The following is a 68040-nucleotide window of genomic DNA, read 5'->3' on the forward strand; positions in this document are numbered from 1 at the left end:
GGTGGTGAGAGTTTAGCACGACTGTCTCCGTGGCGCAATTGGCTAGCGCGATCGGCTGTTAACCGAAAAGTTGGAGGTTCGATCCCTCCCGGGAGTGGTGTGTTGCTTATTTCTTTGCGCTGATAGCTTTGAAGATATGTTCTGATGGTGGGGAGATTGGAGCACGACTGTCTCCGTGGCGCTATTGGCTAGCGCAATCGGCTGTTAACCGAAAGGTTAGAATTTCGAGCCCTCCCGGGAGTGGTGTGTTGCTTTTTTCTTTGTGCTGATAGCTTTGAAGATATGTTCTGATGGTGGTGAGAGTGGAGCACGACTGTCTCCGTGGCACAATTGGCTAGCGCGTTCGGCCGTTAACCGAAAGGCTGGAAGTTCGAGCCCACCCGGTGGTGGTGTGGCGCTTTTTTTCTTTGGGCTGATAGCTCTGAAGAAATGTACTGACGGTGGTGAGAGCGGAGCACGACTGTCTCCGTGGCGCAATTGGCTAGCGCAACGGGCCCTTAACCGAAAGGTTGGAGGTTCGAGACCACTCGGTGGAGGTGCGGCGCTTTTTTTCCTTTGGGCTTATAGCTCTGAGGAAATGTTCTGACGGTGGTGAGAGTGGAGCACGACTGTCTCCGTGGCGCAATTGGCTAGCGCGTTCGGCTGTTGACCGAAAGGTTGGAGGTTCGAGCCCACCCGGTGGTGGTGCGGCGCTTTTTTTCTTTGGGCTGATAGTCTGAAGAAATGTTCTGCGGTGGTGAGAGTGGTGCACGACTGTCTCCGTTGCGCAATTGGCTAGCGCGTTCGGCCGTTAACCGAAAGGCTGGAGGTTCGAGCCCACCCGGTGGTGGTGTGGCGCTTTTTTTTCTTTGGGCTGATAGCTCTGAATAAATGTTCTGACAGTGTGGTGAGAGTGGAGCACGACTGCCTCCGTAGCCCAATTGGCTAGCGCGTTCGGCCGTTAACCGAAAGGCTGGAGGTTCGAGCCCACCCGGTGGTGGTGTGGCGCTTTTTTTTCTTTGGGCTGATAGCTCTGAAGAAATGTTCTGACGGTGGCGAGAGCGGAGCACGACTGTCTCCGTGGCGCCATTGGCTAGCGCGACCGGCTGTTAACCGAGAGTTTTCAGGTTCGAGCCCACCCGATGGTGGTGCGGCGTTTCTTTTTCTTTGGGCTGATAGCTCTGAAGAAATGTTCTGACAGTGTGGTGAGAGTGGAGCACGACTGCCTCCGTGGCCCAATTGGCTAGCGCGATCGGCTGTTAACCGAAAGGTTCGAGGTTCAAGCGCTCCCGGGAGTGGTGTGTTGCTCTTTTCTTTTCGCTGATAGCTTTGGAGATATGTTCTGATGGTGGTGAGAGTGGAGCACGACTGTCTCCGTGGCGCAATTGGCTAGCGCGATCGGCTGTTAACCGAAAGGCTGGAGGTTCGAGCCCACCCGGTGGAGGTGCGGCGCTTTTTTTTTGTTTCGGCTGATAGCTCTGAAGAAATGTTCTGACGGTGGTGAGAGCGGAGCACGACTGTCTCCGTGGCGCCATTGGCTAGCGCGACCAGCTGTTAACCGAGAGGTTTGAGGTTCGAGCCCACCCGGTGGTGGTGCGGCGTTTCTTTTTCTTTGGGCTGATAGCTCTGAATAAATGTTCTGACAGTGTGGTGAGAGTGGAGCACGACTGCCTCCGTGGCCCAATTGGCTAGCGCGATCGGCTGTTAACCGAATGGTTGGAGGTTCGAGCCCACCCGGTGGTGGTGCGGCGCTTTTTCTTCTTTGAGCTGATAGCTCTGAAGAAATGTTCTGACGGTGGTGAGAGTGGAGCACGATTGTCTCCGTGGCGCGATTGGCTAGCGCGTTCGGCTGTTAACCGAAAGGTTGGAGGTTCGAGCCCACCCGGTGGTGGTGCGGCGCTTTATTTTCTTTGGGCTGATAGTCTGAAGAAATGTTCTGTGGTGGTTAGAGTGGTGCACGACTGTCTCCGTGGCGCAAATGGCTAGCTCAATGGGCCCTTAACCGAAAGGTTGGAGGATCGAGCCCACTCGGTGGGGGCGCGGCGCTTTTTTTCCTTTGGGCTGATAGCTCTGAGGAAATGTTCTGACGGTGGTGAGAGTGGAGCACGACTGTCTCCGTGGCGCAATTGGCTAGCGCGATCGGCTGTTAACCGAAATGTTGGAGGTTCGATCCCTCCCGGGAGTGATGTGTTGCTTTTTTCTTTGCGCTGATAGCTTGGAAGATATGTTCTGATGGTGGTGAGAGTGGAGCACGACTGTCTCCGTGGCACAAATGGCTAGCGCGTTCGGCCGTTAACCGAAAGGCTGGAAGTTCGAGCCCACCCGGTGCTGGTGTGGCGCTTTTTTTTCTTTGGGCTTATAGCTCTGAAGAAATGTACTGACGGTGGTGAGAGTGGTTCACGACTGTCCCCGTGGCGCAATTGGCTAGCGCAATGGGCCCTTAACCGAAAGGTTGGAGGTTCGAGACCACTCGGTGGAGGTGCGGCGCTTTTTTTCCTTTGGGCTGATAGCTCTAAGGAAATGTTCTGACGGTGGTGAGAGTGGAGCACGACTGTCTCCGTGGCGCAATTGGCTAGCGCGATCGGCTGTTAACCGAAAAGTTGGAGGTTCAATCCCTCCCTGAAGTGGTGTGTTGCTTTTTTCTTTGCGCTGATAGCTTTGAAGATATGTTCTGATGGTGGGGAGATTGGAGCACGACTGTCTCCGTGGCGCAATTGGCTAGCGCGATCGGCTGTTAACCGAAAGGTTGGAATTTCGAGCCCTCCCGTGAGTGGTGTGTTGCTTTTTTCTTTGCGCTGATTGCTTTTAAGATATGTTCTGATGGTGGTGAGAGTGGAGCACGACTGTCTCCGTGGCGCAATTGGCTAGCGCGTTCGGCCGTTAACCGAAAGGCTGGAGGTTCGAGCCCACCCGGTGGTGGTGTGGCGCTTTATTTTCTTTGGGCTGATAGCTCTGAAGAAATGTTCTGACGGTGGTGAGAGCGGAGCTCGACTGTCTCCGTGGCGCCATTGGCTAGCGCGATCGGCTGTTAACCGAAAGGTTGGAGGTTCGAGCCCACCCGGTGGAGGTGCGGCGCTTTTTATTCTTTGAGCTGATAGCTCTGAAGAAATGTTCTGACGGTGGTGAGAGTGGAGCACGACTGTCTCCGTGGCGCAATTGGCTAGCGCGATCGGCTGTTAACCGAAAGGTTGTAGTTTCGAGCCTTCCCGGGAGTGGTGTGTTGCTCTTTTCTTTTCGCTGATAGCTTTGGAGATATGTTCTGATGGTGGTGAGAGTGGAGTACGATTGTCTCCGTGGCGCGATTGGCTAGCGCGTTCGGCTGTTAACCGAAAGGTTGGAGGTTCGAGCCCACCCGGTGGTGGTGCGGCGCTTTTTTTTCTTTGGGCTGATAGTCTGAAGAAATGTTCTGTGGTGGTGAGAGTGGTGCACGACTGTCTCCGTGGCGCAAATGGCTAGCACAATGGGCCCTTAACCGAAAGGTTGGAGGATCGAGCCCACTCGGTGGAGGCGTGGCGCTTTTTTTCCTTTGGGCTGATAGCTCTGAGGAAATGTTCTGACGGTGGTGAGAGTGGAGCACGACTGTCTCCGTGGCGCAATTGGCTAGCGCGATCGGCTGTTAACCGAAATGTTGGAGGTTCGATCCCTCCCGGAAGTGGTATGTTGCTTTTTTCTTTGCGCTGATAGCTTTGAAAATATGTTCTGATGGTGGGGAGATTGGAGAACGACTGTCTCCGTGGCGCAATGGGCTAGCGCGATCGGCTGTTAACCGAAAGGTTGGAATTTCGAGCCCTCCCGTGAGTGGTGTGTTGCTTTTTTTCTTAGCGCTGATTGCTTTGAAGATATGTTCTGATGGTGGTGAGAGTGGAGCACGACTGTCTCCGTGGCGCAATTGGCTAGCGCGTTCGGCCGTTAACCGAAAGGCTGGAGGTTCGAGCCCACCCGGTGGTGGTGTGGCACTTTATTTTCTTTGGGCTGATAGCTCTGAAGAAATGTTCTGACGGTGGTGAGAGTGGAGCACGACTGTCTCCGTGGCGCCATTGGCTAGCGCGATCAGCTGTTAACCGAAAGGTTGGAGGTTCGAGCCCACCCGGTGGTGGTGCGGCGCTTTTTATTCTTTGAGCTGATAGCTCTGAAGAAATGTTCTGACGGTAGTGAGAGTGGAGCACGACTGTCTCCATGGCGCAATTGGCTAGCGCGATCGGCTGTTAACCGAAAGGTTGTAGTTTCGAGCCTTCCCGGGAGTGGTGTGTTGCTCTTTTCTTTTCGCTGATAGCTTTGGAGATATGTTCTGATGGTGGTGAGAGTGGAGCACGATTGTCTCCGTGGCGCAATTGGCTTGCGCGATCGGCTGTTAACCGAAAGGCTGGAGGTTCAAGCCCACCCGGTGGAGGTGCGACGCTTTTATTTTCTTTGGGCTGATAGCTCTGAAGAAATGTTCTGACGGTGGTGAGAGCGGAGCACGACTGTCTCCGTGGCGCCATTGGCTAGCGCGACCGGCTGTTAACCGAAAGGTTTGAGGTTCGAGCCCACCCGGTGGTGGTGCAGCGTTTCTTTTTCATTGGGCTGATAGCTCTGAAGAAATGTTCTGACAGTGTGGTGAGAGTGGAGCACGACTGCCTCCGTGGCCCAATTGGCTAGCGCGATCGGCTGTTAACCGAAAGGTTGGAGGTTCGAGCCCACCCCGTGGTGGTGCGGCGCTTTTTCTTACTTGAGCTGATAGCTCTGAAGAAACGTTCTGACGGTGGTGAGAGTGGAGCACGACTGTCTCCGTGGCACAATTGGCTAGCGCGTTCGGCCGTTAACCGAAAGGCTGGAAGTTCGAGCCCACCCGGTGGTGGTGTGGCGCTTTTTTTTCTTTGGGCTGATAGCTCTGAAGAAATGTACTGACGGTGGTGAGAGCGGAGCACGTCTGTCTCCGTGGCGCCATTGGCTAGCGCGATCGGCTGTTAACCGAGAGGTTGGAGGTTCGAGCCCACCCGGTGGTGGTGCGGCGTTTCTTTTTCTTCGGGCTGATAGCTCTGAAGAAATGTTCTGACAGTGGTCAGAGTGGAGCACGACTGTCTCCGTGGCGCAATTGGCTAGCGCAACGGGCCCTTAACCGAAAGGTTGGTGGTTCGAGACCACTCGGTGGAGGTGCGGCGCTTTTTTTCCTTTGGGCTTATAGCTCTGAGGAAATGTTCTGACGGTGGTGAGAGTGGAGCACGACTGTCTCCGTGGCGCAATTGGCTAGCGCGATCGGCTGTTAACCGAAAAGTTGGAGGTTCGATCCCTCCCGGGAGTGGTGTGTTGCTTTTTTCTTTGCGCTGATAGCTTTGAAGATACGTTCTGATGGTGGTGAGAGTGGAGCACGACTGTCTCCGTGGCGCAATTGGCTAGCGCGTTCGGCCGTTAACCGAAAGGCTGGTGGTTCGAGACCACTCGGTGGAGGTGCGGCGCTTTTTTTCCTTTGGGCTTATAGCTCTGAGGAAATGTTCTGAAGGTGGGGAGATTGGAGCACGACTGTCTCCGTGGCGCAATTGGCTAGCGCTATCGGCTGTTAACCAAAAGGTTGGAATTTCGAGCCCTCCCGTGAGTAGTGTGTTGCTTTTTTCTTTGCGCTGATAGCTTTGAAGATACGTTCTGATGGTGGTGAGAGTGGAGCACGACTGTCTCCGTGGCGCAATTGGCTAGCGCGTTCGGCCGTTAACCGAAAGGCTGGAGGTTCGAGCCCACCCGGTGGTGGTGTGGCGCTTTTTTTTCTTTGGGCTGATAGCTCTGAAGAAATGTTCTGACGGTGGTGAGAGCGGAGCACGACTGTCACCGTGGCGCCACTGGCTAGCGCGACCGGCTGTTAGCCGAGAGTTTTCAGGTTCGAACCCACCCGGTGGTGGTGCGCCGTTTCTTTTTCTTTGGGCTGATAGCTCTGAAGAAATGTTCTGACAGTGTGGTGAGAGTGGAGCACGACTGCCTCCGTGGCCCAATTGGCTAGCGCGATCGGCTGTTAACCGAAAGGTTCGAGGTTCAAGCGCTCCCGGGAGTGGTGTGTTGCTCTTTTCTTTTCGCTGATAGCTTTGGAGATATGTTCTGATGGTGGTGAGAGTGGAGCACGACTGTCTCCGTGGCGCAATTGGCTAGCGCGATCGGCTGTTAACCGAAAGGCTGGAGGTTCGAGCCCACCCGGTGGAGGTGCGGCGCTTCTTTTTTCTTTCGGCTGGTAGCTCTGAAGAAATGTTCTGACGGTGGTGAGAGCGGAGCACGACTGTCTCCGTGGCGCCATTGGCTAGCGCGACCAGCTGTTAACCGAGAGGTTTGAGGTTCGAGCCCACCCGGTGGTGGTGCGGCGTTTCTTTTTCTTTGGGCTGATAGCTCTGAATAAATGTTCTGACAGTGTGGTGAGAGTGGAGCACGACTGCCTCCGTGGCCCAATTGGCTAGCGCGATCGGCTGTTAACCGAATGGTTGGAGGTTCGAGCCCACCCGGTGGTGGTGCGGCGCTTTTTCTTCTTTGAGCTGATAGCTCTGAAGAAATGTTCTGACGGTGGTGAGAGTGGAGCACGATTGTCTCCGTGGCGCGATTGGCTAGCGCGTTCGGCTGTTAACCGAAAGGTTGGAGGTTCGAGCCCACTCGGTGGTGGTGCGGCGCTTTTTTTTCTTTGGGCTGATAGTCTGAAGAAATGTTCTGTGGTGGTGAGAGTGGTGCACGACTGTCTCCGTGGCGCAAATGGCTTGCACAATGGGCCCTTAACCGAAAGGTTGGAGGATCGAGCCCACTCGGTGGAGGCGCGGCGCTTTTTTTCCTTTGGGCTGATAGCTCTGAGGAAATGTTCTGACGGTGGTGAGAGTGGAGCACGACTGTCTCCGTGGCGCAATTGGCTAGCGCGATCGGCTGTTAACCGAAATGTTGGAGGTTCGAGCCCACCCGGTGGTGGTGTGGCGCTTTTTTTTCTTTGGGCTGATAGCTCTGAAGAAATGTTCTGACGGTGGTGAGAGCGGAGCGCGACTGTCTCCGTGGCACCATTGGCTAGTGCGACCGGCTGTTAACCGAAAGGTTGGAGGTTCGAGCCCACCCGGTGGTGGTGCGGCGCTTTTTTTCTTTGGGCTGATAGTCTGAAGAAATGTTCTGACGGTGGTGAGAGTGGAGCACGACTGTCTCCGTGGCGCAATTGGCTAGCGCATTCGGCTGTTAACCGAAAGGTTGGAGGTTCGAGCCCACCCGGTGTTGGTGCGGCGCTTTTTTTTTCTTTGGGCTGATAGCTCTGAAAAAATATCCTGACGGAGGTGGGAGTGCTGCGCTACTGTCTCCGTGGCGCAATTGGCTAGCGCGATCGGCTGTTAACCGAAAGGTTGTAGTTTCGAGCCTTCCCGGGAGTGGTGTGTATCTTTTTTCTTTGCGCTGATAGATTTGAAGATATGTTCTGTTGGTGGTGAGAGTGGAGCACGACTCTCTCCTTTGCGCAATTGGCTAGCGCGATCTGGTGTTAACCAAAATGTTGGAGGTTCAAGCCCACCCGGTGGTGGTGCGGCGCTTTTTTTCCTTTGGGCTGATAGCTCTGAAGAATTGTTCTGACGGTGGTGAGAGTGGAGCAGGACTGTCTCCGTGGCGCCATTGGCTAGCGCAATCGGCTGTTAATCGAAAGTTTAGAGGTTCGACCTCTCCCGGGAGTGGTGTGTTGCTTCTTTCTTTGCGCTGATAGCTTTGAAGCTATGTTCTGATGGTGGTGGGAGTGGAGCACGACTGTCTCCGTGGCGCAATTGGCTAGCGCGATCGGCTGTTAACCGAAAGGTTGGAGGTTCAAGCCCTCCCGGGAGTGGTGTGTTGCTTTTTTTTCTTTGCGCTGATAGCTTTGAAGATATGTTCTGACGATGGTGAGAGTGGAGCATGACTGTCTCCGTGGCGCAATTGGCTAGCGCGATGGGCTCTTAACCGAAAGGTTGGAGGTTCGAGCCCACCCGATGGTGGTGCGGCGATTTTTTTTCTTTGGGCTGATAGCTCTGAAGAAATGTTCTGAAGGTGGTGAGAGTGAAGCATGACTGTCTCCGTGGCGCAATTGGCTAGCGCGATCGGCTGTTAACCGAAAGGTTGGACGTTCGAGCCCTCCCGGGAGTGGTGTGTTGCTTTTTTCTTTGCGCTGATAGCTTTGAAGTTATGTTCTGATGGTAGTGAGAGTGGAGCACGACTGTCTCCGTGGCGTAATTGGCTAGCGCGATAGGCTATTAACCGAAAGGTTGGAGGCTAGAGCCCACCCGGTAGTGGTGCGGCGCTTTTTTTCCTTTGGGCTGATAGCTCTGAAGAAATGTTCTGACGGTGGTGAGAGTGGAGAAAGACTGTCTCCGTGGCGCAATTGGCTAGCGCGATCGGCTGTTAACTGAAAGGTTGGATGTTCGAGCCCTCCCGGGAGTGGTGTGTTGCTTTTTTTTCTTTGGGCTGATAGCTTTGAAGATATGTTCTGATGGTGATTAGAGTGGAGCAGGACTGTCTCCGTGGTGCCATTGGCTAGCGCGATCGGCTGTTAACCGAAAGGTTGGAGGTTTGAGCCCTCCCAGGAATGGTGTGTTGCTTTTTTTTCTTTGGGCTGATAGCTTTGAAGATATGTTCTGATGGTGGTGAGAGTGGAGCAGGACTGTCTTCATGGCGCAATTGGCTAGCGCGATCGGCTGTTAAGCGAAAGGTTGGAGGTTCGAGCCCACGCGGTGGTGGTGCGGCGCTTTTTTTTCTTTGGGCTGATAGCTTTGAAGATATGTTCTGATGGTGGTGAGAGTGGAGCAGGACTGTCTCCGTGGCGGAAGTGGCTAGCGCGATCGGCTGTTAACCGAAAGGTTGGAGGTTCGAGCCCACCCGAGAGTGGCGTGTTGCTTTTTTCTTTGCGCTGATAGCTTTGAAGATATGTTCTGATGGTGGTGAGAGTGGAGCACGACTGTCTCCGTGGCGTAATTGGCTAGCGCGATGGGCTATTAACCGAAAGGTTGGAGGTTCGAGCCCATACTGTGGTGGTGCGGCGCTTTTTTTCTTTGGGCTGATAGCTCTGAAGAAATGTTCTGACGGTGGTGAGAGTGGAGAATGACTGTCTCCGTGGCGCAATTGGCTAGCGCGATGGGCTGTTAACCGAAAGGTTGGAGGTTCGAGCCCACCCGATGATGGTGCAGCGATTTTTTTCTTTGGGCTGATAGCTCTGAAGAAATGTTCTGACGGTGGTGAGAGTGGAGCATGACTGTCTCCGTGGCGCAATTGGCTAGCGCGATCGGCTGTTAACCGAAAGGTTGGAGGTTCGAGCCCTCCCGGGAGTGGTGTGTTGCTTTTTTTTGCGCTGATAGCTTTGAAGATATGTTCTCATGGTGGTGAGAGTGGAGCAGGACTGTCTCCGTGGCGCAATTTGCTAGCGCTATAGGCTGTTAACCGAAAGGTTGGAGGTTCGAGCCCACGCGGTGGTGGTGCGGTGCTTTCTTTTCTTTCGGCTGATAGCTTTGAAGATATGTTCTGATGGTGGTGAGAGTGGAGCAGGACTGTCTCCGTGGCGCAATTGGCTAGCGCGATCGGTTGTTAACGGAAAAGTTGGAGGTTCGAGCCCTCTCGGGAGTGGTGTGTTGCTTTTTTCTTTGCGCTTATAGCTTTTGTTCTGATGGTGGTGAGAGTGGAGCACGACTGTATGCGCAGCGCAATTGGCTAGCGTGATCGGCTGTTAACCGAAAGGTTCGAGGTTCAAGCGCTCCCGGGAGTGGTGTGTTGCTTTTTTCTTTGCGCTGATAGCTTTGAAGATATGTTCTGTTGGTGGTGAGAAAGGAACCCGACTATCTCCGTGGCGCCATTGGCTAGCGCGATCGGCTGTTAACCAAAAGGTTGGAGGTTCGAGCCCACACGGAGGTGGTGCGGCGCTTTTTTCCTTTAGGCTGATAGCTCTGAAGAATTGTTCTGACGGTGGTAAGAGTGGAGCAAGACTGTCTCCGTGGCGAAATTGGCTAGCACGTTGGGCTGTTAACCGAAAGGTTGGAGGTTCGAGCCCACCCGGAAGTGGTGTGATGATTTTTTTTCTTTGCGCTGATAGCTTTGAAGATATGTTCTGATGGTGATGAGAGCGGAACAGGACTGTCTCCGTGGCGCAATTGGCTAGCGCGATCGGCTGGTAACCGAAAGGTTGGAGGTTCGAGCCCTCCCAGGAGTCGTGTGTTGCTTTTTTTTCTTTGGGCTGATAGCTTTGAAGATATGTTCTCATGGTGGTGAGAGTGGAGCAGGACTGTCTCCGTGGTGCAATTGGCTAGCGCGATCGGCTGTTAACCGAAAGGTTCGAGGTTCAAGCCCTCCCGGGAGTGGTGTGTTGCTTTTTTCTTTGCGCTGATAGCATTGAAGATATGTTCTGTTGGTGGTGAGTGTGGAGCACGACTCTCTCCGTTGCGCAATTGGCTAGCGCGATCGGGTGTTAACCAAAAGGTTGGAGGTTCGAGCCCACCCGGTGGTGGTGCGGCGCTTTTTTTCCTTTGGGCTGATAGCTCTGAAAAATTGTTCTGACGGTGGTGAGAGTAAAGCAGGACTGTCTCCGTGGCGCAATTGGCTAGCGCAATCGGCTGTTAATCGAAAGGGTGGAGGTTCGACCTCTCCCGGGAGTGGTGTGTTGTTTTTTTTCTTTGCGCTGATAGCTTTGAAGATATGTTCTGATGGTGATGGGAGTGGAGCACGACTGTCTCCGTGGCGCAATTGGCTAGCGCGATCAGCTGTTAACCGAAAGGTTGGAGGTTCGAGCCCTCCCGGGAGTGGTGTGTTGCTTTTTTTTCTTTGCGCTGATAGCTTTGAAGATATGTTCTGATGGTGGTGAGAGTGGAGCACGACTGTCTCCGTGGCGTAATTGGCTAGCGCGATGGGCTATTAACCGAAAGGTTGGAGGTTCGAGCTCACCGGGTGGTGGTGCGGCGCTTTTTTTCTTTGGGCTGATAGCTCTGAAGAAATGTTCTGACGGTGGTGAGAGTGGAGCATGACTGTCTCCGTGGCGCAATTGGCTAGCGCGATGGGCTCTTAACTGAAAGGTTGGAGGTTCGAGCCCACCCGATGGTGGTGCGGCGATTTTTTTTCTTTGGGCTGATAGCTCCGAAGAAATGTTCTGACGGTGGTGAGAGTGGAGCACGACTGCCTCCGTGGCGCAATTGGCTAGCGCGATCGGCCTGTAACTAAAAAGTTGGAAATTCGAGCCCTCCCGGGAGTGGTGTGTTGCTTTTTTTTGGGCTGATAGCTTTGAAGATATGTTCTGATGGTGGTGAGAGCGGAGCAGGACTGTCTCCGTGGCGCTATTGGCTAGCGCGATCGGCTGGTAACCGAAAGGTTGGAGGTTCGAGCCCACGCGGTGGTGGTGCGGTGCTTTTTTTCTTTGGGCTGATAGCTTTGAAGATATGTTGTGATAGTGGTGAGAGTGGAGCACGACTGTCTCCGTGGCGCAATTGGCTAGCGCGATGGGCTGTTAACGGAAAAGTTGGAGGTTCGAGCCCTCTCGGGAGTGGTGTGTTGCTTTTTTCTTTGCGCTTATAGCTTTTGTTCTGATGGTGGTGAGAGTGGAGCAGGACTGTCTCCGTGGCGCAATTGGCTAGCGCGATCGGCTGTTAACCGAAAGGTTGGAGGTTCGAGCCCTCCCGGGAGTGGTGTGTTGCTTTTTTTTCTTTGCGCTGATAGCTTTGAAGTTATGTTCTGATGGTGGTGAGAGTGGAGCACGACTGTCTCCGTAGCGTAATTGGCTAGCGCGATAGGCTATTAACCGAAAGGTTGGAGGCTAGAGCCCACCCGGTAGTGGTGCGGCGCTTTTTTTTCCTTTGGGCTGATAGCTCTGAAGAAATGTTCTGACGGTGGTGAGAGTGGAGAAAGACTGTCTCCGTGGCGCAATTGGCTAGCGCGATCGGCTGTTAACTGAAAGGTTGGAGGTTCGAGCCCTCCCGGGAGTGGTGTGTTGCTTTTTTTCTTTGGGCTGATAGCTTTGAAGATATGTTCTGATGGTGGTGAGAGTGGAGGAGGACTGTCTCCGTGGCGCCATTGGCTAGCGCGATCGGCTGTTAACCGAAAGGTTGGAGGTTCGAGCCCTCCCAGGAGTGGTGTGTTGCTTTTTTTTCTTTGGGCTGATAGCTTTGAAGATATGTTCTTATGTTGGTGATTGTGGAGCAGGACTTTCTCCATGGCGCAATTGGCTAGCGCGATCGGCTGTTAAGCGAAAGGTTGGAGGTTCGAGCCCACGCGGTGGTGGTGCGGCGCTTTTTTTTCTTTGGGCTGATAGCTTTGAAGATATGTTCTGATGGTGGTGAGAGTGGAGCAGGACTGTCTCCGTGGCGGAAGTGGCTAGCGCGATCGGCTGTTAACCGAAAGGTTGGAGGTTCGAGCCCTCCCGGTAGTGGTGTGTTGCTTTTTTTTCTTTGGGCTGATAGCTTTGAAGATAGGTTCTGATGGTGGTGAGAGCGGAGCAGGACTGTCTCCGTGGCGCTATTGGCTAGCGCGATCGGGTGTTAACCAAAATGTTGGAGGTTCGAGCCCACACGGTGGTGGTGCGGCGCTTTTTTTCCTTTGGGCTGATAGCTCTGAAGAATTGTTCTGACGGTGGTGAGAGTGGAGCAGGACTGTCTCCGTGGCGCCATTGGCTAGCGCAATCGGCTGTTAATCGAAAAGTTGAAGGTTCGACCTCTCCCGGGAGTGGTGTGTTGCTTTTTCTTTGTGCTGATAGCTTTGAAGATATGTTCTGATGGTGGTGGTGTGAAGCACGACTGTCTCCGTGGCGCAATTGGCTGGCGCGATCGGCTGTTAACCGAAAGGTTGGAGGTTCGAGCCCTCCCGGGAGTGGTGTGTTGCTTTTTTTTCTTTGCGCTGATAGCTTTGAAGATATGTTCTGATGGTGGTGAGAGTGGAGCACGACCGTCTCCGTGGCGTAATTGGCTAGCGCGATGGGCTATTAACCAACAGGTTGGAGGTTCGAGCCCACCCGGTGGTGGTGCGGCGCTTTTTTTCTTTGGGCTGATAGCTCTGAAGAAATGTTCTGACGGTGGTGAGAGTGGAGCATGACTGTCTCCGTGGCACAATAGGCTAGCGCGATGGGCTCTTAACCGAAAGGTTGGAGGTTCGAGCCCACCCGATGGTGGTGCGGCGATTTTTTTCTTTGGGCTGATAGCTCTGAAGAAATGTTCTGGCGGTGGTGAGAGTGGAGCATGAATGTCTCCGTGGCGCAATTGGCTAGCGCGATCGGCTGTTAACCGAAAGGTTGGACGTTCGAGCCCTCCCGGGAGTGGTGTGTTGCTTTTTTCTTTGCGCTGATAGCTTTGAAGTTATGTTCTGATGGTGGTGAGAGTGGAGCACGACTGTCTTCGTAGCGTAATTGGCTAGCGCGATAGGCTATTAACCGAAAAGTTGGAGGCTAGAGCCCATCCAGTAGTGGTGAGGCGCTTTTTTTCCTTTGGGCTGATAGCTCTGAAGAAATGTTCTGACGGTGGTGAGAGTGGAGAAAGACTGTCTCCGTGGCGCAATCGGCTAGCGCGATCGGCTGTTAACTGAAAGGTTGGAGGTTCGAGCCCTCCCGGGAATGGTGTGTTGCTTTTTTTTCTTTGGGCTGATAGCTTTGAAGATATGTTCTGATGGTGGTGAGAGTGGAGCAGGACTGTCTCCGTGGCGCCATTGGCTAGCGCGATCGGCTGATAACCGAAAGGTTGGAGGTTCGAGCCCTCCCAGGAGTGGTGTGTTGCTTTTTTCTTTGCGCTGATAGCTTTGAAGATATGTTCTGATGGTGATGGGAGTGGAGCACGACTGTCTCCGTGGCGCAATTGGCTAGCGCGATCGGCTGTTAACCGAAAGGTTGGAGGTTCGAGCCCTCCCGGGAGTGGTGTGTTGCTTTTTTTTCTTTGCACTGATAGCTTTGAAGATATGTTCTGATGGTGGTGAGAGTGGAGCACGACTGTCTCCGTGGCGTAATTGGCTAGCGCGATGGGCTATTAACCGAAAGGTTGGAGGTTCGAGCTCACCGGGTGGTGGTGCGGCGCTTTTTTTCTTTGGGCTGATAGCTCTGAAGAAATGTTCTGACGGTGGTGAGAGTGGAGCATGACTGTCTCCGTGGCGCAATTGGCTAGCGCGATGGGCTCTTAACCGAAAGGTTGGAGGTTCGAGCCCACCCGTGGTGTGGCGATTTTTTTTCTTTGGGCTGATAGCTCCGAAGAAATGTTCTGACGGTGGTGAGAGTGGAGCACGACTGCCTCCGTGACGCAATTGGCTAGCGCGATCGGCTGGTAACTGAAAAGTTGGAGGTTCGAGCCTACCCGGTAGTGGTGGGGCGATGGGCTGGTAACTGAAGGTTGGATGTTCGAGCTCTCCCAGGAGTGGTGTGTTGCTTTTTTTTCTTTGGGCTGATAGCTTTGAAGATATGTTCTGATGGTGGTGAGAGTGGAGAATGACTGTCCACATGGCGCAATTGGCTAGCGCGATCGGCTGTTAACCGAAAGGTTGGAGGTTCGAGCCCACCCGGTGGTGGTGCGGCGCTTTTTTTTCCTTTGGGCTGATAGCTCTGAAGAAATGTTCTGACGGTGGTGAGAGTGGACCATGACTGTCTCCGTGGCGCAATTGGCTAGCGCGAGTGGCTGTTAACGGAAAAGTTGGAGGTTTAAGCCCTCTCGGGAGTGGTGTGTTGCTTTTTTCTTTGCGCTTATAGCTTTTGTTCTGATGGTGGTGAGAGTGGAGCAGGACTGTCTCCGTGGCGCAATTGGCTAGCGCGATCGGCTGTTAACCGAAAGGTTCGAGGTTCAAGCCCTCCCGGGAGTGGTGTGTTGCTTTTTTCTTTGCGCTGATAGCTTTGAAGATATGTTCTGTTGGTGGTGAGAGTGGAGCACGACTGTCTCCGTGGCGTAATTGGCTAGCGCGATAGGCTATTAACCGAAAGGTTGGAGGCTAGAGCCCACCCGGTAGTGGTGCGGCGCTTTTTTTCCTTTGGGCTGATAGCTCTGAAGAAATGTTCTGACGGTGGTGAGAGTGGAGAAAGACTGTCTCCGTGGCGCAATTGGCTAGCGCGATCGGCTGTTAACTGAAAGGTTGGATGTTCGAGCCCTCGCGGGTGTGGTGTGTTGCTTTTTTTTCTTTGGGCTGATAGCTTTGAAGATATGTTCTGATGGTGGTTAGAGTGGAGCAGGACTGTCTCCGTGGTGCCATTGGCTAGCGCGATCGGCTGTTAACCGAAAGGTCGGAGGTTCGAGCCCTCCCAGGAGTGGTGTGTTGCTTTTTTTTTCTTTGGGCTGATAGCTTTGAAGATATGTTCTGATGGTGGTGAGAGTGGAGCAGGACTGTCTTCATGGCGCAATTGGCTAGCGCGATCGGCTGTTAAGCGAAAGGTTGGAGGTTCGAGCCCACGCGGTGGTGGTGCGGCGCTTTTTTTTCTTTGGGCTGATAGCTTTGAAGATATGTTCTGATGGTGGTGAGAGTGGAGCAGGACTGTCTCCGTGGCGGAAGTGGCTAGCGCGATCGGCTGTTAACCGAAAGGTTGGAGGTTCGAGCCCACCCGAGAGTGGCGTGTTGCTTTTTTCTTTGCGCTGATAGCTTTGAAGATATGTTCTGATGGTGGTGAGAGTGGAGCACGACTGTCTCCGTGGCGTAATTGGCTAGCGCGATGGGCTATTAACCGAAAGGTTGGAGGTTCGAGCCCACCCTGTGGTGGTGCGGCGCTTTTTTTTCTTTGGGCTGATAGCTCTGAAGAAATGTTCTGACGGTGGTGAGAGTGGAGCATGACTGTCTCCGTGGCGCAATTGGCTAGCGCGATGGGCTCTTAACCGAAAGGTTGGAGGTTCGAGCCCACCCGATGATGGTGCAGCGATTTTTTTTTCTTTGGGCTGATAGCTCTGAAGAAATGTTCTGACGGTGGTGAGAGTGGAGCATGACTGTCTCCGTGGCGCAATTGGCTAGCGCGATCGGCTGTTAACCGAAAGGTTGGAGGTTCGAGCCCTCCCGGGAGTGGTGTGTTGCTTTTTTTTGCGCTGATAGCTTTGAAGTTATGTTCTGATGGTAGTGAGTGTGGAGCACGACTGTCTCCGTGGCGCAATTGGCTAGCGCGATGGGCTCTTAACCGAAAGGTTGGAGGTTCGAGCCCACCCGATGATGGTGCAGCGATTTTTTTTCTTTGGGCTGATAGCTCTGAAGAAATGTTCTGACGGTGGTGAGAGTGGAGAAAGACTGTCTTCCTGGCGCAATTGGCTAGCGCTATCGGCTGTTAACTGAAAGGTTGGAGGTTCGAGCCCTCCCGGGAGTGGTGTGTGGGTTTTTTTCTTTGGGCTGATAGCTTTGAAGATATGTTCTCATGGTGGTGAGAGTGGAGCAGGACTGTCTCCGTGGCGCAATTTGCTAGCGCTATCGGCTGTTAACCGAAAGGTTGGAGGTTCGAGCCCACGCGGTGGTGGTGCGGTGCTTTCTTTTTGGGGCTGATAGCTTTGAAGATATGTTGTGATGGTGGTGAGAGTGGAGCAGGACTGTCTCCGTGGCGGTGGTGGCTAGCGCGATCGGCTGTTACCCGAAAGGTTGGAGGTTCGAGCCCACCCGGAAGTGGTGTGTTGCTTTTTTCTTTGCGCTGATAGCTTTGAACATATGTTCTGGTGGTGGTGAGAGTGGAGCGGGACTGTCTCCGTGGCGCAATGGGCTAGCGCGATCGGCTGTTAACCGAAAGGTTGGAGGTTCGACCTCTCCCGGGAGTGGTGTGTTGCTTCTTTCTTTGCGCTGATAGCTTTGAAGCTATGTTCTGATGGTGGTGGGAGTGGAGCACGACTGTCTCCGTGGCGCAATTGGCTAGCGCGATCGGCTGTTAACCGAAAGGTTGGAGGTTCCAGCCCTTCCGGGAGTGGTGTGTTGCTTTTTTTTCTTTGCGCTGATAGCTTTGAAGATATGTTCTGACGATGGTGAGAGTGGAGCATGACTGTCTCCATGGCGCAATTGGCTAGCGCCATGGGCTCTTAACCGAAAGGTTGGAGGTTCGAGCCCACCCGATGGTGGTGCGGCGATTTTTTTTCTTTGGGCTGATAGCTCTGAAGAAATGTTCTGACGGTGGTGAGAGTGAAGCATGACTGTCTCCGTGGCGCAATTGGCTAGCGCGATCGGCTGTTAACCGAAAGGTTGGACGTTCGAGCCCTCCCGGGAGTGGTGTGTTGCTTTTTTCTTTGCGCTGATAGCTTTGAAGTTATGTTCTTATGGTGGTGAGAGTGGAGCACGACTGTCTCCGTGGCGTAATTGGCTAGCGCGATAGGCTATTAACCGAAAGGTTGGAGGCTAGAGCCCACCCGGTAGTGGTGCGGCGCTTTTTTTCCTTTGGGCTGATAGCTCTGAAGAAATGTTCTGACGGTGGTGAGAGTGGAGAAAGACTGTCTCCGTGGCGCAATTGGCTAGCGCGATCGGCTGTTAACTGAAAGGTTGGATGTTCGAGCCCTCGCGGGAGTGGTGTGTTGCTTTTTTTTCTTTGGGCTGATAGCTTTGAAGATATGTTGTGATGGTGGTTAGAGTGGAGCAGGACTGTCTCCGTGGTGCCATTGGCTAGCGCGATCGGCTGTTAACCGAAAGGTTGGAGGTTCGAACCCTCCCAGGAGTGGTGTGTTGCTTTTTTTTTTCTTTGGGCTGATAGCTTTGAAGATATGTTCTGATGGTGGTGAGAGTGGAGCAGGACTGTCTTCATGGCGCAATTGGCTAGCGCGATCGGCTGTTAAGCGAAAGGTTGGAGGTTCGAGCCCACGCGGTGGTGGTGCGGCGCTTTTTTTTCTTTGGGCTGATAGCTTTGAAGATATGTTCTGATGGTGGTGAGAGTGGAGCAGGACTGTCTCCGTGGCGGAAGTGGCTAGCGCGATCGGCTGTTAACCGAAAGGTTGGAGGTTCGAGCCCACCCGAGAGTGGCGTGTTGCTTTTTTCTTTGCGCTGATAGCTTTGAAGATATGTTCTGATGGTGGTGAGAGTGGAGCACGACTGTCTCCGTGGCGTAATTGGCTAGCGCGATGGGCTATTAACCGAAAGGTTGGAGGTTCGAGCCCACCCTGTGGTGGTGCGGCGCTTTTTTTTCTTTGGGCTGATAGCTCTGAAGAAATGTTCTGACGGTGGTGAGAGTGGAGCATGACTGTCTCCGTGGCGCAATTGGCTAGCGCGATGGGCTCTTAACCGAAAGGTTGGAGGTTCGAGCCCACCCGATGATGGTGCAGCGATTTTTTTTCTTTGGGCTGATAGCTCTGAAGAAATGTTCTGACGGTGGTGAGAGTGGAGCATGACTGTCTCCGTGGCGCAATTGGCTAGCGCTATCGGCTGTTAACTGAAAGGTTGGAGGTTCGAGCCCTCCCGGGAGTGGTGTGTGGGTTTTTTTCTTTGGGCTGATAGCCTTGAAGATATGTTCTCATGGTGGTGAGAGTGGAGCAGGACTGTCTCCGTGGCGCAATTGGCTAGCGCGATGGGCTCTTAACCGAAAGGTTGGAGGTTCGAGCCCACCCGATGATGGTGCAGCGATTTTTTTTCTTTGGGCTGATAGCTCTGAAGAAATGTTCTGACGGTGGTGAGAGTGGAGAAAGACTGTCTTCCTGGCGCAATTGGCTAGCGCTATCGGCTGTTAACTGAAAGGTTGGAGGTTCGAGCCCTCCCGGGAGTGGTGTGTGGGTTTTTTTCTTTGGGCTGATAGCTTTGAAGATATGTTCTCATGGTGGTGAGAGTGGAGCAGGACTGTCTCCGTGGCGCAATTTGCTAGCGCTATCGGCTGTTAACCGAAAGGTTGGAGGTTCGAGCCCACGCGGTGGTGGTGCGGTGCTTTCTTTTTGGGGCTGATAGCTTTGAAGATATGTTGTGATGGTGGTGAGAGTGGAGCAGGACTGTCTCCGTGGCGGTGGTGGCTAGCGCGATCGGCTGTTACCCGAAAGGTTGGAGGTTCGAGCCCACCCGGAAGTGGTGTGTTGCTTTTTTCTTTGCGCTGATAGCTTTGAACATATGTTCTGGTGGTGGTGAGAGTGGAGCGGGACTGTCTCCGTGGCGCAATGGGCTAGCGCGATCGGCTGTTAACCGAAAGGTTGGAGGTTCGAGCCCACCCGGTGGTGGTGCGGCGCTTTTTTTCTTTCGGCTGATAGCTTTGAAGATATGTTCTGATGGTGGTGAGAGTGGAGCAGGACTGTCTCCGTGGCGCAATTGGCTAGCGCGATCGGTTGTTAACGGAAAAGTTGGAGGTTCGAGCCCTCTCGGGAGTGGTGTGTTGCTTTTTTCTTTGCGCTTATAGCTTTTGTTCTGATGGTGGTGAGAGTGGAGCACGACTGTATGCGCAGCGCAATTGGATAGCGCGATCGGCTGTTAACCGAAAGGTTCGAGGTTCAAGCGCTCCCGGGAGTGGTGTGTTGCTTTTTTCTTTGCGCTGATAGCTTTGAAGATATGTTCTGCTGATGGTGAGAAAGGAACACGACTATCTCCGTGGCGCCATTGGCTAGCGCGATCGGCTGTTAACCAAAAGGTTGGAGGTTCGAGCCCACACGGAGGTGGTGCGGCGCTTTTTTCCTTTGGGCTGATAGCTCTGAAGAATTGTTCTGACGGTGGTGAGAGTGGAGCAAGACTGTCTCCGTGGCGAAATTGGCTAGCACGTTGGGCTGTTAACCAAAAGGTTGGAGGTTCGAGCCCACCCGGAAGTGGTGTGATGATTTTTTTTCTTTGCGCTGATAGCTTTGAAGATATGTTCTGATGGTGATGAGAGCGGAACAGGACTGTCTCCGTGGCGCAATTGGCTAGCGCGATCGGCTGGTAACCGAAAGGTTGGAGGTTCGAGCCCACGCGGTGGTGGTGCGGTGCTTTTCTTTCTTTGGGCTGATAGCTTTGAAGATATGTTGTGATGGTGGTGAGAGAGGAGCACGACTGTCTCCGTGGCGCAATTGGCTAGCGCGATGGGCTGGTAACTGAAAGGTTGGAGGTTCGAGCCCTCCCAGCAGTGGTGTGTTGCTTTTTTTTCTTTGGGCTGATAGCTTTGAAGATATGTTCTGATGGTGGTGAGAGTGGAGCAGGACTGTCTCCGTGGCGCAATTGGCTAGCGCGATCGGCTGTTAACCGAAAGGTTCGAGGTTCAAGCCCTCCCGGGAGTGGTGTGTTGCTTTTTTCTTTGCGCTGATAGCTTTGAAGATATGTTCTGTTGGTGGTGAGAGTGGAGCACGACTCTCTCCGTTGCGCAATTGGCTAGCGCGATCGGGTGTTAACCAAAAGGTTGGAGGTTCGAGCCCACCCGGTGGTGGTGCGGCGCTTTCTTTCCTTTGGGCTGATAGCTCTGAAAAATTGTTCTGACGGTGGTGAGAGTAAAGCAGGACTGTCTCCGTGGCGCAATTGGCTAGCGCAATCGGCTGTTAATCGAAAGGGTGGAGGTTCGACCTCTCCCGGGAGTGGTGTGTTGCTTTTTTCTTTGCGCTGATAGCTTTGAAGATATGTTCTGATGGTGATGGGAGTGGAGCACGACTGTCTCCGTGGCGCAATTGGCTAGCGCGATCGGCTGTTAACCGAAAGGTTGGAGGTTCGAGCCCTCCCGGGAGTGGTGTGTTGCTTTTTTTTCTTTGCGCTGATAGCTTTGAAGATATGTTCTGATGGTGGTGAGAGTGGAGCACGACTGTCTCCGTGGCGTAATTGGCTAGCGCAATGGGCTATTAACCGAAAGGTTGGAGGTTCGAGCTCACCGGGTGGTGGTGCGGTGCTTTTTTTCTTTGGGCTGATAGCTCTGAAGAAATGTTCTGACGGTGGTGAGAGTGGAGCATGACTGTCTCCTTGGCGCAATTGGCTAGCGCGACGGGCTCTTAACCGAAAGGTTGGAGGTTCGAGCCCACCCGATGGTGGTGCGGCGATTTTTTTTCTTTGGGCTGATAGCTCCGAAGAAATGTTCTGACGGTGGTGAGAGTGGAGCACGACAGCCTCCGTGGCGCAATTGGCTAGCGCGATCGGCTGTTAACCGAAAGGTTGGAGGTTCGAGCCCTCCCGGGAGTGGTGTGTGGGTTTTTTTCTTTGGGCTGATAGCCTTGAAGATATGTTCTCATGGTGGTGAGAGTGGAGCAGGACTGTCTCCGTGGCGCAATTGGCTAGCGCGATGGGCTCTTAACCGAAAGGTTGGAGGTTCGAGCCCACCCGATGATGGTGCAGCGATTTTTTTTCTTTGGGCTGATAGCTCTGAAGAAATGTTCTGACGGTGGTGAGAGTGGAGAAAGACTGTCTTCCTGGGGCAATTGGCTAGCGCTATCGGCTGTTAACTGAAAGGTTGGAGGTTCGAGCCCTCCCGGGAGTGGTGTGTGGGTTTTTTTCTTTGGGCTGATAGCTTTGAAGATATGTTCTCATGGTGGTGAGAGTGGAGCAGGACTGTCTCCGTGGCGCAATTTGCTAGCGCTATCGGCTGTTAACCGAAAGGTTGGAGGTTCGAGCCCACGCGGTGGTGGTGCGGTGCTTTCTTTTTGGGGCTGATAGCTTTGAAGATATGTTGTGATGGTGGTGAGAGTGGAGCAGGACTGTCTCCGTGGCGGTGGTGGCTAGCGCGATCGGCTGTTACCCGAAAGGTTGGAGGTTCGAGCCCACCCGGAAGTGGTGTGTTGCTTTTTTCTTTGCGCTGATAGCTTTGAACATATGTTCTGGTGGTGGTGAGAGTGGAGTGGGACTGTCTCCGTGGCGCAATGGGCTAGCGCGATCGGCTGTTAACCGAAAGGTTGGAGGTTCGAGCCCATCCGGTGGTGGTGCGGCGCTTTTTTTCTTTCGGCTGATAGCTTTGAAGATATGTTCTGATGGTGGTGAGAGTGGAGCAGGACTGTCTCCGTGGCGCAATTGGCTAGCGCGATCGGTTGTTAACGGAAAAGTTGGAGGTTCGAGCCCTCTCGGGAGTGGTGTGTTGCTTTTTTCTTTGCGCTTATAGCTTTTGTTCTGATGGTGGTGAGAGTGGAGCACGACTGTATGCGCAGCGCAATTGGATAGCGCGATCGGCTGTTAACCGAAAGGTTCGAGGTTCAAGCGCTCCCGGGAGTGGTGTGTTGCTTTTTTCTTTGCGCTGATAGCTTTGAAGATATGTTCTGCTGATGGTGAGAAAGGAACACGACTATCTCCGTGGCGCCATTGGCTAGCGCGATCGGCTGTTAACCAAAAGGTTGGAGGTTCGAGCCCACACGGAGGTGGTGCGGCGCTTTTTTCCTTTGGGCTGATAGCTCTGAAGAATTGTTCTGACGGTGGTGAGAGTGGAGCAAGACTGTCTCCGTGGCGAAATTGGCTAGCACGTTGGGCTGTTAACCAAAAGGTTGGAGGTTCGAGCCCACCCGGAAGTGGTGTGATGATTTTTTTCTTTGCGCTGATAGCTTTGAAGATATGTTCTGATGGTGATGAGAGCGGAACAGGACTGTCTCCGTGGCGCAATTGGCTAGCGCGATCGGCTGGTAACCGAAAGGTTGGAGGTTCGAGCCCACGCGGTGGTGGTGCGGTGCTTTTTTTTCTTTGGGCTGATAGCTTTGAAGATATGTTGTGATGGTGGTGAGAGAGGAGCACGACTGTCTCCGTGGCGCAATTGGCTAGCGCGATGGGCTGGTAACTGAAAGGTTGGAGGTTCGAGCCCTCCCAGCAGTGGTGTGTTGCTTTTTTTTCTTTGGGCTGATAGCTTTGAAGATATGTTCTGATGGTGGTGAGAGTGGAGCAGGACTGTCTCCGTGGCGCAATTGGCTAGCGCGATCGGCTGTTAACCGAAAGGTTCGAGGTTCAAGCCCTCCCGGGAGTGGTGTGTTGCTTTTTTCTTTGCGCTGATAGCTTTGAAGATATGTTCTGTTGGTGGTGAGAGTGGAGCACGACTCTCTCCGTTGCGCAATTGGCTAGCGCGATCGGGTGTTAACCAAAAGGTTGGAGGTTCGAGCCCACCCGGTGGTGGTGCGGCGCTTTCTTTCCTTTGGGCTGATAGCTCTGAAAAATTGTTCTGACGGTGGTGAGAGTAAAGCAGGACTGTCTCCGTGGCGCAATTGGCTAGCGCAATCGGCTGTTAATCGAAAGGGTGGAGGTTCGACCTCTCCCGGGAGTGGTGTGTTGCTTTTTTCTTTGCGCTGATAGCTTTGAAGATATGTTCTGATGGTGATGGGAGTGGAGCACGACTGTCTCCGTGGCGCAATTGGCTAGCGCGATCGGCTGTTAACCGAAAGGTTGGAGGTTCGAGCCCTCCCGGGAGTGGTGTGTTGCTTTTTTTTCTTTGCGCTGATAGCTTTGAAGATATGTTCTGATGGTGGTGAGAGTGGAGCACGACTGTCTCCGTGGCGTAATTGGCTAGCGCAATGGGCTATTAACCGAAAGGTTGGAGGTTCGAGCTCACCGGGTGGTGGTGCGGTGCTTTTTTTCTTTGGGCTGATAGCTCTGAAGAAATGTTCTGACGGTGGTGAGAGTGGAGCATGACTGTCTCCTTGGCGCAATTGGCTAGCGCGACGGGCTCTTAACCGAAAGGTTGGAGGTTCGAGCCCACCCGATGGTGGTGCGGCGATTTTTTTTTCTTTGGGCTGATAGCTCTGAAGAAATGTTCTGACGGTGGTGAGAGTGGAGCATGACTGTCTCCGTGGCGCAATTGGCTAGCGCGATCGGCTGTTAACCGAAAGGTTGGAGGTTCGAGCCCTCCCGGGAGTGGTGTGTTGCTTTTTTTTGCGCTGATAGCTTTGAAGTTATGTTCTGATGGTAGTGAGTGTGGAGCACGACTGTCTCCGTGGCGCAATTGGCTAGCGCGATGGGCTCTTAACCGAAAGGTTGGAGGTTCGAGCCCACCCGATGATGGTGCAGCGATTTTTTTTCTTTGGGCTGATAGCTCTGAAGAAATGTTCTGACGGTGGTGAGAGTGGAGAAAGACTGTCTTCCTGGCGCAATTGGCTAGCGCTATCGGCTGTTAACTGAAAGGTTGGAGGTTCGAGCCCTCCCGGGAGTGGTGTGTGGGTTTTTTTCTTTGGGCTGATAGCTTTGAAGATATGTTCTCATGGTGGTGAGAGTGGAGCAGGACTGTCTCCGTGGCGCAATTTGCTAGCGCTATCGGCTGTTAACCGAAAGGTTGGAGGTTCGAGCCCACGCGGTGGTGGTGCGGTGCTTTCTTTTTGGGGCTGATAGCTTTGAAGATATGTTGTGATGGTGGTGAGAGTGGAGCAGGACTGTCTCCGTGGCGGTGGTGGCTAGCGCGATCGGCTGTTACCCGAAAGGTTGGAGGTTCGAGCCCACCCGGAAGTGGTGTGTTGCTTTTTTCTTTGCGCTGATAGCTTTGAACATATGTTCTGGTGGTGGTGAGAGTGGAGCGGGACTGTCTCCGTGGCGCAATGGGCTAGCGCGATCGGCTGTTAACCGAAAGGTTGGAGGTTCGACCTCTCCCGGGAGTGGTGTGTTGCTTCTTTCTTTGCGCTGATAGCTTTGAAGCTATGTTCTGATGGTGGTGGGAGTGGAGCACGACTGTCTCCGTGGCGCAATTGGCTAGCGCGATCGGCTGTTAACCGAAAGGTTGGAGGTTCCAGCCCTTCCGGGAGTGGTGTGTTGCTTTTTTTTCTTTGCGCTGATAGCTTTGAAGATATGTTCTGACGATGGTGAGAGTGGAGCATGACTGTCTCCATGGCGCAATTGGCTAGCGCCATGGGCTCTTAACCGAAAGGTTGGAGGTTCGAGCCCACCCGATGGTGGTGCGGCGATTTTTTTTCTTTGGGCTGATAGCTCTGAAGAAATGTTCTGACGGTGGTGAGAGTGAAGCATGACTGTCTCCGTGGCGCAATTGGCTAGCGCGATCGGCTGTTAACCGAAAGGTTGGACGTTCGAGCCCTCCCGGGAGTGGTGTGTTGCTTTTTTCTTTGCGCTGATAGCTTTGAAGTTATGTTCTTATGGTGGTGAGAGTGGAGCACGACTGTCTCCGTGGCGTAATTGGCTAGCGCGATAGGCTATTAACCGAAAGGTTGGAGGCTAGAGCCCACCCGGTAGTGGTGCGGCGCTTTTTTTCCTTTGGGCTGATAGCTCTGAAGAAATGTTCTGACGGTGGTGAGAGTGGAGAAAGACTGTCTCCGTGGCGCAATTGGCTAGCGCGATCGGCTGTTAACTGAAAGGTTGGATGTTCGAGCCCTCGCGGGAGTGGTGTGTTGCTTTTTTTTCTTTGGGCTGATAGCTTTGAAGATATGTTGTGATGGTGGTTAGAGTGGAGCAGGACTGTCTCCGTGGTGCCATTGGCTAGCGCGATCGGCTGTTAACCGAAAGGTTGGAGGTTCGAACCCTCCCAGGAGTGGTGTGTTGCTTTTTTTTTTCTTTGGGCTGATAGCTTTGAAGATATGTTCTGATGGTGGTGAGAGTGGAGCAGGACTGTCTTCATGGCGCAATTGGCTAGCGCGATCGGCTGTTAAGCGAAAGGTTGGAGGTTCGAGCCCACGCGGTGGTGGTGCGGCGCTTTTTTTTCTTTGGGCTGATAGCTTTGAAGATATGTTCTGATGGTGGTGAGAGTGGAGCAGGACTGTCTCCGTGGCGGAAGTGGCTAGCGCGATCGGCTGTTAACCGAAAGGTTGGAGGTTCGAGCCCACCCGAGAGTGGCGTGTTGCTTTTTTCTTTGCGCTGATAGCTTTGAAGATATGTTCTGATGGTGGTGAGAGTGGAGCACGACTGTCTCCGTGGCGTAATTGGCTAGCGCGATGGGCTATTAACCGAAAGGTTGGAGGTTCGAGCCCACCCTGTGGTGGTGCGGCGCTTTTTTTTCTTTGGGCTGATAGCTCTGAAGAAATGTTCTGACGGTGGTGAGAGTGGAGCATGACTGTCTCCGTGGCGCAATTGGCTAGCGCGATGGGCTCTTAACCGAAAGGTTGGAGGTTCGAGCCCACCCGATGATGGTGCAGCGATTTTTTTTCTTTGGGCTGATAGCTCTGAAGAAATGTTCTGACGGTGGTGAGAGTGGAGCATGACTGTCTCCGTGGCGCAATTGGCTAGCGCTATCGGCTGTTAACTGAAAGGTTGGAGGTTCGAGCCCTCCCGGGAGTGGTGTGTGGGTTTTTTTCTTTGGGCTGATAGCCTTGAAGATATGTTCTCATGGTGGTGAGAGTGGAGCAGGACTGTCTCCGTGGCGCAATTGGCTAGCGCGATGGGCTCTTAACCGAAAGGTTGGAGGTTCGAGCCCACCCGATGATGGTGCAGCGATTTTTTTTCTTTGGGCTGATAGCTCTGAAGAAATGTTCTGACGGTGGTGAGAGTGGAGAAAGACTGTCTTCCTGGCGCAATTGGCTAGCGCTATCGGCTGTTAACTGAAAGGTTGGAGGTTCGAGCCCTCCCGGGAGTGGTGTGTGGGTTTTTTTCTTTGGGCTGATAGCTTTGAAGATATGTTCTCATGGTGGTGAGAGTGGAGCAGGACTGTCTCCGTGGCGCAATTTGCTAGCGCTATCGGCTGTTAACCGAAAGGTTGGAGGTTCGAGCCCACGCGGTGGTGGTGCGGTGCTTTCTTTTTGGGGCTGATAGCTTTGAAGATATGTTGTGATGGTGGTGAGAGTGGAGCAGGACTGTCTCCGTGGCGGTGGTGGCTAGCGCGATCGGCTGTTACCCGAAAGGTTGGAGGTTCGAGCCCACCCGGAAGTGGTGTGTTGCTTTTTTCTTTGCGCTGATAGCTTTGAACATATGTTCTGGTGGTGGTGAGAGTGGAGCGGGACTGTCTCCGTGGCGCAATGGGCTAGCGCGATCGGCTGTTAACCGAAAGGTTGGAGGTTCGAGCCCACCCGGTGGTGGTGCGGCGCTTTTTTTCTTTCGGCTGATAGCTTTGAAGATATGTTCTGATGGTGGTGAGAGTGGAGCAGGACTGTCTCCGTGGCGCAATTGGCTAGCGCGATCGGTTGTTAACGGAAAAGTTGGAGGTTCGAGCCCTCTCGGGAGTGGTGTGTTGCTTTTTTCTTTGCGCTTATAGCTTTTGTTCTGATGGTGGTGAGAGTGGAGCACGACTGTATGCGCAGCGCAATTGGATAGCGCGATCGGCTGTTAACCGAAAGGTTCGAGGTTCAAGCGCTCCCGGGAGTGGTGTGTTGCTTTTTTCTTTGCGCTGATAGCTTTGAAGATATGTTCTGCTGATGGTGAGAAAGGAACACGACTATCTCCGTGGCGCCATTGGCTAGCGCGATCGGCTGTTAACCAAAAGGTTGGAGGTTCGAGCCCACACGGAGGTGGTGCGGCGCTTTTTTCCTTTGGGCTGATAGCTCTGAAGAATTGTTCTGACGGTGGTGAGAGTGGAGCAAGACTGTCTCCGTGGCGAAATTGGCTAGCACGTTGGGCTGTTAACCAAAAGGTTGGAGGTTCGAGCCCACCCGGAAGTGGTGTGATGATTTTTTTTCTTTGCGCTGATAGCTTTGAAGATATGTTCTGATGGTGATGAGAGCGGAACAGGACTGTCTCCGTGGCGCAATTGGCTAGCGCGATCGGCTGGTAACCGAAAGGTTGGAGGTTCGAGCCCACGCGGTGGTGGTGCGGTGCTTTTCTTTCTTTGGGCTGATAGCTTTGAAGATATGTTGTGATGGTGGTGAGAGAGGAGCACGACTGTCTCCGTGGCGCAATTGGCTAGCGCGATGGGCTGGTAACTGAAAGGTTGGAGGTTCGAGCCCTCCCAGCAGTGGTGTGTTGCTTTTTTTTCTTTGGGCTGATAGCTTTGAAGATATGTTCTGATGGTGGTGAGAGTGGAGCAGGACTGTCTCCGTGGCGCAATTGGCTAGCGCGATCGGCTGTTAACCGAAAGGTTCGAGGTTCAAGCCCTCCCGGGAGTGGTGTGTTGCTTTTTTCTTTGCGCTGATAGCTTTGAAGATATGTTCTGTTGGTGGTGAGAGTGGAGCACGACTCTCTCCGTTGCGCAATTGGCTAGCGCGATCGGGTGTTAACCAAAAGGTTGGAGGTTCGAGCCCACCCGGTGGTGGTGCGGCGCTTTCTTTCCTTTGGGCTGATAGCTCTGAAAAATTGTTCTGACGGTGGTGAGAGTAAAGCAGGACTGTCTCCGTGGCGCAATTGGCTAGCGCAATCGGCTGTTAATCGAAAGGGTGGAGGTTCGACCTCTCCCGGGAGTGGTGTGTTGCTTTTTTCTTTGCGCTGATAGCTTTGAAGATATGATCTGATGGTGATGGGAGTGGAGCACGACTGTCTCCGTGGCGCAATTGGCTAGCGCGATCGGCTGTTAACCGAAAGGTTGGAGGTTCGAGCCCTCCCGGGAGTGGTGTGTTGCTTTTTTTTCTTTGCGCTGATAGCTTTGAAGATATGTTCTGATGGTGGTGAGAGTGGAGCACGACTGTCTCCGTGGCGTAATTGGCTAGCGCAATGGGCTATTAACCGAAAGGTTGGAGGTTCGAGCTCACCGGGTGGTGGTGCGGTGCTTTTTTTCTTTGGGCTGATAGCTCTGAAGAAATGTTCTGACGGTGGTGAGAGTGGAGCATGACTGTCTCCTTGGCGCAATTGGCTAGCGCGACGGGCTCTTAACCGAAAGGTTGGAGGTTCGAGCCCACCCGATGGTGGTGCGGCGATTTTTTTTCTTTGGGCTGATAGCTCCGAAGAAATGTTCTGACGGTGGTGAGAGTGGAGCACGACAGCCTCCGTGGCGCAATTGGCTAGCGCGATCGGCTGTTAACCGAAAGGTTGGAGGTTCGAGCCCTCCCGGGAGTGGTGTGTGGGTTTTTTTCTTTGGGCTGATAGCCTTGAAGATATGTTCTCATGGTGGTGAGAGTGGAGCAGGACTGTCTCCGTGGCGCAATTGGCTAGCGCGATGGGCTCTTAACCGAAAGGTTGGAGGTTCGAGCCCACCCGATGATGGTGCAGCGATTTTTTTTCTTTGGGCTGATAGCTCTGAAGAAATGTTCTGACGGTGGTGAGAGTGGAGAAAGACTGTCTTCCTGGCGCAATTGGCTAGCGCTATCGGCTGTTAACTGAAAGGTTGGAGGTTCGAGCCCTCCCGGGAGTGGTGTGTGGGTTTTTTTCTTTGGGCTGATAGCTTTGAAGATATGTTCTCATGGTGGTGAGAGTGGAGCAGGACTGTCTCCGTGGCGCAATTTGCTAGCGCTATCGGCTGTTAACCGAAAGGTTGGAGGTTCGAGCCCACGCGGTGGTGGTGCGGTGCTTTCTTTTTGGGGCTGATAGCTTTGAAGATATGTTGTGATGGTGGTGAGAGTGGAGCAGGACTGTCTCCGTGGCGGTGGTGGCTAGCGCGATCGGCTGTTACCCGAAAGGTTGGAGGTTCGAGCCCACCCGGAAGTGGTGTGTTGCTTTTTTCTTTGCGCTGATAGCTTTGAACATATGTTCTGGTGGTGGTGAGAGTGGAGTGGGACTGTCTCCGTGGCGCAATGGGCTAGCGCGATCGGCTGTTAACCGAAAGGTTGGAGGTTCGAGCCCATCCGGTGGTGGTGCGGCGCTTTTTTTCTTTCGGCTGATAGCTTTGAAGATATGTTCTGATGGTGGTGAGAGTGGAGCAGGACTGTCTCCGTGGCGCAATTGGCTAGCGCGATCGGTTGTTAACGGAAAAGTTGGAGGTTCGAGCCCTCTCGGGAGTGGTGTGTTGCTTTTTTCTTTGCGCTTATAGCTTTTGTTCTGATGGTGGTGAGAGTGGAGCACGACTGTATGCGCAGCGCAATTGGATAGCGCGATCGGCTGTTAACCGAAAGGTTCGAGGTTCAAGCGCTCCCGGGAGTGGTGTGTTGCTTTTTTCTTTGCGCTGATAGCTTTGAAGATATGTTCTGCTGATGGTGAGAAAGGAACACGACTATCTCCGTGGCGCCATTGGCTAGCGCGATCGGCTGTTAACCAAAAGGTTGGAGGTTCGAGCCCACACGGAGGTGGTGCGGCGCTTTTTTCCTTTGGGCTGATAGCTCTGAAGAATTGTTCTGACGGTGGTGAGAGTGGAGCAAGACTGTCTCCGTGGCGAAATTGGCTAGCACGTTGGGCTGTTAACCAAAAGGTTGGAGGTTCGAGCCCACCCGGAAGTGGTGTGATGATTTTTTTCTTTGCGCTGATAGCTTTGAAGATATGTTCTGATGGTGATGAGAGCGGAACAGGACTGTCTCCGTGGCGCAATTGGCTAGCGCGATCGGCTGGTAACCGAAAGGTTGGAGGTTCGAGCCCACGCGGTGGTGGTGCGGTGCTTTTTTTTCTTTGGGCTGATAGCTTTGAAGATATGTTGTGATGGTGGTGAGAGAGGAGCACGACTGTCTCCGTGGCGCAATTGGCTAGCGCGATGGGCTGGTAACTGAAAGGTTGGAGGTTCGAGCCCTCCCAGCAGTGGTGTGTTGCTTTTTTTTCTTTGGGCTGATAGCTTTGAAGATATGTTCTGATGGTGGTGAGAGTGGAGCAGGACTGTCTCCGTGGCGCAATTGGCTAGCGCGATCGGCTGTTAACCGAAAGGTTCGAGGTTCAAGCCCTCCCGGGAGTGGTGTGTTGCTTTTTTCTTTGCGCTGATAGCTTTGAAGATATGTTCTGTTGGTGGTGAGAGTGGAGCACGACTCTCTCCGTTGCGCAATTGGCTAGCGCGATCGGGTGTTAACCAAAAGGTTGGAGGTTCGAGCCCACCCGGTGGTGGTGCGGCGCTTTCTTTCCTTTGGGCTGATAGCTCTGAAAAATTGTTCTGACGGTGGTGAGAGTAAAGCAGGACTGTCTCCGTGGCGCAATTGGCTAGCGCAATCGGCTGTTAATCGAAAGGGTGGAGGTTCGACCTCTCCCGGGAGTGGTGTGTTGCTTTTTTCTTTGCGCTGATAGCTTTGAAGATATGTTCTGATGGTGATGGGAGTGGAGCACGACTGTCTCCGTGGCGCAATTGGCTAGCGCGATCGGCTGTTAACCGAAAGGTTGGAGGTTCGAGCCCTCCCGGGAGTGGTGTGTTGCTTTTTTTTCTTTGCGCTGATAGCTTTGAAGATATGTTCTGATGGTGGTGAGAGTGGAGCACGACTGTCTCCGTGGCGTAATTGGCTAGCGCAATGGGCTATTAACCGAAAGGTTGGAGGTTCGAGCTCACCGGGTGGTGGTGCGGTGCTTTTTTTCTTTGGGCTGATAGCTCTGAAGAAATGTTCTGACGGTGGTGAGAGTGGAGCATGACTGTCTCCTTGGCGCAATTGGCTAGCGCGACGGGCTCTTAACCGAAAGGTTGGAGGTTCGAGCCCACCCGATGGTGGTGCGGCGATTTTTTTTCTTTGGGCTGATAGCTCCGAAGAAATGTTCTGACGGTGGTGAGAGTGGAGCACGACAGCCTCCGTGGCGCAATTGGCTAGCGCGATCGGCTGTTAACCGAAAGGTTGGAGGTTCGAGCCCTCCCGGGAGTGGTGTGTTGCTTTTTTTTCTTTGCGCTGATAGCTTTGAAGATATGTTCTGATGGTGGTGAGAGTGGAGCACGACTGTCTCCGTGGCGTAATTGGCTAGCGCGATGGGCTGTTAACGAAAAAGTTGGAGGTTCGAGCCCTCTCGGGAGTGGTGTGTTGCTTTTTTCTTTGCGCTTATAGCTTTTGTTCTGATGGTGGTGAGAGTGGAGCAGGACTGTCTCCGTGGCGCAATTGGCTAGCGCGATCGGCTGTTAACCGAAAGGTTCGAGGTTCGAGCCCACGCGGTGGTGGTGCGGTGCTTTTTTTCTTTGGGATGATAGCTTTGAAGATATGTTGTGATAGTGGTGAGAGTGGAGCACGACTGTCTCCGTTGCGCAATTGGCTAGCGCGATCGGGTGTTAACCAAAAGGTTGGAGGTTCGAGCCCACCCGGTGGTGGTGCGGCGCTTTTTTCCTTTGGGCTGATAGCTCTGAAGAATTGTTCTGACGGTGGTGAGAGTGGAGCAGGACTGTCTCCGTGGCGCAATTGGCTAGCGCTATCGGCTGTTAACTGAAAGGTTGGAGGTTCGAGCCCTCCCGGGAGTGGTGTGTGGGTTTTTTTCTTTGGGCTGATAGCTTTGAAGATATGTTCTCATGGTGGTGAGAGTGGAGCAGGACTGTCTCCGTGGCGCAATTTGCTAGCGCTATCGGCTGTTAACCGAAAGGTTGGAGGTTCGAGCCCACGCGGTGGTGGTGCGGTGCTTTCTTTTTGGGGCTGATAGCTTTGAAGATATGTTGTGATGGTGGTGAGAGTGGAGCAGGACTGTCTCCGTGGCGGTGGTGGCTAGCGCGATCGGCTGTTACCCGAAAGGTTGGAGGTTCGAGCCCACCCGGAAGTGGTGTGTTGCTTTTTTCTTTGCGCTGATAGCTTTGAACATATGTTCTGGTGGTGGTGAGAGTGGAGTGGGACTGTCTCCGTGGCGCAATGGGCTAGCGCGATCGGCTGTTAACCGAAAGGTTGGAGGTTCGAGCCCATCCGGTGGTGGTGCGGCGCTTTTTTTCTTTCGGCTGATAGCTTTGAAGATATGTTCTGATGGTGGTGAGAGTGGAGCAGGACTGTCTCCGTGGCGCAATTGGCTAGCGCGATCGGTTGTTAACGGAAAAGTTGGAGGTTCGAGCCCTCTCGGGAGTGGTGTGTTGCTTTTTTCTTTGCGCTTATAGCTTTTGTTCTGATGGTGGTGAGAGTGGAGCACGACTGTATGCGCAGCGCAATTGGATAGCGCGATCGGCTGTTAACCGAAAGGTTCGAGGTTCAAGCGCTCCCGGGAGTGGTGTGTTGCTTTTTTCTTTGCGCTGATAGCTTTGAAGATATGTTCTGCTGATGGTGAGAAAGGAACACGACTATCTCCGTGGCGCCATTGGCTAGCGCGATCGGCTGTTAACCAAAAGGTTGGAGGTTCGAGCCCACACGGAGGTGGTGCGGCGCTTTTTTCCTTTGGGCTGATAGCTCTGAAGAATTGTTCTGACGGTGGTGAGAGTGGAGCAAGACTGTCTCCGTGGCGAAATTGGCTAGCACGTTGGGCTGTTAACCAAAAGGTTGGAGGTTCGAGCCCACCCGGAAGTGGTGTGATGATTTTTTTCTTTGCGCTGATAGCTTTGAAGATATGTTCTGATGGTGATGAGAGCGGAACAGGACTGTCTCCGTGGCGCAATTGGCTAGCGCGATCGGCTGGTAACCGAAAGGTTGGAGGTTCGAGCCCACGCGGTGGTGGTGCGGTGCTTTTTTTTCTTTGGGCTGATAGCTTTGAAGATATGTTGTGATGGTGGTGAGAGAGGAGCACGACTGTCTCCGTGGCGCAATTGGCTAGCGCGATGGGCTGGTAACTGAAAGGTTGGAGGTTCGAGCCCTCCCAGCAGTGGTGTGTTGCTTTTTTTTCTTTGGGCTGATAGCTTTGAAGATATGTTCTGATGGTGGTGAGAGTGGAGCAGGACTGTCTCCGTGGCGCAATTGGCTAGCGCGATCGGCTGTTAACCGAAAGGTTCGAGGTTCAAGCCCTCCCGGGAGTGGTGTGTTGCTTTTTTCTTTGCGCTGATAGCTTTGAAGATATGTTCTGTTGGTGGTGAGAGTGGAGCACGACTCTCTCCGTTGCGCAATTGGCTAGCGCGATCGGGTGTTAACCAAAAGGTTGGAGGTTCGAGCCCACCCGGTGGTGGTGCGGCGCTTTCTTTCCTTTGGGCTGATAGCTCTGAAAAATTGTTCTGACGGTGGTGAGAGTAAAGCAGGACTGTCTCCGTGGCGCAATTGGCTAGCGCAATCGGCTGTTAATCGAAAGGGTGGAGGTTCGACCTCTCCCGGGAGTGGTGTGTTGCTTTTTTCTTTGCGCTGATAGCTTTGAAGATATGTTCTGATGGTGATGGGAGTGGAGCACGACTGTCTCCGTGGCGCAATTGGCTAGCGCGATCGGCTGTTAACCGAAAGGTTGGAGGTTCGAGCCCTCCCGGGAGTGGTGTGTTGCTTTTTTTTCTTTGCGCTGATAGCTTTGAAGATATGTTCTGATGGTGGTGAGAGTGGAGCACGACTGTCTCCGTGGCGTAATTGGCTAGCGCAATGGGCTATTAACCGAAAGGTTGGAGGTTCGAGCTCACCGGGTGGTGGTGCGGTGCTTTTTTTCTTTGGGCTGATAGCTCTGAAGAAATGTTCTGACGGTGGTGAGAGTGGAGCATGACTGTCTCCTTGGCGCAATTGGCTAGCGCGACGGGCTCTTAACCGAAAGGTTGGAGGTTCGAGCCCACCCGATGGTGGTGCGGCGATTTTTTTTCTTTGGGCTGATAGCTCCGAAGAAATGTTCTGACGGTGGTGAGAGTGGAGCACGACAGCCTCCGTGGCGCAATTGGCTAGCGCGATCGGCTGTTAACCGAAAGGTTGGAGGTTCGAGCCCTCCCGGGAGTGGTGTGTTGCTTTTTTTTCTTTGCGCTGATAGCTTTGAAGATATGTTCTGATGGTGGTGAGAGTGGAGCACGACTGTCTCCGTGGCGTAATTGGCTAGCGCGATGGGCTGTTAACGAAAAAGTTGGAGGTTCGAGCCCTCTCGGGAGTGGTGTGTTGCTTTTTTCTTTGCGCTTATAGCTTTTGTTCTGATGGTGGTGAGAGTGGAGCAGGACTGTCTCCGTGGCGCAATTGGCTAGCGCGATCGGCTGTTAACCGAAAGGTTCGAGGTTCGAGCCCACGCGGTGGTGGTGCGGTGCTTTTTTTCTTTGGGATGATAGCTTTGAAGATATGTTGTGATAGTGGTGAGAGTGGAGCACGACTGTCTCCGTTGCGCAATTGGCTAGCGCGATCGGGTGTTAACCAAAAGGTTGGAGGTTCGAGCCCACCCGGTGGTGGTGCGGCGCTTTTTTCCTTTGGGCTGATAGCTCTGAAGAATTGTTCTGACGGTGGTGAGAGTGGAGCAGGACTGTCTCCGTGGCGCCATTGGCTAGCGCAATCGGCTGTTAATCGAAAAGTTGGAGGTTCGACCTCTCCCGGGAGTGGTGTGTTGCTTTTTTCTTTGCGCTGATAGCTTTGAAGATATGTTATGATGGTGGTGGTGTGGAGAACGACTGTCTCCGTGGCGCAATTGGCTGGCGCGATTGGCTGTTAACCGAAAGGTTGGAGGTTCGAGCCGTCCCGGGAGTGGTGTGTTGCTTTTTTTTCTTTGCGCTGATAGCTTTGAAGTTATGTTCTGATGGTGGTGAGAGTGGAGCACGACTGTCTCCGTAGCGTAATTGGCTAGCGCGATAGGCTATTAACCGAAAGGTTGGAGGCTAGAGCCCACCCGGTAGTGGTGCGGCGCTTTTTTTCCTTTGGGCTGATAGCTCTGAAGAAATGTTCTGACGGTGGTGAGAGTGGAGAAAGACTGTCTCCGTGGCGCAATTGGCTAGCGCGATCGGCTGTTAACTGAAAGGTTGGAGGTTCGAGCCCTCACGGGAGTGGTGTGTTGCTTTTTTTTCTTTGGGCTGATAGCTTTGAAGATATGTTCTGATGGTGGTGAGAGTGGAGCAGGACTGTCTCCGTGGCGCCATTGGCTAGCGCGATCGGCTGTTAACCGAAAGGTTGGAGGTTCGAGCCCTCCCAGGAGTGGTGTGTTGCTTTTTTTTTCTTTGGTCTGATAGCTTTGAAGATATGTTCTTATGTTGGTGATTGTGGAGCAGGACTGCCTTCATGGCGCAATTGGCTAGCGCGATCGGCTGTTAAGCGAAAGGTTGGAGGTTCGAGCCCACGCGGTGGTGGTGCGGCGCTTTTTTTTCTTTGGGCTGATAGCTTTGAAGATATGTTCTGATGGTGGTGAGAGTGGAGCAGGACTGTCTCCGTGGCGGAAGTGGCTAGCGCGATCGGCTGTTAACCGAAAGGTTGGAGGTTCGAGCCCTCCCGGGAGTGGTGTGTTGCTTTTTTTTCTTTGGGCTGATAGCTTTGAAGATATGTTCTGATGGTGGTGAGAGCGGAGCAGGACTGTCTCCGTGGCGCTGTTGGCTAGCGCGATCGGGTGTTAACCAAAAGGTTGGAGGTTCGAGCCCACACGGTGGTGGTGCGGAGCTTTTTTTTCTTTGGGCTGATAGCTCTGAAGAATTGTTCTGACGGTGGTGAGAGTGGAGCAGGACTGTCTCCGTGGCGCCATTGGCTAGCGCAATCGGCTGTTAATCGAAAAGTTGAAGGTTCGACCTCTCCCTGGAGTGGTGTGTTGCTTTTTTCTTTGTGCTGATAGCTTTGAAGATATGTTCTGATGGTGGTGTTGTGAAGCACGACTGTCTCCGTGGCGCAATTGGCTGGCGCGATCGGCTGTTAACCGAAAGGTTGGAGGTTCGAGCCCTCCCGGGAGTGGTGTGTTGCTTTTTTTTCTTTGCGCTGATAGCTTTGAAGATATGTTCTGATGGTGGTGAGAGTGGAGCACGACCGTCTCCGTGGCGTAATTGGCTAGCGCGATGGGCTATTAACCGAAAGGTTGGAGGTTCGAGCCCACGCGGTGGTGGTGCGGCGCTTTATTTTCTTTGGGCTGATAGCTTTGAAGATATGTTCTGATGGTGGTGAGAGTGGAGCAGGACTGTCTTCGTGGCGGAAGTGGCTAGCGCGATCGGCTGTTAACTGAAAGTTTGGAGGTTCGAGCCCTCTCGGGAGTGGTGTGTTGCTTTTTTTTCTTTGGGCTGATAGCTCTGAAGAAATGTTCTGACGGTGGTGAGAGTGGAGCATGACAATCTCCGTGGCACAATAGGCTAGCGCGATGGGCTCTTAACCGAAAGGTTGGAGGTTCGAGCCCACCCGATGGTGGTGCGGCGATTTTTTTCTTTGGGCTGATAGCTCTGAAGAAATGTTCTGGCGGTGGTGAGAGTGGAGCATGAATGTCTCCGTGGCGCAATTGGCTAGCGCGATAGGCTATTACCCGAAATGTTGGAGGCTAGAGCCCACCCGGTAGTGGTGAGGCGCTTTTTTTCCTTTGGCCTGATAGCTCTGAAGAAATGTTCTGACGGTGGTGAGAGTGGAGAAAGACTGTCTCCGTGGCGCAATTGGCTAGCGCGATGGGCTCTTAACCGAAAGGTTGGAGGTTCGAGCCCACCCGATGATGGTGCAGCGATTTTTTTTCTTTGGGCTGATAGCTCTGAAGAAATGTTCTGACGGTGGTGAGAGTGGAGAAAGACTGTCTTCCTGGCGCAATTGGCTAGCGCTATCGGCTGTTAACTGAAAGGTTGGAGGTTCGAGCCCTCCCGGGAGTGGTGTGTGGGTTTTTTTCTTTGGGCTGATAGCTTTGAAGATATGTTCTCATGGTGGTGAGAGTGGAGCAGGACTGTCTCCGTGGCGCAATTTGCTAGCGCTATCGGCTGTTAACCGAAAGGTTGGAGGTTCGAGCCCACGCGGTGGTGGTGCGGTGCTTTCTTTTTGGGGCTGATAGCTTTGAAGATATGTTGTGATGGTGGTGAGAGTGGAGCAGGACTGTCTCCGTGGCGGTGGTGGCTAGCGCGATCGGCTGTTACCCGAAAGGTTGGAGGTTCGAGCCCACCCGGAAGTTGTGTGTTGCTTTTTTCTTTGCGCTGATAGCTTTGAACATATGTTCTGGTGGTGGTGAGAGTGGAGCGGGACTGTCTCCGTGGCGCAATTGGCTAGCGCGATCGGCTGTTAACCGAAAGGTTGGAGGTTCGAGCCCACCCGGTGGTGGTGCGGCGCTTTTTTTCTTTCGGCTGATAGCTTTGAAGATATGTTCTGATGGTGGTGAGAGTGGAGCAGGACTGTCTCCGTGGCGCAATTGGCTAGCGTGATCGGTTGTTAACGGAAAAGTTGGAGGTTCGAGCCCTCTCAGGAGTGGTGTGTTGCTTTTTTCTTTGCGCTTATAGCTTTTGTTCTGATGGTGGTGAGAGTGGAGCACGACTGTATGCGCAGCGCAATTGGATAGCGCGATCGGCTGTTAACCGAAAGGTTCGAGGTTCAAGCGCTCCCGGGAGTGGTGTGTTGCTTTTTTCTTTGCGCTGATAGCTTTGAAGATATGTTCTGTTGGTGGTGAGAAAGGAACACGACTATCTCCGTGGCGCCATTGGCTAGCGCGATCGGCTGTTAACCAAAAGGTTGGAGGTTCGAGCCCACACGGAGGTGGTGCGGCGCTTTTTTCCTTTGGGCTGATAGCTCTGAAGAATTGTTCTGACGGTGGTGAGAGTGGAGCAAGACTGTCTCCGTGGCGAAATTGGCTAGCACGTTGGGCTGTTAACCGAAAGGTTGGAGGTTCGAGCCCACCCGGAAGTGGTGTGATGATTTTTTTTCTTTGCGCTGATAGCTTTGAAGATATGTTCTGATGGTGATGAGAGCGGAACAGGACTGTCTCCGCGGCGCTATTGGCTAGCGCGATCGGCTGGTAACCGAAAGGTTGGAGGTTCGAGCCCACGCGGTGGTGGTGCGGTGCTTTTTTTTCTTTGGGCTGATAGCTTTGAAGATATGTTGTGATGGTGGTGAGAGAGGAGCACGACTGTCTCCGTGGCGCAATTGGCTAGCGCGATGGGCTGGTAACTGAAAGGTTGGAGGTTCGAGCCCTCCCAGGAGTGGTGTGTTGCTTTTTCTTCTTTGGGCTGATAGCTTTGAAGATATGTTCTGATGGTGGTGAGAGTGGAGCAGGACTGTCTCCGTGGCGCAATTGGCTAGCGCGATCGGCTGTTAACCGAAAGGTTCGAGGTTCAAGCCCTCCCGGGAGTGGTGTGTTGCTTTTTTGTTTGCGCTGATAGCTTTGAAGATATGTTCTGTTGGTGGTGAGAGTGGAGCACGACTCTCTCCGTTGCGCAATTGGCTAGCGCGATCGGGTGTTAACCAAAAGGTTGGAGGTTCGAGCCCACCCGGTGGTGGTGCGGCGCTTTCTTTCCTTTGGGCTTATAGCTCTGAAAAATTGTTCTGACGGTGGTGAGAGTAAAGCAGGACTGTCTCCGTGGCGCAATTGGCTAGCGCAATCGGCTGTTAATCGCAACGGTGGAGGTTCGACCTCTCCCGGGAGTGGTGTGTTGCTTTTTTCTTTGCGCTGATAGCTTTGAAGATATGTTCTGATGGTGATGGGAGTGGAGCACGACTGTCTCCGTGGCGCAATTGGCTAGCGCGATCGGCTGTTGACCGAAAGGTTGGAGGTTCGAGTCCTGCCGGGAGTGGTGTGTTGCTTTTTTTTCTTTGCGCTGATAGCTTTGAAGATATGTTCTGATGGTGGTGAGAGTGGAGCACGACATTCTCCGTGGCGTAATTGGCTAGCGCGATGGGCTATTAACCGAAAGTTTGGAGGTTCGATCTCACCGGGTGGTGGTGCGGCGCTTTTTTTCTTTGGGCTGATAGCTCTGAAGAAATGTTCTGACGGTGGTGAGAGTGGAGCATGACTGTCTCCGTGGCGCAATTGGCTAGCGCGATGGGCTCTTAACCGAAAGGTTGGAGGTTCGAGCCCACCCGATGGTGGTGCGGCGATTTTTTTTCTTTGGGCTGATAGCTCCGAAGAAATGTTCTGACGGTGGTGAGAGTGGAGCACGACTGCCTCCGTGACGCAATTGGCTAGCGCGATCGGCTGGTAACTAAAAAGTTGGAGGTTCGAGCCCTCCCGGGAGTGGTGTGTTGCTTTTTTTTTCTTTGGGCTGATAGCTTTGAAGATATGTTCTGATGGTTGTGAGAGCGGAGCAGGACTGTCTCCGTGGCGCTATTGGCTAGCGCGATCGGCTGGTAACCGAAAGGTTGGAGGTTCGAGCCCACGCGGTGGTGGTGCGGCGCTTTTTTTCTTTGGGCTGATAGCTTTGAAGATATGTTGTGATAGTGGTGAGAGTGGAGCACGACTGTCTCCGTGGCGCAATTGGCTAGCGCGATGGGCTGTTAACGGAAAAGTTGGAGGTTCGAGCCCTCTCGGGAGTGGTGTGTTGCTTTTTCTTTGCGCTTATAGCTTTTGTTCTGATGGTGGTGAGAGTGGAGCAGGACTGTCTCCGTGGCGCAATTGGCTAGCGCGATCGGCTGTTAACCGAAAGGTTCGAGGTTCAAGCCCTCCCGGGAGTGGTGTGTTGCTTTTTACTTTGCGCTGATAGGTTTGAAGATATGTTCTGTTGGTGGTGAGAGTGGAGCACGACTCTCTCCGTTGCGCAATTGGCTAGCGCGATCGGGTGTTAACCAAAAGGTTGGAGGTTCGAGCCCACCCGGTGGTGGTGCGGCGCTTTTTTCCTTTGGGCTGATAGCTCTGAAGAATTGTTCTGACGGTGGTGAGAGTGGAGCAGGACTGTCTCCGTGGCGCCATTGGCTAGCGCAATCGGCTGTTAATCGAAAAGTTGGAGGTTCGACCTCTCCCGGGAGTGGTGTGTTGCTTTTTTCTTTGCGCTGATAGCTTTGAAGATATGTTCTGATGGTGGTGGTGTGGAGAACGACTGTCTCCGTGGCGCAATTGGCTGGCGCGATTGGCTGTTAACCGAAAGGTTGGAGGTTCGAGCCCTCCCGGGAGTGGTGTGTTGCTTTTTTTTCTTTGCGCTGATAGCTTTGAAGTTATGTTCTGATGGTGGTGAGAGTGGAGCACGACTGTCTCCGTAGCGTAATTGGCTAGCGCGATAGGCTATTAACCGAAAGGTTGGAGACTAGAGCCCACCCGGTAGTGGTGCGGCGCTTTTTTTCCTTTGGGCTGATAGCTCTGAAGAAATGTTCTGACGGTGGTGAGAGTGGAGAAAGACTGTCTCCGTGGCGCAATTGGCTAGCGCGATCGGCTGTTAACTGAAAGGTTGGAGGTTCGAGCCCTCCCGGGAGTGGTGTGTTGCTTTTTTTTCTTTGGGCTGATAGCTTTGAAGATATGTTCTGATGGTGGTGAGAGTGGAGCAGGACTGTCTCCGTGGCGCCATTGGCTAGCGCGATCGGCTGTTAACCGAAAGGTTGGAGGTTCGAGCCCTCCCAGGAGTGGTGTGTTGCTTTTTTTTCTTTGGGCTGATAGCTTTGAAGATATGTTCTTATGTTGGTGATTGTGGAGCAGGACTGTCTTCATGGCGCAATTGGCTAGCGCGATCGGCTGTTAAGCGAAAGGTTGGAGGTTCGAGCCCACGCGGTGGTGGTGCGGCGCTTTTTTTTCTTTGGGCTGATAGCTTTGAAGATATGTTCTGATGGTGGTGAGAGTGGAGCAGGACTGTCTCCGTGGCGGAAGTGGCTAGCGCGATCGGCTGTTAACCGAAAGGTTGGAGGTTCGAGCCCTCCCGGGAGTGGTGTGTTGCTTTTTTTTCTTTGGGCTGATAGCTTTGAAGATATGTTCTGATGGTGGTGAGAGCGGAGCAGGACTGTCTCCGTGGCGCTATTGGCTAGCGCGATCGGGTGTTAACCAAAAGGTTGGAGGTTCGAGCCCACACGGTGGTGGTGCGGAGCTTTTTTTCTTTGGGCTGATAGCTCTGAAGAATTGTTCTGACGGTGGTGAGAGTGGAGCAGGACTGTCTCCGTGGCGCCATTGGCTAGCGCAATCGGCTGTTAATCGAAAAGTTGAAGGTTCGACCTCTCCCTGGAGTGGTGTGTTGCTTTTTTCTTTGTGCTGATAGCTTTGAAGATATGTTCTGATGGTGGTGGTGTGAAGCACGACTGTCTCCGTGGCGCAATTGGCTGGCGCGATCGGCTGTTAACCGAAAGGTTGGAGGTTCGAGCCCTCCCGGGAGTGGTGTGTTGCTTTTTTTTCTTTGCGCTGATAGCTTTGAAGATATGTTCTGATGGTGGTGAGAGTGGAGCACGACCGTCTCCGTGGCGTAATTGGCTAGCGCGATGGGCTATTAACCGAAAGGTTGGAGGTTCGAGCCCACGCGGTGGTGGTGCGGCGCTTTTTATTCTTTGGGCTGATAGCTTTGAAGATATGTTCTGATGGTGGTGAGAGTGGAGCAGGACTGTCTCCGTGGCGGAAGTGGCTAGCGCGATCGGCTGTTAACCGAAAGATTGGAGGTTCGAGCCCTCTCGGGAGTGGTGTGTTGCTTTTTTTTCTTTGGGCTGATAGCTCTGAAGAAATGTTCTGACGGTGGTGAGAGTGGAGCATGACTGTCTCCGTGGCACAATAGGCTAGCGCGATGGGCTCTTAACCGAAAGGTTGGAGGTTCGAGCCCACCCGATGGTGGTGCGGCGATTTTTTTCTTTGGGCTGATAGCTCTGAAGAAATGTTCTGGCGGTGGTGAGAGTGGAGCATGAATGTCTCCGTGGCGCAATTGGCTAGCGCGATCGGCTGTTAACCGAAAGGTTGGACGTTCGAGCCCTCCCGGGATTGGTGTGTTGCTTTTTTCTTTGCGCTGATAGCTTTGAAGTTATGTTCTGATGGTGGTGAGAGTGGAGCACGACTGTCTCCGTAGCGTAATTGGCTAGCGCGATAGGCTATTACCCGAAATGTTGGAGGCTAGAGCCCACCCGGTAGTGGTGAGGCGCCTTTTTTCCTTTGGCCTGATAGCTCTGAACAAATGTTCTGACGGTGGTGAGAGTGGAGAAAGACTGTCTCCGTGGCGCAATTGGCTAGCGCGATCGGCTCATAACTGAAAGGTTGGAGGTTCGAGCCCTCCCGGGAGTAGTGTGTTGCTTTTTTTTTCTTTGGGCTGATAGCTTTGAAGATATGTTCTGATGGTGGTGAGAGTGGAGCAGGACTGTCTCCGTGGCGCCATTGGCTAGCGCGATCGGCTGTTACCGAAAGGTTGGAGGTTCGAGCCCTCCCAGGAGTGGTGTGTTGCTTTTTTCTTTGCGCTGATAGCTTTGAAGATATGTTCTGATGGTGATGGGAGTGGAGCACGACTGTCTCCGTGGCGCAATTGGCTAGCGCGATCGGCTGTTAACCGAAAGGTTGGAGGTTCGAGCCCTCCCGGGAGTGGTGTGTTGCTTTTTTTTCTTTGCGCTGATAGCTTTGAAGATATGTTCTGATGGTGGTGAGAGTGGAGCACGACTGTCTCCGTGGCGTAATTGGCTAGCGCGATGGGCTATTAACCGAAAGGTTGGAGGTTCGAGCTCACCGGGTGGTGGTGCGGCGCTTTTTTTCTTTGGGCTGATAGCTCTGAAGAAATGTTCTGACGGTGGTGAGAGTAGAGCATGACTGTCTCCGTGGCGCAATTGGCTAGCGCGATGGGCTCTTAACCGAAAGGTTGGAGGTTCGAGCCCACCCGATGGTGGTGCGGCGATTTTTTTTCTTTGGGCTGATAGCTCCGAAGAAATGTTCTTACGGTGGTGAGAGTGGAGCACGAATGCCTCCGTGGCGCAATTGGCTAGCGCGATCGGCTGGTAACTGAAAAGTTGGAGGTTCGAGCCCTCCCGGGAGTGGTGTGTTGCTTTTTTTTCTTTGGGCTGATAGCTTTGAAGATATGTTCTGATGGTGGTGAGAGTGGAGCAGGATTGTCTCCGTGGCGCTATTGGCTAGCGCGATCGGCTGGTAACCGAAAGGTTGGAGGTTCGAGCCCACGCGGTGGTGGTGCGGTGCTTTTTTTCTTTGGGCTGATAGCTTTGAAGATATGTTGTGATAGTGGTGAGAGTGGAGCACGACTGTCTCCGTGGCGCAATTGACTAGCGCGATGGGCTATTAACCGAAAGTTTGGAGGCTCGAGCCCACCTGGTGGTGGTGCGGCGCTTTTTTTCCTTTGGGCTGATAGCTCTGAAGAAATGTTCTGACGGTGGTGAGAGTGGAGAAAGACTGTCTCCGTGGCGGTGGTGGCTAGCGCGATCGGCTGTTACCCGAAAGGTTGGAGGTTCGAGCCCACCCGGAAGTGGTGTGTTGCTTTTTTCTTTGCGCTGAGAGCTTTGAACATATGTTCTGGTGGTGGTGAGAGTGGAGCGGGACTGTCTCCGTGGCGCAATTGGCTAGCGCGATCGGCTGTTATCCGAAAGGTTGGGGGTTCGAGCCCACCCGGTGGTGGTGCGGCGCTTTTTTTTCTTTCGGCTGATAGCTTTGAAGATATGTTCTGATGGTGGTGAGAGTGGAGCAGGACTGTCTCCGTGGCGCAATTGGCTAGCGCGATCGGTTGTTAGCGCAAACGTTGGAGGTTAGAGCCCTCTCGGGAGTGGTGTGTTGCTTTTTTCTTTGCGCTTATAGCTTTTGTTCTGATGGTGGTGAGAGTGGAGCACGACTGTATGCGCAGCGCAATTGACTAGCGCGATCGGCTGTTAACCGAAAGGTTCGTGGTTCAAGCGCTCCCGGGAGTGGTGTGTTGCTTTTTTCTTTGCGCTGATAGCTTTGAAGATATGTTCTGTTGGTGGTGAGAAAGGAACACGACTATCTCCGTGGCGCCATTGGCTAGCGCGATCGGCTGTTAACCGAAAGGTTGGAGGTTCGAGCCCACACGGAGGTGGTGCGGCGCTTTTTTCCTTTGGGCTGATAGCTCTGAAGAATTGTTCTGACGGTGGTGAGAGTGGAGCATGACTGTCTCCGTGGCACAATAGGCTAGCGCGATGGGCTCTTAACCGAAAGGTTGGAGGTTCGAGCCCACCCGATGGTGGTGCGGCGATTTTTTTCTTTGGGCTGATAGCTCTGTAGAAATGTTCTGGCGGTGGTGAGAGTGGAGCATGAATGTCTCCGTGGCGCAATTGGCTAGCGCGATCGGCTGTTAACCGAAAGGTTGGACGTTCGAGCCCTCCCGGGATTGGTATGTTGCTTTTTTCTTTGCGCTGATAGCTTTGAAGTTATGTTCTGACGGTGGTGAGAGTGGAGAAAGACTGTCTCCGTGGCGCAATTGGCTAGCGCGATCGGCTCATAACTGAAAGGTTGGAGGTTCGAGCCCTCCCGGGAGTGGTGTTTTGCTTTTTTTTTCTTTGGGCTGATAGCTTTGAAGATATGTTCTGATGGTGGTGAGATTGGAGCAGGACTGTCTCCGTGGCGCCATTGGCTAGCGCGATCGGCTGTTACCGAAAGGTTGGAGGTTCGAGCCCTCCCAGGAGTGGTGTGTTGCTTTTTTCTTTGCGCTGATAGCTTTGAAGATATGTTCTGATGGTGATGGGAGTAGAGCACGACTGTCTCCGTGGCGCAATTGGCTAGCGCGATGGGCTATTAACCGAAAGTTTGGAGGCTCGAGCCCACCTGGTGGTGGTGCGGCGCTTTTTTTCCTTTGGGCTGATAGCTCTGAAGAAATGTTCTGATGGTGGTGAGAGTGGAGAAAGACTGTCTCCGTGGCGGTGGTGGCTAGCGCGATCGGCTGTTACCCGAAAGGTTGGAGGTTCGAGCCCACCCGGAAGTGGTGTGTTGCTTTTTTCTTTGCGCTGAGAGCTTTGAACATATGTTCTGGTGGTGGTGAGAGTGGAGCGGGACTGTCTCCGTGGCGCAATTGGCTAGCGCGATCGGCTGTTAACCGAAAGGTTGGAGGTTCGAGCCCACGCGGTGGTGGTGCGGTGCTTTTTTTTCTTTGGGCTGATAGCTTTGAAGATATGTTGTGATGGTGATGAGAGAGGAGCACGACTGTCTCCGTGGCGCAATTAGCTCGCGCGATGGGCTGGTAACTGAAAGGTTGGAGGTTCGAGCCCTCCCAGGAGTGGTGTGTTGCTTTTTTTTTCTTTGGGCTGATAGCTTTGAAGATATGTTCTGTTGGTGGTGAGAGTGGAGCACGACTCTCTCCGTTGCGCAATTGGCTAGCGCGATCGGGTGTTAACCAAAAGGTTGGAGGTTCGAGCCCACCCGGTGGTGGTGCGGCGCTTTTTTTCCTTTGGGCTGATAGCTCTGAAAAATTGTTCTGACGGTGGTGAGAGTAAAGCAGGACTGTCTCCGTGGCGCAATTGGCTAGCGCAATCGGCTGTTAATCGAAAGAGTGGAGGTTCGACCTCTCCCGGGAGTGGTGTGTTGCTTTTTTCTTTGCGCTGATAGCTTTGAAGATATGTTCTGATGGTGATGGGAGTGGAGCACGACTGTCTCCGTGGCGCAATTGGCTAGAGCGATCGGCTGTTAACCGAAAGGTTGGAGGGTCGAGCCCTCCCGGGAGTGGTGTGTTGCTTTTTTTTCTTTGCGCTGATAGCTTTGAAGATATGTTCTGATGGTGGTGAGAGTGGAGCACGACTGTCTCCGTGGCGTAATTGGCTAGCGCGATGGGCTATTAACCGAAAGGTTGGAGGTTCGAGCTCACCGGGTGGTGGTGCGGCGCTTTTTTTCTTTGGGCTGATAGCTCTGAAGAAATGTTCTGACGGTGGTGAGAGTGGAGCATGACTGTCTCCGTGGCGCAATTGGCTAGCGCGATGGGCTCTTAACCGAAAGGTTGGAGGTTCGAGCCCACCCGATGGTGGTGCGGCGATTTTTTTTCTTTGGGCTGATAGCTCCGAAGAAATGTTCTGACGGTGGTGAGAGTGGAGCACGACTGCCTCCGTGGCGCAATTGTCTAGCGCGATCGGCTGGTAACTGAAACGTTGGAGGTTCGAGCCCTCCCGGGAGTGGTGTGTTGCTTTTTTTTTCTTTGGGCTGATAGCTTTGAAGATATGTTCTGATGGTGGTGAGAGCGGAGCAGGACTGTCTCCGTGGCGCTATTGGCTAGCGCGATCGGCTGGTAACCGAAAGGTTGGAGGTTCGAGCCCACGCGGTGGTGGTGCGGTGCTTTTTTTCTTTGGGCTGATAGCTTTGAAGATATGTTGTGATAGTGGTGAGAGTGGAGCACGACTGTCTCCGTGGCGCAATTGGCTAGCGCGATGGGCTGTTACCGGAAAAGTTGGAGGTTCGAGCCCTCTCGGGAGTGGTGTGTTGCTTTTTTCTTTGCGCTGATAGCTTTGAAGATATGTTCTGATGGTGATGGGAGTGGAGCACGACTGTCTCCGTGGCGCAATTGGCTAGAGCGATCGGCTGTTAACCGAAAGGTTGGAGGTTCGAGCTCACCGGGTGGTGGTGCGGCGCTTTTTTTCTTTGGGCTGATAGCTCTGAAGAAATGTTCTGACGGTGGTGAGAGTGGAGCATGACTGTCTCCGTGGCGCAATTGGCTAGCGCGATGGGCTCTTAACCGAAAGGTTGGAGGTTCGAGCCCACCCGATGGTGGTGCGGCGATTTTTTTTCTTTGGGCGGATAGCTCCGAAGAAATGTTCTGACGGTGGTGAGAGTGCAGCACGACTGCCTCCGTGGCGCAATTGTCTAGCGCGATTCGCTGGTAACTGAAACGTTGGAGGTTCGAGCCCTCCCGGGAGTGGTGTGTTGCTTTTTTTTTTTCTTTGGGCTGATAGCTTTGAAGATATGTTCTGATGGTGGTGAGAGCGGAGCAGGACTGTCTCCGTGGCGCTATTGGCTAGCGCGATCGGCTGGTAACCGAAAGGTTGGAGGTTCGAGCCCACGCGGTGGTGGTGCGGTGCTTTTTTTCTTTGGGCTGATAGCTTTGAAGATATGTTCTGATGGTGGTGAGAGTGGAACAGGACTGTCTCCGTGGCGCAATTGGCTAGCGCGATCGGTTGTTAGCGCAAAAGTTGGAGGTTAGAGCCCTCTCGGGAGTGGTGTGTTGCTTTTTTCTTTGCGCTTATAGCTTTTGTTCTGATGGTGGTGAGAGTGGAGCACGACTGTATGCGCAGCGCAATTGGCTAGCGCAATCGGCTGTTAACCGAAAGGTTCGTGGTTCAAGCGCTCCCGGGAGTGGTGTGTTGCTTTTTTCTTTGCGCTGATAGCTTTGAAGATATGTTCTGTTGGTGGTGAGAAAGGAACACGACTATCTCCGTGGCGCCATTGGCTAGCGCGATCGGCTGTTAACCGAAAGGTTGGAGGTTCGAGCCCACACGGAGGTGGTGCGGCGCTTTTTTCCTTTGGGCTGATAGCTCTGAAGAATTGTTCTGACGGTGGTGAGAGTGGAGCATGACTGTCTCCGTGGCACAATAGGCTAGCGCGATGGGCTCTTAACCGAAAGGTTGGAGGTTCGAGCCCACCCGATGGTGGTGCGGCGATTTTTTTCTTTGGGCTGATAGCTCTGAAAAAATGTTCTGGTGGTGGTGAGAGTGGAGCGGGACTGTCTCCGTGGCGCAATTGGCTAGCGCGATCGGCTGTTAACCGAAAGGTTGGAGGTTCGAGCCCACGCGGTGGTGGTGCGGTGCTTTTTTTTCTTTGGGCTGATAGCTTTGAAGATATGTTGTGATGGTGATGAGAGAGGAGCACGACAGTCTCCGTGGCGCAATTAGCTAGCGCGATGGGCTGGTAACTGAAAGGTTGGAGGTTCGAGCCCTCCCAGGAGTGGTGTGTTGCTTTTTTTTCTTTGGGCTGATAGCTTTGAAGATATGTTCTGTTGGTGGTGAGAGTGGAGCACGACTCTCTCCGTTGCGCAATTGGCTAGCGCGATCGGGTGTTAACCAAAAGGTTGGAGGTTCGAGCCCACCCGGTGGTGGTGCGGCGCTTTTTTTCCTTTGGGCTGATAGCTCTGAAAAATTGTTCTGACGGTGGTGAGAGTAAAGCAGGACTGTCTCCGTGGCGCAATTGGCTAGCGCAATCGGCTGTTAATCGAAAGGGTGGAGGTTCGACCTCTCCCGGGAGTGGTGTGTTGCTTTTTTCTTTGCGCTGATAGCTTTGAAGATATGTTCTGATGGTGATGGGAGTGGAGCACGACTGTCTCCGTGGCGCAATTGGCTAGAGCGTTCGGCTGTTAACCGAAAGGTTGGAGGTTCGAGCCCTCCCGGGAGTGGTGTGTTGCTTTTTTTTCTTTGCGCTGATAGCTTTGAAGATATGTTCTGATGGTGGTGAGAGTGGAGCACGACTGTCTCCGTGGCGTAATTGGCTAGCGCGATGGGCTATTAACCGAAAGGTTGGAGGTTCGAGCTCACCGGGTGGTGGTGCGGCGCTTTTTTTCTTTGGGCTGATAGCTCTGAAGTAATGTTCTGACGGTGGTGAGAGTGGAGCATGACTGTCTCCGTGGCGCAATTGGCTAGCGCGATGGGCTCTTAACCGAAAGGTTGGAGGTTCGAGCCCACCCGATGGTGGTGCGGCGATTTTTTTTCTTTGGGCTGATAGCTCCGAAGAAATGTTCTGACGGTGGTGAGAGTGGAACACGACTGCCTCCGTGGCGCAATTGTCTAGCGCGATCGGCTGGTAACTGAAACGTTGGAGGTTCGAGCCCTCCCGGGAGTGGTGTGTTGCTTTTTTTTTCTTTGGGCTGATAGCTTTGAAGATATGTTCTGATGGTGGTGAGAGCGGAGCAGGACTGTCTCCGTGGCGCTATTGGCTAGCGCGATCGGCTGGTAACCGAAAGGTTGGAGGTTCGAGCCCACGCGGTGGTGGTGCGGTGCTTTTTTTCTTTGGGCTGATAGCTTTGAAGATATGTTGTGATAGTGGTGAGAGTGGAGCACGACTGTCTCCGTGGCGCAATTGGCTAGCGCGATGGGCTGTTACCGGAAAAGTTGGAGGTTCGAGCCCTCTCGGGAGTGGTGTGTTGCTTTTTTCTTTGCGCTGATAGCTTTGAAGATATGTTCTGATGGTGATGGGAGTGGAGCACGACTGTCTCCGTGGCGCAATTGGCTAGAGTGATCGGCTGTTAACCGAAAGGTTGGAGGTTCGAGCTCACCGGGTGGTGGTGCGGCGCTTTTTTTCTTTGGGCTGATAGCTCTGAAGAAATGTTCTGACGGTGGTGAGAGTGGAGCATGACTGTCTCCGTGGCGCAATTGGCTAGCGCGATGGGCTCTTAACCGAAAGGTTGGAGGTTCGAGCCCACCCGATGGTGGTGCGGCGATTTTTTTTCTTTGGGCTGATAGCTCCGAAGAAATGTTCTGACGGTAGTGAGAGTGTAGCACGACTGCCTCCGTGGCGCAATTGGCTAGCGCGATCGGCTGGTAACTGAAAAGTTGGAGGTTCGAGCCCTCCCGGGAGTGGTGTGTTGCTTTTTTTTCTTTGGGCTGATAGCTTTGAAGATATGTTCTGATGGTGGTGAGAGCGGAGGAGGATTGTCTCCGTGGCGAAATTGGCTAGCACGTTGGGCTGTTAACCGAAAGGTTGGAGGTTCGAGCCCACCCGGAAGTGGTGTGATGATTTTTTTTTCTTTGCGCTGATAGCTTTGAAGATACGTTCTGATGGTGGTGAGCGCGGAACAGGACTGTCTCCGTGGCGCAATTGGCTAGCGCGATGGGCTATTAACCGAAAGTTTGGAGGCTCGAGCCCACCTGGTGGTGGTGCGGCGCTTTTTTTCCTTTGGGCTGATAGCTCTGAAGAAATGTTCTGATGGTGGTGAGAGTGGAGAAAGACTGTCTCCGTGGCGGTGGTGGCTAGCGCGATCGGCTGTTACCCGAAAGGTTGGAGGTTCGAGCCCACCCGGAAGTGGTGTGTTGCTTTTTTCTTTGCGCTGAGAGCTTTGAACATATGTTCTGGTGGTGGTGAGAGTGGAGCGGGACTGTCTCCGTGGCGCAATTGGCTAGCGCGATCGGCTGTTAACCGAAAGGTTGGAGGTTCGAGCCCACGCGGTGGTAATGCGGTGCTTTTTTTTCTTTGGGCTGATAGCTTTGAAGATATGTTGTGATGGTGATGAGAGAGGAGCACGACTGTCTCCGTGGCGCAATTAGCTAGCGCGATGGGCTGGTAACTGAAAGGTTGGAGGTTCGAGCCCTCCCAGGAGTGGTGTGTTGCTTTTTTTTCTTTGGGCTGATAGCTTTGAAGATATGTTCTGATGGTGGTGAGAGTGGAGCACGACTCTCTCCGTTGCGCAATTGGCTAGCGCGATCGGGTGTTAACCAAAAGGTTGGAGGTTCGAGCCCACCCGGTGGTGGTGCGGCGCTTTTTTTCCTTTGGGCTGATAGCTCTGAAAAATTGTTCTGACGGTGGTGAGAGTAAAGCAGGACTGTCTCCGTGGCGCAATTGGCTAGCGCAATCGGCTGTTAATTGAAAGGGTGGAGGTTCGACCTCTCCCGGGAGTGGTGTGTTGCTTTTTTCTTTGCGCTGATAGCTTTGAAGATATGTTCTGATGGTGATGGGAGTGGAGCACGACTGTCTCCGTGGCGCAATTGGCTAGAGCGATCGGCTGTTAACCGAAAGGTTGGAGGTTCGAGCCCTCCCGGGAGTGGTGTGTTGCTTTTTTTTCTTTGCGCTGATAGCTTTGAAGATATGTTCTGATGGTGGTGAGAGTGGAGCACGACTGTCTCCGTGGCGTAATTGGCTAGCGCGATGGGCTATTAACCGAAAGGTTGGAGGTTCGAGCTCACCGGGTGGTGGTGCGGCGCTTTTTTTCTTTGGGCTGATAGCTCTGAAGAAATGTTCTGACGGTGGTGAGAGTGGAGCATGACTGTCTCCGTGGCGCAATCGGCTAGCGCGATGGGCTCTTAACCGAAAGGTTGGAGGTTCGAGCCCACCCGATGGTGGTGCGGCGATTTTTTTTCTTTGGGCTGATAGCTCCGAAGAAATGTTCTGACGGTGGTGAGAGTGGAGCACGACTGCCTCCGTGGCGCAATTGTCTAGCGCGATCGGCTGGTAACTGAAACGTTGGAGGTTCGAGCCCTCCCGGGAGTGGTGTGTTGCTTTTTTTTTCTTTGGGCTGATAGCTTTGAAGATATGTTCTGATGGTGGTGAGAGCGGAGCAGGACTGTCTCCGTGGCGCTATTGGCTAGCGCGATCGGCTGGTAACCGAAAGGTTGGAGGTTCGAGCCCACGCGGTGGTGGTGCGGTGCTTTTTTTCTTTGGGCTGATAGCTTTGAAGATATGTTGTGATAGTGGTGAGAGTGGAGCACGACTGTCTCCGTGGCGCAATTGGCTAGCGCGATGGGCTGTTACCGGAAAAGTTGGAGGTTCGAGCCCTCTCGGGAGTGGTGTGTTGCTTTTTTCTTTGCGCTGATAGCTTTGAAGATATGTTCTGATGGTGATGGGAGTGGAGCACGACTGTCTCCGTGGCGCAATTGGCTAGAGCGATCGGCTGTTAACCGAAAGGTTGGAGGTTCGAGCTCACCGGGTGGTGGTGCGGCGCTTTTTTTCTTTGGGCTGATAGCTCTGAAGAAATGTTCTGACGGTGGTGAGAGTGGAGCATGACTGTCTCCGTGGCGCAATTGGCTAGCGCGATGGGCTCTTCACCGAAAGGTTGGAGGTTCGAGCCCACCCGATGGTGGTGCGGCGATTTTTTTTCTTTGGGCTGATAGCTCCGAAGAAATGTTCTGACGGTGGTGAGAGTGGAGCACGACTGCCTCCGTGGCGCAATTGTCTAGCGCGATTGGCTGGTAACTGAAACGTTGGAGGTTCGAGCCCTCCCGGGAGTGGTGTGTTGCTTTTTTTTTCTTTGGGCTGATAGCTTTGAAGATATGTTCTGATGGTGGTGAGAGCGGGGCAGGACTGTCTCCGTGGCGCTATTGGCTAGCGCGATCGGCTGGTAACCGAAAGGTTGGAGGTTCGAGCCCACGCGGTGGTGGTGCGGTGCTTTTTTTCTTTGGGCTGATAGCTTTGAAGATATGTTGTGATAGTGGTGAGAGTGGAGCACGACTCTCTCCGTTGCGCAATTGGCTAGCGCGATCGGGTGTTAACCAAAAGGTTGGAGGTTCGAGCCCGCCCGGTGGTGGTGCGGCGCTTTTTTTCCTTTGGGCTGATAGCTCTGAAGAATTGTTCTGACGGTGGTGAGAGTGGAGCAGGACTGTCTCCGTGGCGCCATTGGCTAGCGCAATCGGCTGTTAATCGAAAAGTTGGAGGTTCGACCTCTCCCGGGAGTGGTGTGTTGCTTTTTTCTTTGCGCTGATAGCTTTGAAGTTATTTCTGATGGTGAAGGTGTGGAGCACGACTGTCTCCGTGGCGCAATTGGCTGGCGCGATTGGCTGTTAACCGAAAGGTTGGAGGTTCGAGCCCTCCCGGGAGTGGTGTGTTGCTTTTTTTTCTTTGCGCTGATAGCTTTGAAGTTATGTTCTGATGGTGGTGAGAGTGGAGCACGACTGTCTCCGTAGCGTAATTGGCTAGCGCGATAGGCTATTAACCGAAAGGTTGGAGGCTAGAGCCCACCCGGTAGTGGTGCGGCGCTTTTTTTCCTTTGGGCTGATAGCTCTGAAGAAATGTTCTGACGGTGGTGAGAGTGGAGAAAGACTGTCTCCGTGGCGCAATTGGCTAGCGCGATCGGCTGTTAACTAAAAGGTTGGAGGTTCGAGCCCACCCGATGGTGGTGCGGCGATTTTTTTCTTTGGGCTGATAGCTCTGAAGAAATGTTCTGGCGGTGGTGAGAGTGGAGCATGAATGTCTCCGTGGCGCAATTGGCTAGCGCGATCGGCTGTTAACCGAAAGGTTGGACGTTCGAGCCCTCCCGGGAGTGGTGTGTTGCTTTTTTCTTTGCGCTGATAGCTTTGAAGTTATGTTCTGATGGTGGTGAGAGTGGAGCACGACTGTCTCCGTAGCGTAATTGGCTAGCGCGATAGGCTATTAACCGAAAGGTTGGAGGCTAGAGCCCACCCGGTAGTGGTGAGGCGCTTTTTTTCCTTTGGGCTGATAGCTCTGAAGAAATGTTCTGACGGTGGTGAGAGTGGAGAAAGACTGTCTCCGTGGCGCAATTGGCTAGCGAGATCGGCTGTTAACTGAAAGGTTGGAGGTTCGAGCCCTCCCGGGAGTGGTGTGTTGCTTTTTTTCTTTGGGCTGATAGCTTTGAAGATATGTTCTGTAGGTGGTGAGGGTGGAGCAGGACTGTCTCCGTGGCGCCATTGGCTAGCGCGATCGGCTGTTAACCGAAAGGTTGGAGGTTCGAGCCCACCCGGTGGTGGTGCGGCGCTTTTTTTCCTTTGGGCTGATAGCTCTGAAAAATTGTTCTGACGGTGGTGAGAGTAAAGCAGGACTGTCTCCGTGGCGCAATTGGCTAGCGCAATCGGCTGTTAATCGAAAGGGTGGAGGTTCGACCTGTCCCGGGAGTGGTGTGTTGCTTTTTTCTTTGCGCTGATAGCTTTGAAGATATGTTCTGATGGTGATGGGAGTGGAGCACGACTGTCTCCGTGGCGCAATTGGCTAGCGCGATCGGCTGTTAACCGAAAGGTTGGAGGTTCGAGCCCTCCCGGGAGTGGTGTGTTGCTTTTTTTTCTTTGCGCTGATAGCTTTGAAGATATGTTCTGATGGTGGTGAGAGTGGAGCACGACTGTCTCCGTGGCGTAATTGGCTAGCGCGATGGGCTATTAACCGAAAGGTTGGAGGTTCGAGCTCACCGGGTGGTGGTGCGGCGCTTTTTTTCTTTGGGCTGATAGCTCTGAAGAAATGTTCTGACGGTGGTGAGAGTGGAGCATGACCGTCTCCGTGGCGCAATTGGCTAGCGCGATGGGCTCTTAACTGAAAGGTTGGAGGTTCGAGCCCACCCGATGGTGGTGCGGCGATTTTTTTTCTTTGGGCTGATAGCTCCGAAGAAATGTTCTGACGGTGGTGAGAGTGGAGCACGACTGCCTCCGTGGCGCAATTGTCTAGAGCGATCGGCTGGTAACTGAAAAGTTGGAGGTTCGAGCCCTCCCGGGAGTGGTGTGTTGCTTTTTTTTTCTTTGGGCTGATAGCTTTGAAGATATGTTCTGATGGTGGTGAGAGCGGAGCAGGACTGTCTCCGTGGCGCTATCGGCTAGCGCGATCGGCTGGTAACCGAAAGGTTGGAGGTTCAAGCCCACGCGGTGGTGGTGCGGTGCTTTTTTTCTTTGGGCTGATAGCTTTGAAGATATGTTGTGATAGTGGTGAGAGTGGAGCACGACTGTCTCCGTGGCGCAATTGGCTAGCGCGATGGGCTGTTACCGGAAAAGTTGGAGGTTCGAGCCCTCTCGGGAGTGGTGTGTTGCTTTTTTCTTTGCGCTGATAGCTTTGAAGATATGTTCTGATGGTGATGGGAGTGGAGCACGACTGTCTCCGTGGCGCAATTGGCTAGAGCGATCGGCTGTTAACCGAAAGGTTGGAGGTTTGAGCTCACCGGGTGGTGGTGCGGCGCTTTTTTTCTTTGGGCTGATAGCTCTGAAGAAATGTTCTGACGGTGGTGAGAGTGGAGCATGACTGTCTCCGTGGCGCAATTGGCTAGCGCGATGGGCTCTTAACCGAAAGGTTGGAGGTTCGAGCCCACCCGATCGTGGTGCGGCGATTTTTTTTCTTTGGGCTGATGCTCCGAAGAAATGTTCTGACGGTGGTGAGAGTGGAGCACGACTGCCTCCGTGGCGCAATTGTCTAGCGCGATCGGCTGGTAACTGAAACGTTGGAGGTTCGAGCCCTCCCGGGAGTGGTGTGTTGCTTTTTTTTTCTTTGGGCTGATAGCTTTGAAGATATGTTCTGATGGTGGTGAGAGCGGAGCAGGACTGTCTCCGTGGCGCTATTGGCTAGCGCGATCGGCTGGTAACCGAAAGGTTGGAGGTTCGAGCCCACGCGGTGGTTGTGCGGTGCTTTTTTTCTTTGGGCTGATAGCTTTGAAGATATGTTGTGATAGTGGTGAGAGTGGAGCACGACTCTCTCCGTTGCGCAATTGGCTAGCGCGATCGGGTGTTAACCAAAAGGTTGGAGGTTCGAGCCCGCCCGGTGGTGGTGCGGCGCTTTTTTTCCTTTGGGCTGATAGCTCTGAAGAATTGTTCTGACGGTGGTGAGAGTGGAGCAGGACTGTCTCCGTGGCGCCATTGGCTAGCGCAATCGGCTGTTAATCGAAAAGTTGGAGGTTCGACCTCTCCCGGGAGTGGTGTGTTGCTTTTTTCTTTGCGCTGATAGCTTTGAAGATATGTTCTGATGGTGAAGGTGTGGAGCACGACTGTCTACGTGGCGCAATTGGCTGGCGCGATTGGCTGTTAACCGAAAGGTTGGAGGTTCGAGCCCTCCCGGGAGTGGTGTGTTGCTTTTTTTTCTTTGCGCTGATAGCTTTGAAGTTATGTTCTGATGGTGGTGAGAGTGGAGCACGACTGTCTCCGTAGCGTAATTGGCTAGCGCGATAGGCTATTAACCGAAAGGTTGGAGGCTAGAGCCCACCCGGTAGTGGTGCGGCGCTTTTTTCCCTTTGGGCTGATAGCTCTGAAGAAATGTTCTGACGGTGGTGAGAGTGGAGAAAGACTGTCTCCGTGGCGCAATTGGCTAGCGCGATCGGCTGTTAACTAAAAGGTTGGAGGTTCGAGCCCACCCGATGGTGGTGCGGCGATTTTTTTCTTTGGGCTGATAGCTCTGAAGAAATGTTCTGGCCGTGGTGAGAGTGGAGCATGAATGTCTCCGTGGCGCAATTGGCTAGCGCGATCGGCTGTTAACCGAAAGGTTGGACGTTCGAGCCCTCCCGGGAGTGGTGTGTTGCTTTTTTCTTTGCGCTGATAGCTTTGAAGTTATGTTCTGATGGTGGTGAGAGTGGAGCACGACTGTCTCCGTAGCGTAATTGGCTAGCGCGATAGGCTATTAACCGAAAGGTTGGAGGCTAGAGCCCACCCGGTAGTGGTGAGGCGCTTTTTTTCCTTTGGGCTGATAGCTCTGAAGAAATGTTCTGACGGTGGTGAGAGTGGAGAAAGACTGTCTCCGTGGCGCAATTGGCTAGCGAGATCGGCTGTTAACTGAAAGGTTGGAGGTTCGAGCCCTCCCGGGAGTGGTGTGTTGCTTTTTTTTTCTTTGGGCTGATAGCTTTGAAGATATGTTCTGATGGTGGTGAGAGCGGGGCAGGACTGTCTCCGTGGCGCTATTGGCTAGCGCGATCGGCTGGTAACCGAAAGGTTGGAGGTTCGAGCCCACGCGGTGGTGGTGCGGTGCTTTTTTTCTTTGGGCTGATAGCTTTGAAGATATGTTGTGATAGTGGTGAGAGTGGAGCACGACTCTCTCCGTTGCGCAATTGGCTAGCGCGATCGGGTGTTAACCAAAAGGTTGGAGGTTCGAGCCCGCCCGGTGGTGGTGCGGCGCTTTTTTTCCTTTGGGCTGATAGCTCTGAAGAATTGTTCTGACGGTGGTGAGAGTGGAGCAGGACTGTCTCCGTGGCGCCATTGGCTAGCGCAATCGGCTGTTAATCGAAAAGTTGGAGGTTCGACCTCTCCCGGGAGTGGTGTGTTGCTTTTTTCTTTGCGCTGATAGCTTTGAAGTTATTTCTGATGGTGAAGGTGTGGAGCACGACTGTCTCCGTGGCGCAATTGGCTGGCGCGATTGGCTGTTAACCGAAAGGTTGGAGGTTCGAGCCCTCCCGGGAGTGGTGTGTTGCTTTTTTTTCTTTGCGCTGATAGCTTTGAAGTTATGTTCTGATGGTGGTGAGAGTGGAGCACGACTGTCTCCGTAGCGTAATTGGCTAGCGCGATAGGCTATTAACCGAAAGGTTGGAGGCTAGAGCCCACCCGGTAGTGGTGCGGCGCTTTTTTTCCTTTGGGCTGATAGCTCTGAAGAAATGTTCTGACGGTGGTGAGAGTGGAGAAAGACTGTCTCCGTGGCGCAATTGGCTAGCGCGATCGGCTGTTAACTAAAAGGTTGGAGGTTCGAGCCCACCCGATGGTGGTGCGGCGATTTTTTTCTTTGGGCTGATAGCTCTGAAGAAATGTTCTGGCGGTGGTGAGAGTGGAGCATGAATGTCTCCGTGGCGCAATTGGCTAGCGCGATCGGCTGTTAACCGAAAGGTTGGACGTTCGAGCCCTCCCGGGAGTGGTGTGTTGCTTTTTTCTTTGCGCTGATAGCTTTGAAGTTATGTTCTGATGGTGGTGAGAGTGGAGCACGACTGTCTCCGTAGCGTAATTGGCTAGCGCGATAGGCTATTAACCGAAAGGTTGGAGGCTAGAGCCCACCCGGTAGTGGTGAGGCGCTTTTTTTCCTTTGGGCTGATAGCTCTGAAGAAATGTTCTGACGGTGGTGAGAGTGGAGAAAGACTGTCTCCGTGGCGCAATTGGCTAGCGAGATCGGCTGTTAACTGAAAGGTTGGAGGTTCGAGCCCTCCCGGGAGTGGTGTGTTGCTTTTTTTCTTTGGGCTGATAGCTTTGAAGATATGTTCTGTAGGTGGTGAGGGTGGAGCAGGACTGTCTCCGTGGCGCCATTGGCTAGCGCGATCGGCTGTTAACCGAAAGGTTGGAGGTTCGAGCCCACCCGGTGGTGGTGCGGCGCTTTTTTTCCTTTGGGCTGATAGCTCTGAAAAATTGTTCTGACGGTGGTGAGAGTAAAGCAGGACTGTCTCCGTGGCGCAATTGGCTAGCGCAATCGGCTGTTAATCGAAAGGGTGGAGGTTCGACCTGTCCCGGGAGTGGTGTGTTGCTTTTTTCTTTGCGCTGATAGCTTTGAAGATATGTTCTGATGGTGATGGGAGTGGAGCACGACTGTCTCCGTGGCGCAATTGGCTAGCGCGATCGGCTGTTAACCGAAAGGTTGGAGGTTCGAGCCCTCCCGGGAGTGGTGTGTTGCTTTTTTTTCTTTGCGCTGATAGCTTTGAAGATATGTTCTGATGGTGGTGAGAGTGGAGCACGACTGTCTCCGTGGCGTAATTGGCTAGCGCGATGGGCTATTAACCGAAAGGTTGGAGGTTCGAGCTCACCGGGTGGTGGTGCGGCGCTTTTTTTCTTTGGGCTGATAGCTCTGAAGAAATGTTCTGACGGTGGTGAGAGTGGAGCATGACCGTCTCCGTGGCGCAATTGGCTAGCGCGATGGGCTCTTAACTGAAAGGTTGGAGGTTCGAGCCCACCCGATGGTGGTGCGGCGATTTTTTTTCTTTGGGCTGATAGCTCCGAAGAAATGTTCTGACGGTGGTGAGAGTGGAGCACGACTGCCTCCGTGGCGCAATTGTCTAGAGCGATCGGCTGGTAACTGAAAAGTTGGAGGTTCGAGCCCTCCCGGGAGTGGTGTGTTGCTTTTTTTTTTCTTTGGGCTGATAGCTTTGAAGATATGTTCTGATGGTGGTGAGAGCGGAGCAGGACTGTCTCCGTGGCGCTATCGGCTAGCGCGATCGGCTGGTAACCGAAAGGTTGGAGGTTCAAGCCCACGCGGTGGTGGTGCGGTGCTTTTTTTCTTTGGGCTGATAGCTTTGAAGATATGTTGTGATAGTGGTGAGAGTGGAGCACGACTGTCTCCGTGGCGCAATTGGCTAGCGCGATGGGCTGTTACCGGAAAAGTTGGAGGTTCGAGCCCTCTCGGGAGTGGTGTGTTGCTTTTTTCTTTGCGCTGATAGCTTTGAAGATATGTTCTGATGGTGATGGGAGTGGAGCACGACTGTCTCCGTGGCGCAATTGGCTAGAGCGATCGGCTGTTAACCGAAAGGTTGGAGGTTTGAGCTCACCGGGTGGTGGTGCGGCGCTTTTTTTCTTTGGGCTGATAGCTCTGAAGAAATGTTCTGACGGTGGTGAGAGTGGAGCATGACTGTCTCCGTGGCGCAATTGGCTAGCGCGATGGGCTCTTAACCGAAAGGTTGGAGGTTCGAGCCCACCCGATCGTGGTGCGGCGATTTTTTTTCTTTGGGCTGATGCTCCGAAGAAATGTTCTGACGGTGGTGAGAGTGGAGCACGACTGCCTCCGTGGCGCAATTGTCTAGCGCGATCGGCTGGTAACTGAAACGTTGGAGGTTCGAGCCCTCCCGGGAGTGGTGTGTTGCTTTTTTTTTCTTTGGGCTGATAGCTTTGAAGATATGTTCTGATGGTGGTGAGAGCGGAGCAGGACTGTCTCCGTGGCGCTATTGGCTAGCGCGATCGGCTGGTAACCGAAAGGTTGGAGGTTCGAGCCCACGCGGTGGTTGTGCGGTGCTTTTTTTCTTTGGGCTGATAGCTTTGAAGATATGTTGTGATAGTGGTGAGAGTGGAGCACGACTCTCTCCGTTGCGCAATTGGCTAGCGCGATCGGGTGTTAACCAAAAGGTTGGAGGTTCGAGCCCGCCCGGTGGTGGTGCGGCGCTTTTTTTCCTTTGGGCTGATAGCTCTGAAGAATTGTTCTGACGGTGGTGAGAGTGGAGCAGGACTGTCTCCGTGGCGCCATTGGCTAGCGCAATCGGCTGTTAATCGAAAAGTTGGAGGTTCGACCTCTCCCGGGAGTGGTGTGTTGCTTTTTTCTTTGCGCTGATAGCTTTGAAGATATGTTCTGATGGTGAAGGTGTGGAGCACGACTGTCTCCGTGGCGCAATTGGCTGGCGCGATTGGCTGTTAACCGAAAGGTTGGAGGTTCGAGCCCTCCCGGGAGTGGTGTGTTGCTTTTTTTTCTTTGCGCTGATAGCTTTGAAGTTATGTTCTGATGGTGGTGAGAGTGGAGCACGACTGTCTCCGTAGCGTAATTGGCTAGCGCGATAGGCTATTAACCGAAAGGTTGGAGGCTAGAGCCCACCCGGTAGTGGTGCGGTGCTTTTTTTCCTTTGGGCTGATAGCTCTGAAGAAATGTTCTGACGGTGGTGAGAGTGGAGAAAGACTGTCTCCGTGGCGCAATTGGCTAGCGCGATCGGCTGTTAACTAAAAGGTTGGAGGTTCGAGCCCACCCGATGGTGGTGCGGCGATTTTTTTCTTTGGGCTGATAGCTCTGAAGAAATGTTCTGGCCGTGGTGAGAGTGGAGCATGAATGTCTCCGTGGCGCAATTGGCTAGCGCGATCGGCTGTTAACCGAAAGGTTGGACGTTCGAGCCCTCCCGGGAGTGGTGTGTTGCTTTTTTCTTTGCGCTGATAGCTTTGAAGTTATGTTCTGATGGTGGTGAGAGTGGAGCACGACTGTCTCCGTAGCGTAATTGGCTAGCGCGATAGGCTATTAACCGAAAGGTTGGAGGCTAGAGCCCACCCGGTAGTGGTGAGGCGCTTTTTTTCCTTTGGGCTGATAGCTCTGAAGAAATGTTCTGACGGTGGTGAGAGTGGAGAAAGACTGTCTCCGTGGCGCAATTGGCTAGCGAGATCGGCTGTTAACTGAAAGGTTGGAGGTTCGAGCCCTCCCGGGAGTGGTGTGTTGCTTTTTTTCTTTGGGCTGATAGCTTTGAAGATATGTTCTGTAGGTGGTGAGGGTGGAGCAGGACTGTCTCCGTGGCGCCATTGGCTAGCGCGATCGGCTGTTAACCGAAAGGTTGGAGGTTCGAGCCCACCCGGTGGTGGTGCGGCGCTTTTTTTCCTTTGGGCTGATAGCTCTGAAAAATTGTTCTGACGGTGGTGAGAGTAAAGCAGGACTGTCTCCGTGGCGCAATTGGCTAGCGCAATCGGCTGTTAATCGAAAGGGTGGAGGTTCGACCTCTCCCGGGAGTGGTGTGTTGCTTTTTTCTTTGCGCTGATAGCTTTGAAGATATGTTCTGATGGTGATGGGAGTGGAGCACGACTGTCTCCGTGGCGCAATTGGCTAGCGCGATCGGCTGTTAACCGAAAGGTTGGAGGTTCGAGCCCTCCCGGGAGTGGTGTGTTGCTTTTTTTTCTTTGCGCTGATAGCTTTGAAGATATGTTCTGATGGTGGTGAGAGTGGAGCACGACTGTCTCCGTGGCGTAATTGGCTAGCGCGATGGGCTATTAACCGAAAGGTTGGAGGTTCGAGCTCACCGGGTGGTGGTGCGGCGCTTTTTTTCTTTGGGCTGATAGCTCTGAAGAAATGTTCTGACGGTGGTGAGAGTGGAGCATGACCGTCTCCGTGGCGCAATTGGCTAGCGCGATGGGCTCTTAACCGAAAGGTTGGAGGTTCGAGCCCACCCGATGGTGGTGCGGCGATTTTTTTTCTTTGGGCTGATAGCTCCGAAGAAATGTTCTGACGGTGGTGAGAGTGGAGCACGACTGCCTCCGTGGCGCAATTGTCTAGCGCGATTGGCTGGTAACTGAAAAGTTGCAGGTTCGAGCCCTCCCGGGAGTGGTGTGTTGCTTTTTTTTTCTTTGGGCTGATAGCTTTGAAGATATGTTCTGATGGTGGTGAGAGCGGAGCAGGACTGTCTCCGTGGCGCTATTGGCTAGCGCGATCGGCTGGTAACCGAAAGGTTGGAGGTTCGAGCCCACGCGGTGGTGGTGCGGTGCTTTTTTTCTTTGGGCTGATAGCTTTGAAGATATGTTGTGATAGTGGTGAGAGTGGAGCAGGACTGTCTCCGTGGCGCAATTGGCTAGCGTGATGGGCTGTTACCGGAAAAGTTGGAGGTTCGAGCCCTCTCGGGAGCGGTGTGTTGCTTTTTTCTTTGCGCTTATAGCTTTTGTTCTGATGGTGGTGACAGTGGAGCAGGACTGTCTCCGTGGCGCAATTGGCTAGCACGATCGGCTGTTAACCGAAAGGTTCGAGGTTCAAGCCCTCCCGGGAGTGGTGTGTTGCTTTTTTCTTTGCGCTGATAGGTTTGAAGATATGTTCTGTTGGTGGTGAGAGTGGAGCACGACTCTCTCCGTTGCGCAATTGGCTAGCGCGATCGGGTGTTAACCAAAAGGTTGGAGGTTCGAGCCCGCCCGGTGGTGGTGCGGCGCTTTTTTTCCTTTGGGCTGATAGCTCTGAAGAATTGTTCTGACGGTGGTGAGAGTGGAGCAGGACTGTCTCCGTGGCGCCATTGGCTAGCGCAATCGGCTGTAAATCGAAAAGTTGGAGGTTCGACCTCTCCCGGGAGTGGTGTGTTGCTTTTTTCTTTGCGCTGATAGCTTTGAAGATATGTTCTGATGGTGAAGGTGTGGAGCACGACTGTCTCCGTGGCGCAATTGGCTGGCGCGATTGGCTGTTAACCGAAAGGTTGGAGGTTCGAGCCCTCCAGGGAGTGGTGTGTTGCTTTTTTTTCTTTGCGCTGATAGCTTTAAAGTTATGTTCTGATGGTGGTGAGAGTGGAGCACGACTGTCTCCGTAGCGTAATTGGCTAGCGCGATAGGCTATTAACCGAAAGGTTGGAGGCTAGAGCCCACCCGGTAGTGGTGCGGCGCTTTTTTTCCTTTGGGCTGATAGCTTTGAAGATATGTTCTGATGGTGGTGAGAGTGGAGCTGGACTGTCTCCGTGGCGGAAGTGGCTAGCGCGATCGGCTGTTAACCGAAAGGTTGGAGGTTCGAGCCCTCCCGGGAGTGGTGTGTTGCTTTTTTTCTTTGGACTGATAGATTTGAAGATATGTTCTGATGGTGGTGAGAGCGGAGCAGGACTGTCTCCGTGGCGCTATTGGATAGCGCGATCGGGTGTTAACCAAAAGGTATGAGGTTCGAGCCCACCCGGTGGTGGCTCGGCGCTTTTTTTCCTTTGGGCTGACAGCTCTGACGAATTGTTCTGACGGTGGTGAGAGTGGAGCAGGACTGTCTCCGTGGCGCCATTGGCTAGCGCAATCGGCTGTTAATCGAAAAGTTGAAGGTTCGACCTCTCCCGGGAGTGGTGTGTTGCTTTTTTCTTTGTGCTGATAGCTTTGAAGATATGTTCTGATGGTGGTGGTGTGAAGCACGACTGTCTCCGTGGCGCAATTGGCTGGCGCGATCGGCTGTTAACCGAAAGATTGGAGGTTCGAGCCCTCCCGGGAGTGGTGTGTTGCTTTTTTTTCTTTGCGCTGATAGCTTTGAAGATATGTTCTGATGGTGGTGAGAGTGGAGCACGACCGTCTCCATGGCGTAATTGGCTAGCGCGATGGGCTATTAACCGAAAGGTTGGAGGTTCGAGCCCACCCGGTGGTGGTGCGGCGCTTTTTTTCTTTGGGCTGATAGCTGTAAAGAAATGTTCTGACGGTGGTGAGAGAGGAGCATGACTGTCTCCGTGGCACAATAGGCTAGCGCGATGGGCTCTTAACCGAAAGGTTGGAGGTTCGAGCCCACCCGATGGTGGTGCGGCGATTTTTTTTCTTTGGGCTGATAGCTCTGAAGAAATGTTCTGGCGGTGGTGAGAGTGGAGCATGAATGTCTCCGTGGCGCAATTGGCTAGCGCGATCGGCTGTTAACCGAAAGGTTGGACGTTCGAGCCCTCCCGGGAGTGGTGTGTTGCTTTTTTCTTTGCGCTGATAGCTTTGAAGTTATGTTCTGATGGTGGTGAGAGTGGAGCACGACTGTCTCCGTAGCGTAATTGGCTAGCGCGATAGGCTATTAACCGAAAGGTTGGAGGCTAGAGCCCACCCGGTAGTGGTGAGGCGCTTTTTTTTCTTTGGGCTGATAGCTCTGAAGAAATGTTCTGACGGTGGTGAGAGTGGAGAAAGACTGTCTCCGTGGCGCAATTGGCTAGCGCGATCGGCTGTTAACTGAAAGGTTGGAGGTTCGAGCCCTCCCGGGAGTGGTGTGTTGCTTTTTTTCTTTGGGCTGATAGCTTTGAAGATATGTTCTGTTGGTGGTGAGAGTGGAGCAGGACTGTCTCCGTGGCGCCATTGGCTAGCGCGATCGGCTGTTAACCGAAAGGTTGGAGGTTCGAGCCCTCCCAAAAGTGGTGTGTTGCTTTTTTCTTTGCGCTGATAGCTTTGAAGATATGTTCTGATGGTGATGGGAGTGGAGCACGACTGTCTCCGTGGCGCAATTGGCTAGCGCGATCGGCTGTTAACCGAAAGGTTGGAGGTTCGAGCCCTCCCGGGAGTGGTGTGTTGCTTTTTTTTCTTTGCGCTGATAGCTTTGAAGATATGTTCTGATGGTGGTGAGAGTGGAGCACGACTGTCTCCGTGGCGTAATTGGCTAGCGCGATGGGCTATTAACCGAAAGGTTGGAGGTTCGAGCTCACCGGGTGGTGGTGCGGCGCTTTTTTTCTTTAGGCTGATAGCTCTGAAGAAATGTTCTGACGGTGGTGAGAGTGGAGCATGACTGTCTCCGTGGCGCAATTGGCTAGCGCGATGGGCTCTTAACCGAAAGGTTGGAGGTTCGAGCCCACCCGATGGTGGTGCGGCGATTTTTTTTCTTTGGGCTGATAGCTCCGAAGAAATGTTCTGACGGTGGTGAGAGTGGAGCACGACTGCCTCCCTGGCGCAATTGGCTAGCGCGATCGGCTGGTAACTGAAAAGTTGGAGGTTCGAGCCCTCCCGGGAGTGGTGTGTTGCTTTTTTTTTCTTTGGGCTGATAGCTTTGAAGATATGTTCTGATGGTGGTGAGAGTGGAGCAGGACTGTCTCCGTGGCGCTATTGGCTAGCGCGATCGGCTGGTAACCGAAAGGTTGGAGGTTCGAGCCCTCCCGGGAGTGGTGTGTTGCTTTTTTTTCTTTGCGCTGATAGCTTTGAAGATATGTTCTGATGGTGGTGAGAGTGGAGCACGACCGTCTCCGTGGCGTAATTGGCTAGCGCGATGGGCTATTAACCGAAAGGTTGGAGGTTCGAGCCCACCCGGTGGTGGTGCGGCGCTTTTTTTCTTTGGGTTGATAGCTCTGAAGAGATGTTCTGACGGTGGTGAGAGTGGAGCATGACTGTCTCCGTGGCACAATAGGCTAGCGCGATGGGCTCTTAACCGAAAGGTTGGAGGTTCGAGCCCACCCGATGGTGGTGCGGCGATTTTTTTCTTTGGGCTGATAGCTCCGAAGAAATGTTCTGGCGGTGGTGAGAGTGGAGCATGAATGTCTCCGTGGCGCAATTGGCTAGCGTGATCGGCTGTTAACCGAAAGGTTGGACGTTCGAGCCCTCCCGGGATTGGTGTGTTGCTTTTTTCTTTGCGCTGATAGCTTTGAAGTTATGTTCTGATGGTGGTGAGAGTGGAGCACGACTGTCTCCGTAGCGTAATTGGCTAGCGCGATAGGCTATTAACCGAAAGGTTGGAGGCTAGAGCCCACCCGGTAGTGGTGAGGCGCTTTTTTTCCTTTGGGCTGATAGCTCTGAAGAAATGTTCTGACGGTGGTGAGAGTGGAGAAAGACTGTCTCCGTGGCGCAATTGGCTAGCGCGATCGGCTGTTAACTGAAAGGTTGGAGGTTCGAGCCCTCCCGGGAGTGGTGTGTTGCTTTTTTTCTTTGGGCTGATAGCTTTGAAGATATGTTCTGATGGTGGTGAGAGTGGAGCAGGACTGTCTCCGTGGCGCCATTGGCTAGCGCGATCGGCTGTTAACCGAAAGGTTGGAGGTTCGAGCCCTCCCAGGAGTGGTGTGTTTCTTTTTTTTCTTTGGGCTGATAGCTTTGAAGATATGTTCTGATGGTGGTGAGAGCGGAGCAGGACTGTCTCCGTGGCGCTATTGGCTAGCGCGATCGGCTGGTAACCGAAAGGTTGGAGGTTCGAGCCCACGCGGTGGTGGTGTGGTGCTTTTTTTCTTTGGGCTGATAGCTTTGAAGATATGTTGTGATGGTGGTGAGAGTGGAGCACGACTGTCTCCGTGGCGCAATTGGCTAGCGCGATGGGCTGTTAACGGAAAAGTTGGAGGTTCGAGCCCTCTCGGGAGTGGTGTGTTGCTTTTTTCTTTGCGCTTATAGCTTTTGTTCTGATGGTGGTGAGAGTGGAGCAGGACTGTCTCCGTGGCGCAATTGGCTAGCGCGATCGGCTGTTAACCGAAAGGTTCGAGGTTCAAGCCCTCCCGGGAGTGGTGTGTTGCTTTTTTCTTTGCGCTGATAGGTTTGAAGATATGTTCTGTTGGTGGTGAGAGTGGAGCACGACTCTCTCCGTTGCGCAATTGGCTAGCGCGATCGGGTGTTAACCAAAAGGTTGGAGGTTCGAGCCCACCCGGTGGTGGTGCGGCGCTTTTTTTCCTTTGGGCTGATAGCTCTGAAGAATTGTTCTGACGGTGGTGAGAGTGGAGCAGGACTGTCTCCGTGGCGCCATTAGCTAGCGCAATCGGCTGTTAATCGAAAAGTTGGAGGTTCGACGGTTCGACCTCTCCCGGGAGTGGTGTGTTGCTTTTTTCTTTGCGCTGATAGCTTTGAAGATATGTTCTGATGGTGGTGGTGTGGAGCACGACTGTCTCCGTGGCGCAATTGGCTGGCGCGATTGGCTGTTAACCGAAAGGTTGGAGGTTCGAGCCCTCCCGGGAGTGGTGTGTTGCTTTTTTTTTCTTTGCGCTGATAGCTTTGAAGTTATGTTCTGATGGTGGTGAGAGTGGAGCACGACTGTCTCCGTAGCGTAATTGGCTAGCGCGATAGGCTATTAACCGAAAGGGTGGAGGTTCGACCTCTCCCGGGAGTGGTGTGTTGTTTTTTTTCTTTGCGCTGATAGCTTTGAAGATATGTTCTGATGGTGATGGGAGTGGAGCACGACTGTCTCCGTGGCGCAATTGGCTAGCGCGATCGGCTGTTAACCGAAAGGTTGGAGGTTCGAGCCCTCCCGGGAGTGGTGTGTTGCTTTTTTTTCTTTGGGCTGATAGCTTTGAAGATATGTTCTGATGGTGGTGATTGTGGAGCAGGACTGTCTCCATGGCGTAATTGGCTAGCGCGATGGGCTATTAACCGAAAGGTTGGAGGTTCGAGCCCACGCGGTGGTGGTGCGGTGCTTTTTTTCTTTGGGCTGATAGCTTTGAAGATATGTTGTGATAGTGGTGAGAGTGGAGCACGACTGTCTCCGTGGCGCAATTGGCTAGCGCGATGGGCTGTTAACGGAAAAGTTGGAGGTTCGAGCCCTCTCGGGAGTGGTGTGTTGCTTTTTTCTTTGCGCTTATAGCTTTTGTTCTGATGGTGGTGAGAGTGGAGCAGGACTGTCTCCGTGGCGCAATTGGCTAGCGCGATCGGCTGTTAACCGAAAGGTTGGAGGTTCGAGCCCTCCCGGGAGTGGTGTGTTGCTTTTTTTTCTTTGCGCTGATAGCTTTGAAGTTATGTTCTGATGGTGGTGAGAGTGGAGCACGACTGTCTCCGTAGCGTAATTGGCTAGCGCGATAGGCTATTAACCGAAAGGTTGGAGGCTAGAGCCCACCCGGTAGTGGTGCGGCGCTTTTTTTTCCTTTGGGCTGATAGCTCTGAAGAAATGTTCTGACGGTGGTGAGAGTGGAGAAAGACTGTCTCCGTGGCGCAATTGGCTAGCGCGATCGGCTGTTAACTGAAAGGTTGGAGGTTCGAGCCCTCCCGGGAGTGGTGTGTTGCTTTTTATTCTTTGGGCTGATAGCTTTGAAGATATGTTCTGATGGTGGTGAGAGTGGAGGAGGACTGTCTCCGTGGCGCCATTGGCTAGCGCGATCGGCTGTTAACCGAAAGGTTGGAGGTTCGAGCCCTCCCAGGAGTGGTGTGTTGCTTTTTTTTCTTTGGGCTGATAGCTTTGAAGATATGTTCTTATGTTGGTGATTGTGGAGCAGGACTTTCTCCATGGCGCAATTGGCTAGCGCGATCGGCTGTTAAGCGAAAGGTTGGAGGTTCGAGCCCACGCGGTGGTGGTGCGGCGCTTTTTTTTCTTTGGGCTGATAGCTTTGAAGATATGTTCTGATGGTGGTGAGAGTGGAGCAGGACTGTCTCCGTGGCGGAAGTGGCTAGCGCGATCGGCTGTTAACCGAAAGGTTGGAGGTTCGAGCCCTCCCGGGAGTGGTGTGTTGCTTTTTTTTCTTTGGGCTGATAGCTTTGAAGATAGGTTCTGATGGTGGTGAGAGCGGAGCAGGACTGTCTCCGTGGCGCTATTGGCTAGCGCGATCGGGTGTTAACCAAAATGTTGGAGGTTCGAGCCCACACGGTGGTGGTGCGGCGCTTTTTTTCCTTTGGGCTGATAGCTCTGAAGAATTGTTCTGACGGTGGTGAGAGTGGAGCAGGACTGTCTCCGTGGCGCCATTGGCTAGCGCAATCGGCTGTTAATCGAAAAGTTGAAGGTTCGACCTCTCCCGGGAGTGGTGTGTTGCTTTTTCTTTGTGCTGATAGCTTTGAAGATATGTTCTGATGGTGGTGGTGTGAAGCACGACTGTCTCCGTGGCGCAATTGGCTGGCGCGATCGGCTGTTAACCGAAAG

The 68040-nt window shown here is 53.2% G+C and overlaps 4 non-coding genes across 4 annotated transcripts; all 4 read left to right on the forward strand.

The window, feature by feature from the left end:
- Positions 1-20818: 20818 nt before the first annotated feature.
- TRNAN-GUU (transfer RNA asparagine (anticodon GUU)) lies at positions 20819-20892 on the forward strand. The gene has a single exon. It is a non-coding gene; the product is annotated as a tRNA-Asn (tRNA).
- Positions 20893-28453: 7561 nt separating this feature from the next.
- TRNAN-GUU (transfer RNA asparagine (anticodon GUU)) lies at positions 28454-28527 on the forward strand. The gene has a single exon. It is a non-coding gene; the product is annotated as a tRNA-Asn (tRNA).
- A 2565-nt stretch (positions 28528-31092) lies between these two features.
- TRNAN-GUU (transfer RNA asparagine (anticodon GUU)) lies at positions 31093-31166 on the forward strand. The gene has a single exon. It is a non-coding gene; the product is annotated as a tRNA-Asn (tRNA).
- A 2851-nt stretch (positions 31167-34017) lies between these two features.
- Positions 34018-34091, forward strand: TRNAN-GUU (transfer RNA asparagine (anticodon GUU)). The gene has a single exon. It is a non-coding gene; the product is annotated as a tRNA-Asn (tRNA).
- Positions 34092-68040: the final 33949 nt, after the last annotated feature.

This window comes from Rhipicephalus microplus, unplaced genomic scaffold (assembly GCF_043290135.1).
Source record: "Rhipicephalus microplus isolate Deutch F79 unplaced genomic scaffold, USDA_Rmic scaffold_91, whole genome shotgun sequence".
Classification (NCBI taxonomy): domain Eukaryota; kingdom Metazoa; phylum Arthropoda; class Arachnida; order Ixodida; family Ixodidae; genus Rhipicephalus; species Rhipicephalus microplus.